The sequence below is a fragment of the Colias croceus genome, chromosome 14, assembly GCF_905220415.1.
Source record: "Colias croceus chromosome 14, ilColCroc2.1".
Taxonomy (NCBI): Eukaryota; Metazoa; Arthropoda; class Insecta; order Lepidoptera; family Pieridae; genus Colias; species Colias croceus.
Genome location: NC_059550.1, coordinates 2,514,132 through 2,567,395, shown reverse-complemented (window position 1 = coordinate 2,567,395; position 53,264 = coordinate 2,514,132). Strand labels below are relative to the sequence as shown.

At 32.6% G+C, this 53,264-nt stretch overlaps 1 protein-coding gene across 1 annotated transcript; it reads right to left on the bottom strand.

Annotated features, from left to right (window-relative positions):
* Positions 1-27,372: 27,372 nt before the first annotated feature.
* Positions 27,373-47,336, bottom strand: LOC123697552. The gene is made up of 3 exons (XM_045644096.1): positions 46,337-47,336; positions 27,996-28,126; positions 27,373-27,687 (listed from the first exon to the last, which is right to left on the bottom strand). The coding sequence occupies exons 1-3, from the start codon at positions 47,334-47,336 to the stop codon at positions 27,373-27,375; spliced, it is 1,446 nt and encodes a 481-aa protein (XP_045500052.1).
* Between the last annotated feature and the right edge of the window lie 5,928 nt (positions 47,337-53,264).

The following is a 53,264-nucleotide window of genomic DNA, read 5'->3' as shown; positions in this document are numbered from 1 at the left end:
AATCATAATCAAATAAATTAGGTATTTGAGACAGACATATTTGCTTTGAAGATTACTTTGTATAGATAATCATAAAGCTATCCCTGAAGTTCATATTATGTAGTTTTACATTGATGATTGACGACTTTTGTTCTCAAGAAATCAAGTAACTCGCATTTTATTACAATCTGCAATAAACACGCGAAATTTTCCTATGACTTTTACCTTCTCTCCATTTCTTCACATATTATGTTTAATGGAAAATAATGATAATTCTTATCAGCATAACTGCATATATGGAACTGACCTCAATGGACTTATCTGAACGACATTGAAGGAAGGAAGGATGATTCGTATACGACATTGTATGACTACATAATTAATGTTATAACGAGTAATGTCTTTTTGTTTTGATTAATTCTTAGAGGTATTTTAAAGTGAAGTGAAATTCCGTGTATAGGGCAGATTCATACAACTGTTTCACTGATCGATTTTCTTTAAAGTCAATCCGCAAAATATACAAATATGTAGTTATTAATGTTACTTATCTATACGAGACATTTAGAAGTTATTAAAAATGACTTTGTAAAGTCTTTTTCTCCTTACTACATGACTTATCAAATGCCTTGCGTTGGGCAAGCGCATCGATGATTTAAAAAAATATCTAGGTCAATTGCCCATATTTATGGCACAGGCCAATGCTGTCAGGTCTCCTTAATGATAGTAACTAACTAAATGAAAGTAATTTTGTATGCTGGCCTATAAGTATGACATCTATAAACCAGGCAGGCGTGTGAGATTGTCAAAGTTCGCATGAGCAGTATTTGTGGGTGTAGAAAGCCATATTTTATGGAAGTAGAAGATTTAATTTACATAAAAATAAAATGATAAAAAACCATACGATAAACAAAAATATGTATGTACGCAATAAAAACAAATTCGGTAAACAATTTCGGTGTAGTTGGTAAAGACTTAAGCCACCATTTCAGCCAGAAGGATATGTGTAACAATCAAGTTATGTAATCTTAAGAAAGTACAAAGGTTAGTTAGTTTGAGCTTAGAAGTTTCATACAAGGCACATAGCTAGCGAAAGCAGTATGTACCGAAAATTACATGGAACTGAATTTAAGCGGATCTCAGAGAATGCACGTTTGCTTGCAGCACGGTAAAGGTAAATTAAACTTAAGTAATAAGGAAAATTACATGTATAATATTTACTTAAAAGCGAAATAATACATAACTTGTCAATACAACATCTGTTTCTATATATTTAGGGAAAAATAATAATTTATTTTGATTTATGTGTGTCGATTTAAAAGCGGGCGAAGCGGCGGGCGGTAAGCTAGTTCTATTAAGAAACGCCAGTTCTCTCAAAAAATTCAATTCGATCGCTATCAGCAATTTAATAACGTTTTCTATTTCACTTAACATTGTACAGAGCATAACACAATAAAAAATTGATATGTCAAAGAACGTAGTATGAACGTAGTGTGAAAAGACAAAGTAACATTCATCCTTTTGAGATAAAAGGTATGTACGGAGTTTCAGTTGATGTAAATTTATATGCGTCGACTTTATTTTGTTGCAGTTGCATTCGCAAATGGTTGGTATATCACGCTCCGAGTGCGCATTTTGTAAATAGCCAGCTTTGGTCAGGATTGCCGTTTTTATTGGATTGTTTATTATGGAGGTAGTGGTTATAGATCAGGTATTTGTGGAGTAAATGCACATGCTTGGAACATAGAGTGTGTTTAAACGACGTTTCCAAAAACAAAGAAGTAGACTGGTTGTTTGGTTTTCGTTTCCGTGGGTTTTCAACCGATTGATGGATATATAATGTTTAATAGGAAATTTGTCATTTGGCCCCATTATAAAATTTGAAATATGAAGTAAACTAAGTATGTCGGTTACTTTTATTATAGAAAACTGCATACTCATTGAATTTAGGAAATTCATTGATGGCTCACATTTCTGTAGTAACAAGTATAAATACGAATAACATTGAGTTTAACGAAAATAAATAAAAAATATATAGCAATTCCGGCACAACCATAAGTAAGTACCTAGTATTAAAGTGTTTGTGTAATCAAATCCTGGACACCGCCGAGTCTCCGTTAGAAATAGTCAAAGCACTTAAAGTAGGATCAATCTTGGTATCGGAAAACGGATTGATAGGATCGGGCTCCGTAAACTAAACCGCAATTTATTTTTTCAATCAGTTCCAACGCAACGCTAAAGGGTTTATTTTGCGATGCCGCAAATCGAAATCCATGTTACTGCAACGCATTTGCACGAAAACTATTAATATTTTTGGACTTAAACGACTTTGATATTGCGTTCGCTTGCGATATGAGATTTTGGATTTGGAGTTGGTTATTATTTTTCTTTGCGTTAAAAACTTGATGTTTCAAAGCGTACATTTACAGCGTGTTTTTATAGAATTCATTGCTTAGAGCTTCTTGCTTAGCAAAAGAAGTGAATTATCTCCGAGTTTATAAGATAAAATGCTAGGAAATGAACATGAAACCGAACTGAAAAAAGAAAAAAAAAATAGTTAACTCAAGAAATTTTGTGCTGTATAATTTTACAAACTCCTTAGTCAATACAATAAAATACGGTGTCACAGTGAGTAATCCGAGGGAATACGATACTCTTTTTGTTCAAAAATTCTACTGTTACAATATTATTTATTTAATGGATATTTCGTTAATAAAAATAAGCGTAATGTCTTATTTATGTTTATTTTTTGTCTTTGTTAACATTACAATTATTCTAATAAGCTTTAGTACTTTTGTCTTCTCTATTTTAATATTGTTATACCATTTTAGAATAAATTCTCTCAGTTCAAACATTAAACCTACTTAATTAATTTAATTTGCTCTTTCGTATGCTTAAACAATTAGTATTTAGTATAGTTAAAGAAGAATCATAATAATTTTTAATTTCATTTTTAAATAACATAATGTAGTAGGACGGAAAATGTATTTGAAAAAGACTATGAAGGAATAACATGAGTTTAGTGGAGCGAATGCTCTATGGAATTACACCTAAACAAGAGTCGATTCCATAAATCTGTAAGGTTCAAATTCATCATAATACCAAAAATTCGAAAGGTTATCACAGCTCCCCAGGCAATCGGTGAAATAATAGCTTCATTTACACTAAAATAACATAATGTAGGACGGAAAATGTAATTGAAAAAGACTATGAAGGAATAACATGAGTTAAGTGGAGCGAATGCTCTATGGAATTACACCTAAACAAGAGTCGATTCCATAAATCTGTAAGGTTCAAATTCATCATAATACCAAAATCCGAAAGGTTATCACAGCTCCCCAGGCAATCGGTGAAATAATAACTTCATTTACACTACGTTTTAGATCCTTTTCTGTCTTTTTTTGTCATTTGTATGAAATAAAGGAAGAATCCTAAATCGACATTACTAAAGCTGTCCGTTTTTTTTATAATTAAGGTAATAATTACACAAAAACAAAGATGTAAGTATAATTTAATGAGTTTTTTTATGTTAATAAGTAGAAATATTAAGTATAAAAAACATTATTGTATAAAGTGTTGTGTTTATAATTGTATGTGTTCAAGAAATTGTATGAACATATTCGAATCTGTAATAAATAATAATCCAGAGTCTTTAAATTTGTGTTAACTCTTCTATCCATATATAAACCAAATCAATCTTAAATTACATCAGATTTCACTTAACAATATATCAAAGGAATGATCATTTCAATCTTATTATTGACAATACATTTTCAACACAGTTCCGAAATCCGGTCAAATGTCACAAGCTCTAACCGATAAATTAATTAATTATGTTCCAATAATAAGATAGAAAGTGTCGGACATAAAAAGGAAAAAGAGTAATCGTTAGAGCGAAATTAACTTAGTGAGGTGTTGGTTTTAGTTTCCTCCAGAGCTGAATTTCTCAGTTTCCATTAAACTTTTAGGATTAATTCCTTCAATTATTTTCCTTATTACTCGCGATGGAAACAATAAAAGACTTTCGGTTTGAATGTTAAACAAACTTGAGATGCGAGGGCTGACGATATTGCATTTGGAAATAATTTCAAGTTATCATTGAGTTTGTTATTTAAATAACAAATACAAATGCTTTTTACTAACCGATTTCAAAAGGAGGAGTAACAATTATATATAGACTAGCTGTTCCGCGCGGTTTCACCCGTTTTGCTCCGCTCCTGTTGATTTTAGCGTGATGATATATAGCCTCAAGCCTTCCTCGATAAATGGGCTATCCAACACCGAAAGAATTTTTAAAATCGGACCAGTAGTTCCTCAGATAAGCGCGTTCAAACAAACAAACTCTTCAGCTTTATAATATTAAGTATAGATTATAACATTTATAACGATAAACATAACAATAACATACGGAGACATTTAACAATAGAGACAGTTAAATATAGTTTTCATCAAATCGACATGTTAGCTTTTCCTGTTAGCTATTATAACAATTGAGAATTTTTGTAAGGGAAAACGTTTGGCGTCTCCTGTAAAGAAAACCACTCAAGTTAAATAGGTTTGATAGTAATCAATTATAAAAACGATTCAGGTATACCAATATATTGTTAGAGCAATAATATGAATATCCACTAAGTATAGGTAAAGAAATTCAGGATGATGAATTATTTTTAGAAAGTCGACTGTTTTTTGTTGCCTCAGAATTCGACTGGGTTAACCGATTTTGATGGTTCTTTTTGAAGTGAAACTTCTTAAGACTCATTGAGAATAATATTCCAAGTTCGCGTCATGGCAATACGGTCACGTCATGGAGTAAAGGCGACGATTTTGGTATCTTTGAATTTTGCCAAAGAAATTTCACTTTCTACACGTGTGCTCGACTCACACGCTCTTTTTAATTTCTAAGCCTTCCTGTTAGTGTTTTTTTTTTCAAAATAGAATTAGGTTATTCAAACGCTCAATATCTTGGAAAAGTACCAACCCTGGACAATCTTACAATTCTTTACGATTATTGCAACGAGGTGAGCGTCGCTAAAATTATCCTATTTGCTCTAATGTCCAGGGTTACTGGCTTTCTTGCTTTTTCTTATTTTATAACACACTCGAAACCATTCCATAACCTTTCAATTACAGCAAGCATTTTCCACAACGTTTATTTTTCATATTAAACATTAAATCCTCAAGACAATAGCTAAGCCAACGATTTCTATTGTTCCTTATAGCGGATAAACAGTTTATGATATAATATTTTTGTATAAGTGCTTAGATGATCATTTGAAATGGACTCGTTAAATTTTAGATTACCTTTTATTTACTCTATCAAAGCTTCTTTCTTTGTTTGTTTGTTGTATAAACAATGTATTAAATTTAAGAAATAGGTATCGTGTATTTGGCGAGTTATGCTGCAAAATTTACAACGACTAAGTAATTCTCGACTAAGCACATTTAGTACTATGATAGACTAGATTTCCGCCCGCGGCTTCACCCGCGTTTGCAAAGGAAAACCCGCATAGTTCCCGTTCCCGTGGGATTTCCGGGATAAAAACTATCCTATGTGTTAATCCAAGTTACCCTCTATATGTGTGCTAAATTTCATTGTAATCGGTTCTGTAGTTTTTACGTCAAAGAGTAACAAACATCCATACATCCATACAAACTTTCGCATTTATAATATTAGTAGGATAACTATGAGTAAGTATATGTGGGTACTAAGTGCTTGTTATATTAAATTCTTTGAAAATATCAGATTTTAAAGATACTAGTTTGATATAATTAAAAGAAGACTTCGACTGCACTAAAAAATAAAGTTTAACGGATGGACTAAGAAAAAAAACATAATAATATTTTATTACTTTATGGAATTCAAGCTTAAAGAATTCAAGAAAATAACAAAGAGATAATAAAGTTCAATCATCACATAGATTTCTTTGTAGCACTCTACAATATTTCTAATAACTCGATTGTTCAATTTGAAATGTTCAATTCGATTGCCACTACAGGTTCTTTTATTAAAGCTATCTGATATTGGATTGGAAAAAGTATGTTTTGTATCGTTTAAGGATATAGATACAAATTCTAAAAGTTTCTTAGGACTTGATGAACTGAACGAATTATAATTTCCGTATTAACTAGATAATTAATTAATTAATCAATAAAGGTTATCGATTCACATTCCATTTTTAATTTCAATTAACGTTTGAATTAGATTATATCTATTTATGAAATGTGTATAGAAAGATGATGGAACATTCTTAAGGAAATTTCCTTTGTCGACACGTACAAAGCCGTGGTAAACACTGTAACAACTAGTATTTTATATTGGAAACTACCAACTTCTATGAACAGTGAAAATCATTATGTTTGAAATTACTCGTTTGATGACTATAATGACATCGTTGTCGAAATCTATACATATAATAAAATCGTAGGAAAGTCAAAACTGTACATTGAATATTTTTTTAAAAGAATACATAATCCATGATCTATAATCGATATAGAAGCCAAAAACATAGTTTTTAGAATTTTTGTCTGTTTGTCTGTTTGTCGGTTTGTCTGTTTGTCTGTTTGTCTGTATATTTGTCCGAGCTAATCTCGAAAAGTACCGCATAGATTGACTTCAAATTTTGCATGAATATTACTAACAGGTCGGGTGAGGCTTTTATATACACATTATCATGCTATCACCTCCGGGGGAGGAGCTGTGAACCTTTATTTTTCTAACGTATTCCGTGTATTACACAGCGTACAATCTAAAGACTCATGTTTAAATGTTGTTTTTGGGTAAGCCACGCTATTATATAGCTTTACACTATAAAAACTACGTCATTTACGTAATTTTGGCAGAGAAACAGTTTAATGAATCTTAGTAGTATAAAGACAAATTTGAAACAGCGCCATCTATGAGACTTCATTAAAATCAAATCAATTTTGCAAATTTATAATTAAAAATTAAATAATATGATGTTGGTGGGGTTTTTAATTGTACTTATTTATTTAACTTTTTAACCCATGTCTTCCCAGAGTCCACTTCAGGTGCTTATATTTTATGTGAATATACTAAATAAAATTTTACAAGTGAGGGTAGATGTTTATTATTTGATGTCAAACAAGACACTATTAACAGTTAATTGTGACATTTTAAAAAATCCTTCTTGCGTTCCCACAAAAGGTAAGTTGTAGCTTTTATATTTATTCTTTATTAATTAATTATATAGTTAGACTCATGTTTTAATTAGAATTGAAGTTACGACAAAATAAGAAAATGATGAAATTTTATTTTTATGTATAACTTTTACAAGACTATATTAAACGCCCAAAGAAGGTCACTTTAGTTCTTGATAGAATTTTATTTGTTAGTAGCTTTTTAATAAAATTAGGTAAAGTAATCTTTTCATTTTTTTTATTTACAGATTCAATGTTCATAAAAATTAACGATTTGCATAAGGATGTAGTAGAAATAAGTATCCTGGCGCGTGGTCAATTGTTGACTAAAGTTAATTTCCAACGTATGGTACAATCATTGGAAGAATCTTGGGTAATTTTAGAGGATATTTTTCGGGAATGAGAAAAGGGCCAGCCAATCACGTATCAGCGTGCGTGCGTGAGAATCTACCTACGTTTTAGTACCAAAAAAAATGTTATTTTGAAACGTAAATATTGCACTCACAACTACTGTACAAGTATGATTTTTAATCGTGCTTTACTGTCATCTGATTGTTTTATTATCGTTATGGCTATCGCGGTACAGATCGTACTGGGATCAGAGTACATATTATTTATCAATTGGTGGGGTAATATACGTACCACACCAAGTAAAATATTTACAATCATACCAAATGGATTAACACGGTATACGTACATAAGGCGGTCTTATCGCTTACTAGCGATCTCTTCCAGACTGCCCAAGGTAAGAGATAAAGAATTATACTCATGATCCAGCAATTTTCAACCGAAAAAGAAGTTTTTCTGCAATTGGTAGTTGTTTCATTTATTTATTTTAAATACCTAATTTTACTTTTATATTTGCCCATTTGCATTACATTCAGCTTCCATAAAACTTATAAAAATTTTATGTTTATTTCTGTCTAATATAAAATAATACTCTTTGTGTTTAATTCATGTCAATTGGTTCATTAATGAAAAAAATTATGATCATTTAAATAATCACGGCGAACATTTGCTAAGGCATTCATGTACAAGGTGTAATCGTTCAGAGTGCACAGGCGATTTTTTTTGTAAGTATTACAGATAACAAAAAACTTTAAACTGATATCGAAAGTACTTAACCTAATAATGGCCGTAATCATTTTTTTAAAATAAATCGAGAAATATAAAAAAAAAATATCTTTAAACCCTCCCATACATTAAGTACATAATATGAAATATGAATATCCCATATACATTTAATATGAAAGATTTTAGCTTTCTTTTTCTTTTTTTGGTTGTCTGCTTTAATTACTTCGCAAATTTAAAGTGGCATTTTCCACGCTTTTTCCGGACATTTTCACGCATTTTCCGGATATTTTCCGGATATTTTCCAGGCATTTCCCAGGCATTTTCCTGACATTTCCCTGACATTTTCCGGAGATTATCCAGGCATTTTCCACGCTTTTCCGGACATTTTCACGCGTTTTCCAGATATTTTCCGGGAATTTTCTGGGTAATTCCCAGGAAATTTCCGGGGATTTTCCAGACATTTTCCACGCTTTTCCGGATATTTTCCAGATATTTCCCAGGCATTTTCCAGGCATTTCCCAAGCATTTTCCGGACATTCCCTGACATTTTTCCGGGGATTTCGAGGCATTTTCCACGCTTTTTTCGGACATTTTCACGCATTTTCCGGATATTTTCTAGATATTTTCCAGGCATTTTCCAGGCATTTTCTGAACATTTCCCTGACATTTCCATGACATTTTCCGGAGATTTACCAGGCATTTTCCACGCTTTTTCCAGACATTTTCACGTATTTTCCGGGGATTTTCCAGGCATTTTCCAGACATTTTCCGGGAATTTTCCAGGCATTTTCCACGCCTTTTCCGGACATTTTCACGCATTTTTTGAATATTTTCCGGGCATTTTCTGGGCATCTCAGGCATTTTCCGGGGATTTTCCAGGCATTTTCCACGCTTTTTCCGGATATTTTCCAGACATTTCCCTGGCATTTTCCGGACATTTTTCAGGCATTTTCCACGCTTTTCCCCAACATTTTCACGCATTTTCCGGATATTTTCCGGGTATTTCCCGGACATTTTCACACATTTTCCGGGGGATTTTCCAGATATTTTACAGGCATTTTCCGGATATCCCCGGAAAATGCCCCGGATTTCCGGAAAGTACGTAAGTTTTTTAGCTTAGATTGGTAATAAATTCTATTAACAATTCTATGAATTGTTTATGGTAGTACGTGTTTACTAAATAATTGTATGTAAAGTAGTAACTACTATGCAGTCGCTATTCCACGCGGACGAAGTCGCGGGCACAGCTAGTTAGAATATAAGTGCTTAAGTTGGAACAAAGTTTGCTACTATTTGGAATTTCTTGAAAGTTGTTAGCGCATAGGGTTGACCATGTTAGAAAAATAATGTTAATTTTATTTCAAAACTAGCGGTCCACCCCGGCTTCCCGCCCGTGGTACATGTTTACGTTTTCTCTACATTAGATCCATCCTCGTACTTCAAGAAATATAATAAAAAAAGAATTATCGAAATCGGTTCAGCCGTTCTCGAGTTATGCGCTTACCAACACATTTTGCGATTCATTTTTATATATAAGACTAGTGGTCCGCCCCGGCTTCGCCCGTGGTACCTACATGTTTAAACTATCCTATCTCTCAAGTTGGATCGAACTGCACATGGTGTGCGAATTTTATTATAATCGGTTGAGTGGTTTAGGAGTCCATTGAGGACAAACATGTGTGACACGAGATTTATATATATTAAGATTTAAATAATAACATGTATGAATGTACATTCTCGTTCTTTACTGACTGATCCGATTTTAATAAAGTACTTTTCAATGACAAGGTTTGTTCTTTATAAAATAGCATCGATTTTTTTACTACCATTTCGCCATATTTTCTTGGTTATCATCATTTTAACTATGTACTTATATTAAAGTAGGAACACCTCGACACTCTATAAAATGTTGATAAAGCAGAACAACATACTTACGTAATACGTATATTATATTGAGCAGTAAAAATAAGTTGCAAAACCCATTAGTCAAAATTAACGCGGAAAATAAAGCTCCTCGCAGTAAAGTAAAAAACAGTTTCAGGATAACAATGATTTAATGAAAACGGAAAAGTTTAAGCATTTAGTTTTAAAAATGATCCCCGAGACGCGGTTACCGCTCGCTTATATACTGTTAAATTTGTATGAGTTTTTCCATTGAGATTTGTTTTTGGGTATTTGGCTGTTTGAAATGAATAACAAGGAAATATAACTGTAGCTTGCGGTTATAATGAACTCTAAAAATGGTATTGTTAATAAAATTCTCTTGGGATAAAGGTAAACATGTTTATAAATCAATTTTTAGAACAAATTGTGGCTTATATAGAGACGTGTTACCTACCTTCAATTTAAAAGAAGAGGCGGGATAAAATCTCGCCTCCTTATCGAATTTTTCTTCTTATTCGAATAGGTGTTATTGGAAACATCTCACGTTAGATTATTTCTAAAGAAGATGACATTAATTCTATCACTTAAACATTTACGGTCTTACTAATAAAAAAGTTAAACAATGTATTTTCTACCATTTTCTACCATAGCTATGTCCTGCTCTTGCTCACATGAACCGTCAATCATAAAAACAAGACAGGTTATTGCAATAACTAATCCATTTACTAAGCGAATTGGGTAACATTTTATTAGTAGGTAAGATCGTTAATATTAACCTTTTATAATAATTATAAACAGAATAAAAGTTTAGGTTTAATTCTATTTCACAACGTTGCATTGTTCCTTTTATATAGGTATATCATTTTGCATACATCAACCTGCATAAATGGAATGTAGTTGACTAATGCGTGTTATTTCCGTAGCCAGGAATTAACAATGTAACCTGTTTTGTCCGTTTGTCCATTGTGAGCGGGGGAATAGGTCATAAGCTTGTTATATCAGTGTATGATACAATGTTTTCTATATACAATACGTACACAGTCGTATTAACGATGTTCAATAAAATTATTGTTGTGTCAATCTTGGAAACCGGAATTGCAGTTGCTTAGTTGTTAGCTGTGACTGTTATCAGAAATCAAATCAAATCAATCAAATCCAGGGTTTTGTTGGAGACGTCTAGCAGAATAATCTAAACTTTATATATTTTATCAAATGGGCATTCCAATGGTTATTGATTCATATGAAACTTGATGGAAAATGAAGAGCTTGATTTTTATTAGAATAGTATCCATATACTTACGTCTTATAGCTATCAGCTCCTTGTACTAATTCCTGTTTATTGCCCGCTTAAAGAGTTGTTTAACAGTGATGTTTCTAGTCTATCACTAATGTTTCATGACCATGATGTATTTCTTCGTCCAGTTCACCTCCTTTTTTTCCTCTTTCTTAGGACTTGGATACTACTATATTCTATAGAATATAGTATTTTACACTATATTCTATAGAGTATAGTATATATTCTATAGTAATATTATATAGTATCACTATATTCTATAGTAGTATTCTATATAGTATTATCTTAAGTATGTTGATTAACAAATAAACACCAAGAGCATGATTAGAATAAGGACATCATTCTATCATCCAGGAACTTCGTTTACCTTTCTATAATATAAAGGATATATGGAAGCTGATGTAACATTTCAATATAATGGGATTGATAAACCAATAGAGATATTAAAACGGAATATTAAAGCGATACTGATATCGTTGAAATGGCATCCTATCTCATTAAGTTGATTATCATTGACACAATTTCATTGTAATACACGTTTCAGATATGTAAGCGTATTATGTTGGTAATAATTGTAATATAATAAGTGTTAGAGTATTGGTGTTGTACTACATACTATATTCCTAGAGCTATTGTATTTGTACTAAATATGTTCATGAAAGTACTGTTCAGGGTGGATATGGTCAGTTTAAACGTCATTGTTGTGATTAAGTTATTGTTTTTGCAGTCACACATAATATTATATAGGTTCTTGGTGTCAATAAATTAAAACATGGTCGATTTAGGATTCGGCATAGAAAGCATAGAAAGCAAGTAAACACACATATACCCTCATAAGAGGCCCGTGTAGTTCAATGCACTAGGAACATATAATGATGTTGATGATAGAAAACATATTGTTCTGCACAACTTTTGGTGTAGTATCAAAAGAAGACCTGCTGAAGAAGAAGAACGTTTTTACTTAATACTATTTTGTTTTATTACATTCCTATATCCGATTTGTGTTTGGTATTAACGTTTAGTAATTTTTCCTTAATGAGTCGCTAACATATTTTGAGATCAAGATTGTAAAACTTTAATAAATACTGACTATAAATACAATGTCGTCCGTGACTCGTAACTTCCACCACCGCCTTCCTGTCCACATGTCTAACCACTGCAATTTAAAGCCATTGTCTTAATGAAACAGCTTGGCATTCTTAAGTCGTTTGTTGGGCAAACAAGGGCTCTGAACGAAAAATTAATTCTTTTGTCATTAGGCTAGTACTGTAAACTTTGCAAACATAGTTGACTAAATATTGACTGAAAATGTGTTGGTTTTATGTTGTAAGGATGGTTTTACGTTGTCAAATATTTTATTTAGTGAAGATTATTGCAACTTGTCAGTACTATTAATGTGATCGTTTCTTTGTTTAATATGATGCGAATACAAAATAAGTCATCATTAAAACTGTAATACGAACTTCCAAAAGGCTTTATTGTATACAAAAAGCTTTTGAGTACTCTTCCAATATATACAATAGATATAAGGAGGACTCAAGTATTATGCTCGTGAGTGTACTGCTTATTTCTTCCTCTAGTATCATCAGATTGCTCTCAACGTTTAATAAGAGATGATAATAGCACCAAAACAGAAGCCCTATTACCATCTTAAACCGCTCTTAGACAAATCCTTTAAATTTTCATATCGAGCGTCACTCGAAACAGAGTACACTCGAGTACAAAATTGTTACTCGCTTTATGCATATTTTATAATATTACCACTTGAATCTTCTGACGGTACTTCACCCGCTTAGACGTTAATAAAATAATAATTTGCCATGAAACAATTTCGCTAAGATCGTCCAAGCGTACACCTGCAAGAAATTGGAGCACTATTTTGCATGTAAATTGTATGATATAAATTTATAAAGGATAGAAAAAATTCGATCACGAGGCGGGACTTGAACCCGCATCCTTCGCGCCATTCCGGGGCGGATGCCTAACCAACTCAGCCACTCGTGACCCGCCTGAGCAATCGAATTTATTCTATCCTTTCAGTTTTATGTGTCTTAAGGGACACACCGCGCGCCATCTATTGAGATGATTCAACAACCATTTCAACCAATATGAAGCACTTTTCAGTGAATACAATATTGTAACGATGGAACACGACCTTTTCTTGAATTTATATTTTTTTTGTTTTTTATGGCATTCAAATGCTTTATAAATATAAATTTATAAAGGATAGAAAAAATTCGATCACGAGGCGGGACTTGAACCCGCATCCTTCGCGCCATTCCGGGGCGGATGCCTAACCAACTCAGCCACTCGTGACCCGCCTGAGCAATCGAATTTATTCTATCCTTTCAGTTTTATGTGTCTTAAGGGACACACCGCGCGCCATCTATTGAGATGATTCAACAACCATTTCAACCAATATGAAGCACTTTTCAGTGAATACAATATTGTAACGATGGAACACGACCTTTTCTTGAATTTATATTTTTTTTGTTTTTTATGGCATTCAAATGCTTTATAAATATAAATTTATAAAGGATAGAAAAAATTCGATCACGAGGCGGGACTTGAACCCGCATCCTTCGCGCCATTCCGGGGCGGATGCCTAACCAACTCAGCCACTCGTGACCCGCCTGAGCAATCGAATTTATTCTATCCTTTCAGTTTTATGTGTCTTAAGGGACACACCGCGCGCCATCTATTGAGATGATTCAACAACCATTTCAACCAATATGAAGCACTTTTCAGTGAATACAATATTGTAACGATGGAACACGACCTTTTCTTGAATTTATATTTTTTTTGTTTTTTATGGCATTCAAATGCTTTATAAATATAAATTTATAAAGGATAGAAAAAATTCGATCACGAGGCGGGACTTGAACCCGCATCCTTCGCGCCATTCCGGGGCGGATGCCTAACCAACTCAGCCACTCGTGACCCGCCTGAGCAATCGAATTTATTCTATCCTTTCAGTTTTATGTGTCTTAAGGGACACACCGCGCGCCATCTATTGAGATGATTCAACAACCATTTCAACCAATATGAAGCACTTTTCAGTGAATACAATATTGTAACGATGGAACACGACCTTTTCTTGAATTTATATTTTTTTTTTTTTTTTGTTTTTTATGGCATTCAAATGCTTTTTAAATATAAATTTATAAAGGATAGAAAAAATTCGATCACGAGGCGGGACTTGAACCCGCATCCTTCGCGCCATTCCGGGGCGGATGCCTAACCAACTCAGCCACTCGTGACCCGCCTGAGCAATCGAATTTATTCTATCCTTTCAGTTTTATGTGTCTTAAGGGACACACCGCGCGCCATCTATTGAGATGATTCAACAACCATTTCAACCAATATGAAGCACTTTTCAGTGAATACAATATTGTAACGATGGAACACGACCTTTTCTTGAATTTATATTTTTTTTTGTTTTTTATGGCATTCAAATGCTTTATAAATATAAATTTATAAAGGATAGAAAAAATTCGATCACGAGGCGGGACTTGAACCCGCATCCTTCGCGCCATTCCGGGGCGGATGCCTAACCAACTCAGCCACTCGTGACCCGCCTGAGCAATCGAATTTATTCTATCCTTTCAGTTTTATGTGTCTTAAGGGACACACCGCGCGCCATCTATTGAGATGATTCAACAACCATTTCAACCAATATGAAGCACTTTTCAGTGAATACAATATTGTAACGATGGAACACGACCTTTTCTTGAATTTATATTTTTTTTGTTTTTTATGGCATTCAAATGCTTTATAAATATAAATTTATAAAGGATAGAAAAAATTCGATCACGAGGCGGGACTTGAACCCGCATCCTTCGCGCCATTCCGGGGCGGATGCCTAACCAACTCAGCCACTCGTGACCCGCCTGAGCAATCGAATTTATTCTATCCTTTCAGTTTTATGTGTCTTAAGGGACACACCGCGCGCCATCTATTGAGATGATTCAACAACCATTTCAACCAATATGAAGCACTTTTCAGTGAATACAATATTGTAACGATGGAACACGACCTTTTCTTGAATTTATATTTTTTTTGTTTTTTATGGCATTCAAATGCTTTATAAATATAAATTTATAAAGGATAGAAAAAATTCGATCACGAGGCGGGACTTGAACCCGCATCCTTCGCGCCATTCCGGGGCGGATGCCTAACCAACTCAGCCACTCGTGACCCGCCTGAGCAATCGAATTTATTCTATCCTTTCAGTTTTATGTGTCTTAAGGGACACACCGCGCGCCATCTATTGAGATGATTCAACAACCATTTCAACCAATATGAAGCACTTTTCAGTGAATACAATATTGTAACGATGGAACACGACCTTTTCTTGAATTTATATTTTTTTTGTTTTTTATGGCATTCAAATGCTTTATAAATATAAATTTATAATGAATCATCTCAATAGATGGCGCGCGGTGTGTCCCTTAAGACACATAAAACTGAAAGGATAGAATAAATTCGATTGCTCAGGCGGGTCACGAGTGGCTGAGTTGGTTAGGCATCCGCCCCGGAATGGCGCGAAGGATGCGGGTTCAAGTCCCGCCTCGTGATCGAATTTTTTCTATCCTTTATAAATTTATATTTATAAAGCATTTGAATGCCATAAAAAACAAAAAAAAAAAAAAATATAAATTCAAGAAAAGGTCGTGTTCCATCGTTACAATATTGTATTCACTGAAAAGTGCTTCATATTGGTTGAAATGGTTGTTGAATCATCTCAATAGATGGCGCGCGGTGTGTCCCTTAAGACACATAAAACTGAAAGGATAGAATAAATTCGATTGCTCAGGCGGGTCACGAGTGGCTGAGTTGGTTAGGCATCCGCCCCGGAATGGCGCGAAGGATGCGGGTTCAAGTCCCGCCTCGTGATCGAATTTTTTCTATCCTTTATAAATTTATATTTATAAAGCATTTGAATGCCATAAAAAACAAAAAAAAATATAAATTCAAGAAAAGGTCGTGTTCCATCGTTACAATATTGTATTCACTGAAAAGTGCTTCATATTGGTTGAAATGGTTGTTGAATCATCTCAATAGATGGCGCGCGGTGTGTCCCTTAAGACACATAAAACTGAAAGGATAGAATAAATTCGATTGCTCAGGCGGGTCACGAGTGGCTGAGTTGGTTAGGCATCCGCCCCGGAATGGCGCGAAGGATGCGGGTTCAAGTCCCGCCTCGTGATCGAATTTTTTCTATCCTTTATAAATTTATATTTATAAAGCATTTGAATGCCATAAAAAACAAAAAAAATATAAATTCAAGAAAAGGTCGTGTTCCATCGTTACAATATTGTATTCACTGAAAAGTGCTTCATATTGGTTGAAATGGTTGTTGAATCATCTCAATAGATGGCGCGCGGTGTGTCCCTTAAGACACATAAAACTGAAAGGATAGAATAAATTCGATTGCTCAGGCGGGTCACGAGTGGCTGAGTTGGTTAGGCATCCGCCCCGGAATGGCGCGAAGGATGCGGGTTCAAGTCCCGCCTCGTGATCGAATTTTTTCTATCCTTTATAAATTTATATTTATAAAGCATTTGAATGCCATAAAAAACAAAAAAAATATAAATTCAAGAAAAGGTCGTGTTCCATCGTTACAATATTGTATTCACTGAAAAGTGCTTCATATTGGTTGAAATGGTTGTTGAATCATCTCAATAGATGGCGCGCGGTGTGTCCCTTAAGACACATAAAACTGAAAGGATAGAATAAATTCGATTGCTCAGGCGGGTCACGAGTGGCTGAGTTGGTTAGGCATCCGCCCCGGAATGGCGCGAAGGATGCGGGTTCAAGTCCCGCCTCGTGATCGAATTTTTTCTATCCTTTATAAATTTATATTTATAAAGCATTTGAATGCCATAAAAAACAAAAAAAATATAAATTCAAGAAAAGGTCGTGTTCCATCGTTACAATATTGTATTCACTGAAAAGTGCTTCATATTGGTTGAAATGGTTGTTGAATCATCTCAATAGATGGCGCGCGGTGTGTCCCTTAAGACACATAAAACTGAAAGGATAGAATAAATTCGATTGCTCAGGCGGGTCACGAGTGGCTGAGTTGGTTAGGCATCCGCCCCGGAATGGCGCGAAGGATGCGGGTTCAAGTCCCGCCTCGTGATCGAATTTTTTCTATCCTTTATAAATTTATATTTATAAAGCATTTGAATGCCATAAAAAACAAAAAAAATATAAATTCAAGAAAAGGTCGTGTTCCATCGTTACAATATTGTATTCACTGAAAAGTGCTTCATATTGGTTGAAATGGTTGTTGAATCATCTCAATAGATGGCGCGCGGTGTGTCCCTTAAGACACATAAAACTGAAAGGATAGAATAAATTCGATTGCTCAGGCGGGTCACGAGTGGCTGAGTTGGTTAGGCATCCGCCCCGGAATGGCGCGAAGGATGCGGGTTCAAGTCCCGCCTCGTGATCGAATTTTTTCTATCCTTTATAAATTTATATTTATAAAGCATTTGAATGCCATAAAAAACAAAAAAAATATAAATTCAAATTGTATGATTTTAAACTAGTTCAGAAAAATTACGGGTGGAGTTATTAATTTTTTGCTGACTAGAGCGCACTATGAGGCCGGGCGTGGAACTCTTCTTAGATGCACTTTGTTTGAATTCTTAATGAGATAGATATTAAAATAAAAACAAAGTTGGCTTTTGTAAGGTTGATTCGAGTGGGCATCTCAGCTATTGAAAACTTTTTCTAACAAGTTTATTAGAAAGTTTCCAACAGCCAATATTATTGAAAAGAGCCTGCCTTGGATAAAATAAGATGAAATAACATAACGATTCAAATATTCGAATTTTATCTTTTGCAAAGCTTTTTGAAAAACGCTAAAGATGTTGAACGAAATGTTGGATACATTACGTTAAATTGGAAATTCGAGCGTCTATTTTTTATATTATTAGTGGCGCCTATAATGTTTGCATATTTTATCGTCTTGTATATTATTATATCACATTTTGGGAGAAATTATTTAATGAGGTGACTTTGAGGTGAGCAAATAAAATAAACATAAAAAAAAATCAAAACATGATGTTATTATTCATCTCTGGCCACGGCATAACAGACATAGGCATGATTGATTTTCAACTTGAGCGACATTATTTTAAATCAAAATCCCACATCAAAAAAAAAAATATAACACGTTCGCACGCGAGATGTTCCATTCGATATTTTTAATATTGCGGATGATAAAATATAATGATGGGCATAACAAAATATCGGTACGGTGATTTACTAAATGTCACCGGTGACAGGTGGAGTCGATTGCCGGGGGGTGTATTATGGAATTTTACACGGAAAATTACGAGCGATTTAGACATAGCCGCTTTAAGAGATTTCTACCCTATAACCGTATCTCGTTATTGGAGAATTGAAGGTGATATTTTATTTTGTGTCGTAAATCGCTTTTTGTTACGGCTGTAATAAAAATGAAGCTTTTTATTTCTTGCGATTAATTTAAGTGTTTTTTTTTTAATTTAAACATTTTTTTTTGGTTATTGCACGCCTCATAAGCGAAGCGTTGAGGTGGGTACTACTGTCACTTCGCGCAAAACATCTGATTTTTCAAACTTAAAATGTCTGTATGTATCATACATTGCACTTGTAAGATAATACATACACACACATATTAAGAAAAAACACTATTTTAAACGTTCATGATATTTTTGATGTCATTTTTGTTATTTAAACTAGTTAAAAAACAGTTTAAAAAAGTTCTGTCTTGGACGTCCGTGTGTCTGTATGTGCGGATCCTTTTTCTTGTTAACACGATAGCGACCGAAATACTTTACTAATCGAGTCTTTTTTTTTCTCTTACGCTTGAGTATGCTCAGGAATAGAACCCTTTCATTTTTCAGGGTCTGATTCGATGTGGTTTAATTGTTATTAAATAAACAAAAAAAATATCGACTTTTTTTTTTTTTTTTTATAGTGTACTCAAAATTCACCATTATAAACTCGATTCTTTATACTATCAAGCCAAGGTTTAAAAAAATAAGATGGTAGTCAGTCCCTTAAACCTGCGCAGTTTCACATCTAGGTGGGGCCACAAGAAAAATAACTCAATTATTACGGTACCGCTTTCTTTACTTTTCCAAATGTTTTATTTTATTTCATTTTTATATTTATAGTCACGTACTCGTAAAGGATGAGATTATGAGGCGTGCACTTTTGGATTTTCCAAACTATTTTGATTTTGGAGCAAACTTTATAGATAGGTGTAAGGTCTTCAGGTAATTTTATATCACTGGTTTAAATTTAACAATTCACCAAATTATTGATTACAGCTTTGAAATTCTTAAGACAATTTACCTATGTATTGTATTTTTGTAGATAAATTATTATAGAGATTCGTAGTTCTTATTAATTTCCTATTAACTTTGCACACATTCCTTTAACTTACAAAGATTTCAATGAAAATCAAATATTCATTCAATATAATTTAAATGAAAGCAACGACCCGTTTCCCCTATTTCAGATATATCCCCGCGGTATTACGTTTCTTAAAGAAGGAAGGGAATTTAAAGATTTAGATGTACATCTCGGTTTAATATATCTCTAATATATAAAAATCAATGCCACTTTTCGTTGTAATTCCATAACTCGAGAACGGCTGAACCGATTTCGATAATTCTTTTTTTATTATATTCCTTGAAGTACGAGGATGGTTCTTATGTAGAGAAAACGTAAACATGTACCACGGGCGAAGCCGGGGCGGACCGCTAGTTTTATTATATACTTCAAGACAATAAAGTATTGAAAAAATTGGTTATATAATAAGGAATTTAAATTATATTTATATTATGTATGAATCTTTAACCGACTGCTACATAATATGAAGTTTTTTTTTGGCATAATATGTTAGGTATTTTTAGTATTTTATCTACGTCAAATACTACTAAATAATTATTACGTTACCTATGTATTTACCTTGTAGGTTCTGTAGCGGAAACGGTTGTCTTTCAATATTCTGAAATATTATCGTTATATTAATTTTTTCATTGAATGGCCTAAAATTTTAACTTAATGTAGGTAGGTAATATTTCTTGAAAATCTAAGCTTGTCTGGAATAATGGATGATTTTAAATATTTTATAAGTTTATTTAACAAAGCCTAGGCTTTGTTTTCCAATAATTAATTGTTAACAAGTGAAACCTTTGAATTAAGTAGAGATTCAGAGTGCTTGCTAGAAAATGATTTAATAATCATAATATCATGTTACCAATAAATCAAAGGAAATTAATTTTTAAAATTTTACCGAAAATTACGCTACGAGTATAGATAAATAATAAATATTAATAAATATTTCAGGACATTTTTCACACACGGCACGATCTGATTCTTGTTTTATGTAAACCAAATGGCTGACAAAAATACATTATATATAATTTTTGAATAAATACATTTATTATATAGATAATTAACACCCATCACACAAATATTTGCCTTGTGTGGGAATCGAATCCACGACCACTGGATTGGAAGGCAGGGTCAATAGTCAATACCGACCGAGCCAACTGGTCAGTCATGTACAGTATATTTAAATTATTTAATAAAATTATTAATTATCTAACTAATGTGAAACTTGTGAAAATTACTGGCCACTTGCGTCCTCCTACTCCCTATGTATTGAACTTATTTCCTTACTATAAAGATATAAAAGTATCATGTTATCAATATACCTACAATGAATAAGGACCAAATCCACCAAACCGCGAACGCAAAAAGCGCGATTTAGAAGGTAAGTTGAACGTTTGTTTACGTTGAAGTTTTGCACATGTAAGCGAGGTCTTATCTGATTTATGTAACGTAATGTATTCAGAATAAAGGTTAAGTGAAAACTGGCTTGCATTGGGATTAAACTGACGCATTCCTTGCCTCATCTTCTTTAAGGATTACCGCTCCCTTGTAAATTCGCTTTGAAATTTTTTCCCAAGCTTTGTACCACTCAAAGGTTTCTGAGGATTATGTATATTGAATCGAGTTTTTTTCCGTAATTAATATATATTATCAATTTTGTTATGGCTACTATAGATTTATTATCTATCATCGCTTGCTAAAATGTCAAGGATTTATAAATCATTATAACGGCCTTGGTATGGGAGTTTAAATAATTGTCATTATTGTTTTTTTTTACATTGTCAAATGATCAGCTTTAAAATGAATTTATTAGTATTCCATTAATCTTACACGTGATATAGCAAATATTCATCAAAATATAGCTTTTTGAGAACAAAACAAAATCTAACATACAATTTAAATATTATAAGACGAAGAAAAAAGTTGGATGATATAGAAAATTACGATTTTCGGATAATCAATTTTTAAAGATTTTATCAATTTTTTGGTGATGGCGATGAAACCTAGAAAAGTAAATATATCTAAGGTTCCTTGTTTCGTATTCTTTTAGTTTATTAATTTTGGTAAATAAGGATGCACAAAAGACTTTGTTATTGCGTCCGTCCACTTATCGGAGGGTCTTATAACGCAATACACTTACTGATCCATTTGTGAAAATCAATGTTCAGACGTTTACAACGAGAACTTGGTTTTCAAGTAGTTAGTAAACGATGGATGCGGCATCTTATCGATATATTTATATGTATAGCATGCAATACAAATATTCAAAATATTTGAGTTGCTTATATAAATAAATAAAAATTCTCGGTGAAACTCTATCTAGTATTTCAGAGACTTCATAAATGAAAACTATTAAAAAAAAGACTTACATGTATGTTCTTATTCTTTAAAACATTTTTTTTTCAATTAATTTAATTTTACAAAAGACTTTATCTTAAATTAGTAATTAAAGTTTTTTTGTTCTAAACTCATTTTTACTTCTTGCTATTTAACTACTCGTTCGATCCAACACAATATCTTATACCGTATCCAAAACGTGCGCATCTTACCTCCGTCCTCTTTTCCTTGTTCCCAAGTATTGTAACCCGATAAAGGTAGGAATCAGCAGCATCTGCTCAATTTTCTCCGCTCGATCAGCTTTTGTTTCGGACATGCCCGCCAGATATTACGTCTTACATATTCATGTGGCTAATAAATGCTTAGCGTATTGGAAACATGAGTACTTATGTTTTCGTATTTGTTATATTTTTGTGTAGGTTTTGGATGTGGATTGATGGGGAAACAATTTTGGGTAACATGAGGATGTAAGAATACGTAAACAATGAAATATGATGTGCATACTGCATAAATCATTGCTAAATAATTACAGGAACAATATACATTGCATAAAGCAATAGAATATGTGTTAAAATAGAGTAGTGGCGTGGCGTAGTGTATCTACCTAAATTAATTTGGATAACACCCCCTGAAAGGAGACTTTAAACTGCAGCTTTTCAGAGTCACAACGAGTTCCTTGTTTTATTAGACATGTCCTATTAATCCATACTAATATTATAAATGCGAAAGTAACTCTGTCTGTCTGTCTGTCTGTTACTTAATCACGCCTAAACTACTGAACTAATTTGCATGAAATTTGGTATGGAGATATTTTGATACCCGAGAAAGGACATAGGCTACCTTTTATTGCGCAATATTATGTACCACGGGCGAAGCCGGGGCGGACCACTAGTAAGTAATAATTATTAATTACAAACAAACGTCTTAGATATAATTCGTATATAATACGTTGATTAATTTTCTATTTGCCTACCTGTATTGATTATACATGTATAATGTATATTTACATAGAGTTACATGAAATCTGTACCCTTTTTCACAAACATTCAAATTGTTAAAGGTAAAACACAACAGCTAACATGATAAATAAGGCCAAGCCATGAATCCTCTAGTTCTAAACTCCTTGCCCGTAAATCATTCAACCCTAAAAATGTAATTCTGTAGCATCTCCTGTTTCTGTGGAAACAGAACCGGATTAATGCAGGACAGTAGCTTTGTGCGGGGCCTCAGTATGATTACCTTATTTCGTAAGCAAGATACGGCATAATTTAGAACTATTACCTACTACTAAAACAAAGTACCTACTTACAATTTTATTCTTTAGGCGCGCTGAAAGAAAAAAATCTTACCTACTTATCCTTCGTCCTGGATCCATCCATCCTTAGTCCTGGATAACAATAAATAGTTATACAGGACAAAAAATAGCGAATAGTTTAGCTTAGAGAAATAATTTTCACAACTGGTTCAGTACTTCTAGAAATTGCCCCCTACAATGCCACAAACTCCCACACTACCTCTCTATAATATTACTCTTTAAAATATACTCAGAACCCAAGTTTTAAACATAATAAATCGTTATAGTGAACTCGAAAGTCCAAAGTCCATCTGGGCCCCTAGCACGACACCTATCGGCCCCTCTGCGGCTTCCCTACCGGTAATATTTTAAAATTTTCAGACTGAGCCCCGCAGATTTACGATCGGATTGTGTAAATTGGAAACTTTTGGAAGACGTATTGCGTCGGACGGCGAATTAATGCGGGTCCCGACTGACGTTTTTTAAAGTTCACCTCATCATTTTGTATCATGTTTCATATAGTATACGTAGGTAGATAGTGAATAGAGATAGATAGATGGTAAGTTAGTTTGAAGTTAAAGTAAAAGTTATTTCATATTATGATGTAAAAACTATCGATTAAGAAATGAAGATGATAAAAAAGAAGTTAATATAATAAAGGAACACCATTTATAAAATGTAAACTAAATAAAGGGACTAGGTACGCGTTATCAGAGTTAATCTCATAAGAAATATCTTGGTACCTAAAGGAAATAATTGAATATCTTCTATAAAAACATACCTCACAACGAATGTCTCAATTGAATCTTTAAAATGCTCACTCAGCTATTTCACAAAAGTGTACGTAAAGAGAAACACGATATGAATCAGTTAATGCACAAATTTAAAGCCTTCACAAAACACGGGAACTATAATTCTCCATGGAAATTGGGACCATTCATAATAAGCAAGATCCGATGCATCGTTTGTCAAATGATTTACGTGTCTCCGGCTTTGAAATATGGTGCGGCAGTTTTTAAAACGAGACGAGTACAAAAATAGAAATATTATGAATGAAATGTTCGTGGAAATGAGGTTTTGTATGTAATTTTAAAGTGACGCTACTGGTAATATATAATAATAGATTTTATGTACCTTAAACGAGCGCGTAAATGTGGAACTAGTTCATAAAGTTCGGAGTGCTGTCCTTTTCGAATATACACGCGGATTCCTATTGTAAAGTTTTATTATATTGTGTGAAAATAGAAGATTGGCATGTATCTACAAAAGAAATATTTTAATGCCAAATTTATGAGTAAAGCACAATTTCTATATAAATATGTATTACATTCGAATATATTGCATTGTAGTAATTAAAATCAGAGCATAGTTTGCGGAGAAATTGTTTTAAGCAATTTATAAACAGAACAACGATAGCTAGAGAGCTCCTTTGCTATGATCAATTCAACTTGAAAAGGAAATTTCAGATTATCAAAATAGATAATTCTATAAATATGGAGAAAAGGTCATGAATGTCTTTGTCAAAATTTCTATACTTACGGGGTTATTTGTAGAAATTGATGGTAATTGTATCACTTGTAATAATGTTGTCCCTTTTAATGGTTTGATAGCTTACATTTCTAAAGGGCAAGAAGCAACACAAAATATTTTTATTATTTGGTACAAAATATACTATTGCCTCACTTTTTTACTCTGATTATCTGACTTTATTTATCTTTGTCTTATAACAGGAAACAAATATTTATCTTCTATTTCTAATTAATTACATAACTTATACGTTATCACAACAAAAAATACTTAATAAATTAATCTTATAAGACTTAATTTGACAATCAACAATATCTTACAACACAGACATTCACAAACAAAACTTTCCTAAATAATCTTCTTTACACTTACGTTTTTGGCACCACGATTATATTTACGAAACAATTTCACCTCATGAACAGAACAAGAAGTTTTGTTTACGGTCAATTTAATGACGTTTCCCTCGCATTTATCACTGACAACACATTTGTGGGTGTCTTCGCACCAACCGCAGCCGTATTCTGGAAGCAGACTTGTACAAGACACACAGTTCTTCGCCAACTTTTCGCATTTGTAAACCAATACAGGTATTTCGTTGGAATAAGGATTCACACCGCCCCAGATCAGCTTGAATGACCCTCTGTACTTACTCAGATTAACATCATCTATAGTAAAGGGGTAGCAATAAATAAAATTCGATACAATGAATCCTTTTAGTTGCGTGACCCTGTCTTGCAACCGAATTTGGCATATGATGTTCTTTCTATATATTATCGGGTCCAGGACATGCAGTTTTACTTTAAGATTTGTTCGTACACCGGCTGGGATGAGGATGTCTCCATCGTGTTGTATATGAGGGCAGCTGGAAACGCCTCTGTACATACTATCGTCCATTGTTTTTGGGCAAAGATTATATGGGTTGGATGTGCAACCGAAATCATGGCACCATCCACATAGATATTCTTCGCTTTGAACACAATGATAACAGGAGCGAATGGATTTACAATACGAAGCCATACCTTTACTATCTTTCTTTTGTGTGTTAGATAGTCGAATCACATCGTTTTTAAATACATTATTAGTTGTATTACGAGGTATATAATCAAAATCTGTAATGAATGTTTGGCTATCTCCTGAATCTAGGTCGATTGCTAACTGGCCTAAAGTATACATTGTAACGAAGATATTCACAATTGTAAATAAATTTATTAACTTTATCATCGTGCTTTATAACTTTATAATGGTTTCTTCGAATTGTTTCCAGCTCTTTATATAGGAAGGGACGATGAGTTATGTTTAAACAAGGACGTGTTATGAAAAGGCATAAATTATATAAATCTTGCGGAAACAATACATTTTCTATTTCTATGGAAGTGTTTAGAAAATTATATGGACGTGGGCTTGTAATTGTATTTGTATTTAATAATTAATTAAATATTTTATAGCAGTAAATGGGACAAATTTTGTATATAGTACAGTTCCTGGGATAACCCTATCTTATCGACCATCTCTATCTCGAAATTCCATTTCAAACTCAGGCATTTAGGGGTTTTACTCTACATTATCTGATAAAGGAATGCACATTTCGTCCATTCACATTTTATGCATCACAGAAAAAGGAAAACGAATCAATGAAAAACTCGAGGTTAAAAATACTACCTAGAAAATGATCGCAAAGTTTAACCTGAAAATAAAAACGTTATTTTTGACTCCCATTTTATTCGTAAAAGCGAGAAAGTTTAAGGAAACTTGTAAACATTGAGCGGATTTCGCGACTGTGGCGTCTCTGCGAGACACGTAATGAAAAAGTTTGCAATCGCCTCTCGGAACTCAGAAACTGTTAGCTGGTGTATTTAGGACACTCGTACTAATGGAGTTTTCTCATAAAATACACTGCTACGTGTCTTGTCAAACTATTTTTATTGCTAATGCCTTGAACAATTGTCACGTACTTTGGGCACTGAATACACTTAACAGGCTCGATGCTTTTTTGTTTTATTGGCATCTATTTTAAGAAATATGGATCAATACCTACTTCGTATAAAGGATGGGCCTCTTACAATATCATTGTGTGTAATTAAAATTAATATAAAGATAGGCTTGATAATTTAGTTTGTGGCATTGATACAATTTCGTTCAAATGTATCATCTTAAATTAATTTTATCTTTATGTAAATAAAATGACAGTTGGAAGGGAACTTTTATTTGTTGAACCTTAAATAATTCCTCCCTAGGCTCTGATAGCTATCATGTTATTGTCATATGCCATTATATTTGACTTAAACCTTTCTCGAGAATCACTCTAATCATTTAAAATATCATAAAAATTCATTGCGTAGTTTTAAAGAAAGAATATAGAATCTACTTTGTAGTGATGATGATAACAACATAAAGAACATAATTATTATTGGTTTGCAACCAAAATTTACGTAGCAGCCGTAGTAGCATCCATAGTTTTATTAGTATCTGTAGAATTTCCTGAATCTACATGTCCATCTATGACGACAGTTGTTTTATCCATACCCTTCGATTCTGTAGTAATATCAGGTGATTTAGTACTAATAGCTGTTCTTGGAGGTATTTTGTTAGCGCATCCCACATAGACGTTAACAGATATAGGGTAGCTGTATAGAGATGTTAGGCGTAGAACTAAGTATTTGTGTTGAAGACCGCCACGAATTATTTCGACCTTTGGACCTCGACCGACCCCGAGGCGGTCGACCACTCTGAAGTAGGTTATCTGAAAATGAATTATAGTGCATTAGTTAGTGTGGTAATTAAAGAAATGCTTTTGTCGAAATATGATAATAAAGATATTTAGTTTTAGTGGCTTAGACATACCTAATATTGACTTAGATTTTTGCCCACGTATTCGCCTGTGATATCTAAACTTAACATAAAATAAACCTACTTCCCTTTAAACAACTATAATATCTATTAAAAGTTAAAACCGTATCATAATCAAGTTCTAAGGATACAGACAAGACATTGATTTATAATATTATGTGGTAGTTGACTAGGACTTCGATACACAATAGAAAAACTTACAGGACATTTAAATAGCCTCCCATACTTCGCGTATATTTTCCTAAACGGCACTTTTTCTTTATACAATCGGTCCTGGGCCACCAGAATATCATTTCTCTTAAACATACCCACATAGAAATCTCTACTTAAAACTATTTTCAATATACAAAATAAAAACAACACTACATAAGCTTTCATATCGATATTTTCAGATAAAAGAAAAATAAATAGTGAATGCGTAAACATTAATTGAATAATAAAATTTTACAAGGTGATTATGGTTTTATTATGTTATTAAATACGAAATACACGTATTGCTATCGGTTCACAGCGAAATACTTATACAAGAATTTTGTTGGGGAATTTAAAAGCTGAAGAGTTTGTTTGTTTGAACACGCTAATCTCAGGAACTACTGGTCCGATTTGAAAAATTCTTTCAGTGTTAGATAGCCCATTCATCGAGGCTATATATCATCACGCTAAGACCAAATTTACAGGAGCGGAGCCACGTGAGTGAAACCGCAGAGCGCAGCTAGTAATATAATAACTCAGTTCATCAGATGTATATCAGATGAACTTATTTTAGTTAGTTATCATTAAAAATACAGAAGGTTTGATTAGGTACGTCTTTTGATGTAAGTACCTACTAAGATTTAATATCTTCTAGTCTTTTGATGTAATACCTGGGTTTTGTGTTAGATTCTACCATATACATTATACATTGAAAAGCATAGAAAAGAAATAAAAGACTGATCATTTTGAATTTAATAAAGATCCTTGTCATGCGATATATGCTCGTTAGTATTGGCATTGGCTCGGCAGTGTGAGATAAAAATTTGCTGATAGTGATTTCGAAAGTTGATTTGTTGATTTGCAATAGTTTTACAAAGTTAGGGATAAAGAGAGCATGTATGAAATGTGAAGAAAATATTATAATGAATATCATTAATCATTCGTATTCATCCGCTTCTATTCTAAGAAGAGTCATATACATAATGTATAGCATGCAGTTATTAATTCAGAGACTGCTTAGTTCATCTCGCTAACCACGAGAACTAAGTAGGTTATAGGTAACCTAGCTTGTAGCAAATCTAGTACGTGACCTGTATGTAACTAGCTTCCTGTATTTTGTAATAAATTTACCTATTGCTAAAACATTAGATATTATTATATTGTAGTTTAATTGAACGCTTATATTAGCATATAATAGTATGTTGTATGAGTAAAGAAATTAAAACATACTTCCCTTTCTAGTTAGTTGTATTGTTCATTCAGTTGGTTGCCTGGAAAAGATCACTCATAAGTGATAAGGCCGCTTTCTGTACTTTTTTTAGAATTAGTTTTGTTTGTATTGTTTTGGCAGCATAATAATGTGTATATATATAAATAAATAAAATTCTTTATTATTATTATACGTTCAGGAACAGCTTTTCTGAATTGGTCAATAATAAAGACCATTTTTTTTAAATCTTTAAGATTTATAAAACTCTCCAAACAAAATTCCTAAACAAATACGCTCTCAAACTTCAAGATACAATATATTTGTTCAGAAATGTTATTGAAAATTGATGCATCGGATTATTGTCACGTCACTCGAACACGGCGTTCTTAATAAAATTTTCCAATATGCATTCGCGCGTATCTTGATGCCTGTCAATGGGAATTTATGTAGGGTTTTGAATTTTGAATAATATATTATAACTACGTGTTGACTTTTATCACAGAATACATAATAGTACTTTTATGAAACACACTATTGAGCTTTTGATTTTGTTTATATTGCAGTTAAATCCACGGGGTTAAATCAAATGGCTATTTGACATCAATTCTTTTGTTTGATATTCTTTGTGTAGATTTTTATTTTGAGTTGTAATAAAAATTTTCTTTGGCGAAAAGTAGAGCTTCAATAAGGGAAATATAATCGTTATATCAGTTTGAAACATGAATATACCTAGTTAATTGTTTATAAAATACGTTTTTTTTATATAAGTAGTATAAGTAGCACGGTTGCACATTTGTTTTTCTAGCACGTAATAAAGAGGAATGAACCTTAAATTCGTTATGAACTGCTAACTAGTAGGTAATTACTATTGAACATTCGCGTTTCCTTTGCTGTAACTTTCCTTCTTCTGCTCCTAATGTATTTCAGTTTTCACATCTGTTTCTATATACTATGTTTATTACTAAAACTGTAATCGTATTAATAATTTTTACAAGTCCATTGATGATTGTATATGTCTCTTCTATCTTAATGTTTATACAAAGCAAGAATTGTAAACTAAATGGTCCAAAATTCTCTCTTCATTGATGTTTTGTTAGTAATTGTTAGTAATGACAGATATTTCGACCAGACCTCTTGAATCGCACTAATTGGCTGCTACTTGCCGTGAAATAAATTAATCTCGAGACAAACAATAGTCCGGTAGTCAATCTAATGTAATATGGGATAATCTTGTAAATGGAATCTTTTATTGGGTAATGGTACTGATGAAGAAGATTAGGTTTAATATGAATGCTGTTTCATTGAGCTAATTAGGCGGGTTTTGAGGTGAAATGTGTTTTGGTAAATTATCCTGTTGTGAATTGCGATTCCACGGAGCCTTTTTCACTGTGAGATGTTTCATTATTTAGTAGATTTTTGCGTACAGTTCATGTTTTCATTTTGTTATCGTAGCTAAGCGGATAGCTCGGCTTTTACATTTTTTTTAAATCGTTCGATCAGTCACTTTCGATTTAAATCATAACAACATACATAATAACTATAAAATATTCTTTTCCGTTTTAAAATATTACGAAGTAAAGACAATAATAAACTTTAAGACCAACGTACCAGTAGTCATCATAGAAAAAAAACTTTACTTATATAATATTGAATTAATAGAGCATATAGCTCTATTATAAATGCATAAAATACAAATGAATAAGATAATATATCTACCTATCATAATATAAGGAAAGACGTTCAAAATTCTTACCATACGAGGTTTTCATCATTCAGCCTCGGAACTTTGTGCTGAATAAAGCTTTATCAAATATTGTTGAAAGCACATACACAAATCGATACCCAAAAATTCAATCACTTAGTTTTGTGATTGACAAAACTAAATTGCACTAAAACGATTGGATCACGATTTATAGTTTAGCAACAGCTTATCAACTAACGTTTCATCAAATATTCATATTTTCAATAGATTTTATTTAGATATTTTATACTAGCTTTCCGCATGCGGCTTCGCTCGCTTTGTGTAAAACCTAAACTAAAACCATAATCGAGAATAGCTCTATAAAAAAAAAAACCGCATCAAAATACGTTCGGTTTTCCTTCTATAGTAACTTTTTTGTTCATTATGTTTTTAATGTCTTTTTCTGTAAGTATTACAAAATGAAAGGAAAATATCAGTAGGCCTTCAAAACAAATTAATTACGAAATTGATTTTTTTACCAAAATATTTGGCTTAAGCGGGAGCGTAAGATAAATAATTAATTTCTTTGATTTCCTTAACAACAAGAAAATAGCCATAAATAAGGATTTATTTAATCACTATTATAGTATTATGGAACACAAGATCGAACATATAGGGAATAAATCAGGCGCATATCGACGGGTTAATGTGTTTCCTGAGGCATAGAGTCAAAGTCAGCTTAACATAATCATAATTAGTTTTACTTGAATTAAAACACCTCAAATAACTCTACCTTAATATAAATTCAATAATCTAATTGAAGTTATTCTTGGAAGAATAACGTCATACTACCTATGCATTTTAATTTTTCGTATAATTATCTCTCAATATTAAAAAAATGACAGACAAATACGCAAATAAGACCGACAACCTACAGCCAGCGATGATATACGAAACTCGAAAAATGAAAACAATAATATCAACTTTCTTGAAAAAGAAATGAAAATACTCCCTCATAAGGGTTTAGGAAACTCGGGGATAATACACAATGTATGATGTGAAGTGTTAAGTAGGTACTTAAGACCGACAATAGAATCCGGGGAAATGTTGTTAGCGCTCTCAAATCCGGCTTTCACACTAATGTGTTTATTTATAAGCAATTTCCTTTATGTCGGTGTGGAATATACGGGTTTGCAGTTGGTTGAAAAACGTACTGATATTGTTTTCATAGTTGAAATATGTGTCTACTTGTACAATCCATGTACAATGTATATATAATAAAGGATTGTTTTAATTAAATATGGTAACTGTTTGTTTGAATAATTGTCATTATCACACGTCACAACTGTCAACTGTCAACTATTTTGACAATTATAGCGAATTAGTCCGAACTAAGCTGTCCGAAATTCTCGTAATTATTGTACTGTTGAAAAAGGACTTGTATTAATCGTTATCCTGTTTAAAATAACAATATCCTTATAATTATAAAATAACTAAGTGTAGTAGTATTTTCACAAGAAATAAAAATATAATAAAAGAGATTTTAATAATCTAATGAAAGTTGAAAAATGAAGAGATTTGTACCTAAGTCGAAAAGGAACAGTACAAAATATAGCTTCGTATGTTTACATGATCGATAACAAGTTTAGGGTGCTAAGATTCCCGTAATAATGATAATGAATGAGGGATCATGTTTAACGGGGTGCACGTAAAATGCAACTACAGGATTTGGATTACTTTTTCATGTGCTGTTTAATCTTTGACGATTTATTCAAACTAATGATATTATTTCAAGCCCCTAGCCAGGCCCTTATAGCCAAAATTCATAAACTGTAGTTTTATATTTTAATCATAATTTTTTTTCAATTTAGATTTTTTTCTTTTAAATGTATGTAATGTAATACTTATATCTGATATACTGACTTTTACATATATACCTCTAGTATAACGTCTGTCCAATATCTATTTTCAGAGCGGAATTTAAGTTATAAATAATGGAGGTAAAATTCACGGATCAACATTGTTTTATCGGAAATTTCCTTAGCTCTAAGAAACTTTCTTGTATTATAATTTTTTTAACATTTCCGTATAAAATCAATGCCCTGGTCAATACGTAAATAGATAATATTATTAAATCAGATCTGCTTTTTTCATATTTATAATATAAGTCATTATTATAGAGTTCAATCGTTGAGGCTCTATCGTTGGCCTATTTGATCTGTAGTAGATCATCTTTATAATATAAAAATGAATCCCAAAATGTGTTGGTAAGCGCATAACTCGAGAACGGCTGAACCGATTTCGATAATTCTGTTTTTATTATATTCCTTGAAGTACGAGGATGGTTCTTATGTAGAGAAAACGTTAATATGTACCACGGGCGAAGCCGGGGCGGACCGCTAGTATTATATACATTTAAATTTCTGGCTCTATAATGTAATGACAATCGGATTACAGCAACGTTGCATAAAAAAATTTACAACAATCACACAACATAACATATTCTTGCACATTCGTAACATTTTGTAACGGTGCATTTAGATCAAACGAACATAGATCTAGAGCTATAACAAGAGCATTCCTTCCAAATTCCTTCGTTATATTTTAGTGTAAACGAAAACTCGTATTCAGTGTTGTTCAGTATTAGTACCTACATTGCATAGAATTTTTTCGAACGCACTAAACAACGAAATTAGGCTCTACGCCTGTTTACACTAAAATAATTTACATAGTGGGGTTAGATTCGCTCGCACGTTTGATCTAAATGCACCCTAATAGTACCAACATATAAAATATTATAAGCTAAAGTATAGACATCAGTTTCAAAGTAAGACAGTATGCAAGCAACGTGCATGTTGCAAATATTTGCATGTATCGCTCTAAGCGCTGAGCAAGCAGTTAGACGTAACAGCAAGATGTCCAGCGAACTGCCGGTGTAACTGACAAACATATTATTATTAACAAAATACAACACTGAAACTTGAATCATAATTTAAATATTTTGTGAAAAAAGCAAACAAACATTTATGCAACTGCTTAGTTTATATTTCAAATCTTAATGTATAACAGATAAAATTACATTCTCACATAAACTCTAAAGATTTAAATAATTACACGTATTTTCACAAAACAAACATACATTTTTGTATCTCAAAGCATTCTAATATTTCACTGAAATTTAAATCTTTCGTAAATCTTCAAATATTTATGAAAGGCAACGCCTAAATCCTTGCAGGCTAAAATAAACAGGTTCAGATAATCCTATAAAATTTTCCAATTTCGGCCCTTGCCGGCACCTGTGTCGTACTCCATGGCGAAATGAATATTTTCGACAATTCCTATTCAAATACCTTGTACAAGACCCGTCTTTTAGTGCTGTTTATAAAAATATAGGTAAGTGGAACCAATTTCATATTTATGGAGCTCTCAAAAATTTTTGGACACAATCACCGCTTTGTGATCGACTTTACGAAGTACATGACGTTTGAAAGAATTATAGCGAAATATTCCGGATTCTATTGAATTGATGATAAGATCAGTTCTATTTAATGTTAGCAGTAACTAATTGTGAGCATCCTACAAATAGGGAGGTAATATTGCGAGTTAACCTCCTCGAAAAATCTTAAAAAAAACTGTAACGGTTGAACCGTTTCTATTTATAAATTCCTCACAGCTTCCGCCAATACCTTTCATATTTAATAAGCAATATTCTGTATTTTCTGAAGAGCCGAAAAAAATACATTTATAAATATTAATAGGTAGCTGACAGACGATTTCTATCGAGTCTTCAAATAAATGTAAATCAATCATTTTGTTAGCCTTTGAAGATTAGGGCCTAATGCGAAATCAATTTTGGTTTGAAGATGTACAGATGGACTTAAGAAAAAGGTATTGGGAATATTAATAAGTCTCTCAGGATGGCGAGATGGTACTTGCGCTTGTTAATCTCGATTTTCTTAGTATATTGCTTATTCGGATATTCGTGATAATATTGCGTTTAAGATGTTACATTAATAATAAATTATGTTTATTTAGCGTGCGGTGTTTCTTGTATATTTATTAGGATAAGTTATTTATTTTATAGTTAGTTATACCATGTTTATATTAGATAGGAATTTTCATTATCGCGGTAATTAGTGCATTATGATTGATTTATAACTATATAGAATAAAACAAAGTCACTGTTGCGGTCTGTCCATCCCTATCAATGCTTAAAACTACGCAACGAATTTTGACGTGTTTCTTTAATGGATAGAGTGATTCTCGATGAAGGAGTCGTGTTTAATTTATTAGGTTTTAGATAAAGCGGGCGAAGCCTCTGACGGAAAGCTAGTAAAATATATAAATGTTATAAGCTTACTTAAAATAATTTGTTATTTATTGAATGTTATAAACTCAAACTGAAATTAATTCATTGAACAAGAGTTCCTTTAAAAGCGCTTTTGTATTGTCATAACAATGAGGTACCCATTGGAAAGCAGTTTCGACAGAAAAGAACTGGAAATGAATTATTTACAAAATATTATTTTAACATTGTCAATATAAAATAAACTTTGATTTTTATTCTTTTGTTGCTTGGTATGCTGGTGTTAAAAACAAAACGTAGGTAAAAATATTGTTTTAGTTTGCTCTTCACTTTTAATGTTAATTATTGTTTTTCATAACAGTGTCTTTTCAAAATCCTGCAGAGCGTAAATCCATACTAATTGTATTATAAATGCGAAAGTAACTCTGTCTGTCTGTCTGTTACTCAATCACGTCTTAACTACTGGACCAATTTGCATGAAATTTGGTATAGAGTTATTTTGATACCCGAGAAAGGACATAGGATAGGTTTTATCCCGGAAATCCCACGGGAACGGGAACTATGCGGATTTTTCTTTGACTGCGCGGGCGATGCCGCGGGTGGAAAGCTAGTCACCTGTAATCAAAATTCCGTAATTATTGGAAACAATAAGAAATGTATTACCACAAAACAATTTAAACACAGTCTACCTTTAAACCAGGGATCTGTCACTTTAATAGTTGTCTATGTGAAATACGACAATACCAGATTAAAGAGAACCCGCGCTTAAAGTCCCTCCCTTGTCTAAAGTTTTTTTGTGGTAAGACAGTTAATGTTCTCAATAGTATCAATTTCGAATTTCTATATAACCTTTTAAATCCTCTGTTAAATGTTTAATATCTGAATTCATTTATACATTTAGTCTCGGAGAAAACGGACGTGACATTTGGTCGGATCCCTAAAAATAAAATATACATACGCGTCGATATGAAAGTCTCCTTTGTCAGGACGAAAAAGTATACCTTTTTTATAATTCAACTTACATTGGATACGTCTATCTTTTTATATAAGTACATAAGATAGAAAGTTCTAAAATATTAAGTGTAGGTTTATTATTGTAGTTTATTAAACTGCTCAGAAATTCATTAGATTTCCAGTACAGGTTTAGGAATATTTTCCAATTTAATTTTATTAAGCATCACATTATATTATGTAGTCACGGCATCACGCGTGAACGGGTGGACCGATTACGATAATTATTTTTTATTATATTATATTCCTTGAAGTACGAGGATGGTTCTTATGTAGAGAAAATGTAAATATGTAAAACGGGCGAAGCCGGGGCGGGCCGCTAGTTGAAAATATATCTTCTAAATATTTGGATTTTCTCTGTGTTCATGTTTTATAAACAAAATACAGAATAGTGATAAAAAAAAACTATCATTATGTCTGTGTATGTGTTGTTACAGCAGCATCCAAATGTCATCATGTCTCTATCTATTAATTCAAATACATAGTATATCTACTCCTATATCTAAATATATACATATCAAATCAAAGCCAAGTATTTTGTGTGAGGTTTGGGAGGTCCGCTCTAGAAACCGCAGTCGGCATGGTTGACTGCCCTTCGTTACGCAAGGGCGGAGGGATTGCACTTCCAGTATTATTAAAGCCTATGATTAAAGCCTTCGAAATATGTTTATTTGTATATAGATATAAATAAATAAAGTCAGGAAGTAAATAATATACATTTAAACTCAAAAGAGAATGACAATTGGTGGTAATATTCCATGATTTGTTACTTTGTTATGATTAACTATAATGAAAAACGCCTTCGATAATGCTGCAGTTATTCATATCAAATTATTTTAAGTCATAAAGGATAGTATAAAACGCACGCATGCAGATTTAATACGTGTTTGTAATTATCGCATAATATGGATTTCGCAAAACTATCATTAGAATTAAGTGAGCAATCTATAGTAATTAAAATTATCAATTTTAATAAAGTGGAGGCTTTTAAATTTGAAAGATCTTTACAAATTACAGTAGGTACTTCATATATTTTATACATTTACTAGCTATGACCCGCGGTTTCATCCGCTTCTGTTGGTTTAGCATGATAGCATAAAGCCTATAGCCCTCCTCGATAAATGGGCTATCTAACGCCGAAAGAATTTTTCAAATCAGACCAGTAGTTCCCGAGATAAGCGCGTTCAAACAAACAAACAAAATCTTCAGGGTTATAATATTAATATATAGTGTAGATTATTACTTGTTAAACTACGACTACCTATATAAGCAAGGGTTCTAGTCCAACTAACACCTACAAAACAATATCTAAATAGTAATGACATAGAAACTGCAGTTGTGACGCTGTACAGTCATCACTCACTTTATAATTTACATCCCAGTTTTGACTATTAACATTACAAGTAGTATTTGGATATAGTTTGCAAGATATCTAGCTTGCACTATAAGCTCTTAGCTTTGGTAATAGTTTAACTGTGTGAATAATTTACTTTCGAACTCCAAAGAAAGTATATTTACTTGTTTAAAGTGTTTATCTCTTCGTCGTTCGTAGCGTCATTATTAAATTGTTATATATTCATGACACTAGCCCTAATACCATAGGAATGTTGATTTTTTTAAATGTAAGTTAGTGTTTATTTACTAAATCGGTTATTACGCAAATGAGGCTCTACGAATTTAGTACAAATATGAAAAAACAATAGCACTTAACCAAAGATACATCCAACATTAGCAGTTAAAACCAAAACCATAACCTGTCATTTATAAGTACATGAAACTTGAAAGGAACATTCAAAGGTAACAGCGCCATGTGATCGCCGCTTTATTTGACTTAAGGAATTCCTCCATCTCTTTCTTCTCCATAATAAATGCCACAAATGTCCTTTCACATAGTTAAACATGAAAATGCTGACACAATAGTACGCGTCATTTAGCCCCTAAAGGCCCTATGAATCCCTTCGGCATCCCTCTTATTTTTGGCGTATGCCAGTCTTTTATCAACTTTTTAACAAGGCGGAAGTTTGAGTAATTGCTTTTAAGGATTTGGAGGTGATATATTTTTGTTTCCGAGAAGGTTATAAAGTTTTTCGTACGTAGGGCGGATTAAGTGTAGGCATGAGGTTTTTAGTGTGTAAGCGCTTTCACAGAACGATGTGAGTCGTTCCGGAGTATCGATTTGAAAAGATTTTGCATGATAGTGCACAAAGATAGTGCATTCAAGCGGGCACAGTACATAATTTGAACAATTATTCTTTTACTATATCTTTACGTATAATATGTATTATATACGCACGTAATTTTAAACATTCAAGAAGTGCAGATTTTACTTATTTATTTCTCACACTGTTACTGTCATTGTTTACTAAAGATGATAAATTAAACAAACAATTTTAATAATATTATTGCAACAAACAAACAATATTAATACAATTAATAAATGTTCAAAGTAAATATCTCTATATTCTAATGATTAAACACTTCTCTGTTGAAAACGCAATAAAAAAAACATATCACCCAAATGATTTGAACACCAATTACCACCATATCCTACAACATATACACCGATATTTGCCCCTTAATTAATAGCCAGCGAATTTCACATTCCAGAAATTTCCATAAAATCGACGATCGTAACGAACTTAACGACGGGGAAAGTATGAATATTTATATTTCAGAATCTGCGGCTACAACTCCCTCTAGTGATTGACACTTTAATTATCGCCTTGACAGCAAGCATTGCTTGGATGACACATTCGCTCGTTAGTTGAAAGAATTGTAAATTGAAATTTTTGCTAGCTGCATTCTAGTCTAAGAGTTTATGGATACTACAGGCTGTACCAATTAGCTTTGAGCTTTTAAGTATGGTTGCTCTGATTATACTAGTTTTTATTAGGCGATATTAGTAATTTTAGCAATAGAGCTCGTGTAAGGGTAATGTTATAAAGATTCGATAAGCGATATAAAGTAGATAGATAGTTTACTATGAGATGAAATTAAGAATTCCTTGTTTTATAAAATAAGATAACCGAATACAATAGAATACTAAATAGTAAATACTATTGTTGAAGCGTAATTTTTTATATATCTTCCTTCGATTTTTTTGTTTTGTTTTGATGATCGGATATGTCTTAATATAGTTAAATATAATATATTCCTACAAAATTATATTTTTATTATTGCGTTACCTTCTTTCCTTATCTGGCTTAAACAGTCGTAAAGCAAAATATACATAAACTGATAATTAACTATCTTCCCGACCACGACTGTTATTCCCTCTAACCAGAAGTCATGACCAACAAATTAAGGATAGAGACTTCAATTATTTAGGTACAAGTGACCTCCGGTACACGTAATGTAGGGAACTTTAATTATCTCGAATCTACCCTCGTTTTAACTGTACCCCTGCGTCTAGTTGCTTACGTAAATGGTAAAACGAAATGTGAAAAGGCAATCGGCCATTTTATTCACTGAGGATTAGTTAAATCTTATGATGCCTTTATGAGTTTGAAAGACAATGGTATGAGTGAAGGTAATGTGGTAGTTGAATGGTTATAAAAAGAAGAGGGCTTGTAAACTTATCAATGTATGGGTATAGACGTGAATTAAATTGTGTTTGTAGCGATATACATTTATCTATACTTAATATTATAAAGATGAAGAGTGTGTTTCTTTGTTTGACCCGCTAATCTCAGGAACTGGTCCAATTTGAATAGGAGCGGAACAATGCTGGTAAAACCGGGGGCACAGCTAATACCTAGATAAAGAAATAACTAATAGATTTTAAAATTTTATCCTAATTTTTGCCCAGGGTCTAGTACCTATTTAATATTCTTCTGGTATATCATAATATTCATCATCATCATCATCATCATCAGCCCATATTATACGTTCCCACTGCTGGGACACGGGCCTCCTATGAGGGTACAGGCCATAATCCACCACGCTGGCCAAGTGCGGGTTGGCGGATGACACATGTCGTCGAACTTTTTTTTTTTTTTTAATTCTTCGACATGTCGGTTTCCTCACGATGTTTTCCTTCACCGTTCGAGCAGTGGTGATGTTACAACATGCGCAGATAAATTGAAAAATCAATTTATTTCCTGCGCGCTCGCCTGGTCTCGAACCGCGGACTTATCGATTCGAAGACCGAGGTCTTACCACTGAGCCACCACTGCTCTATCATAATATTCTTACCTACTATTTATTATTTGGAGGGTATTTGTAGTACCTACATATTATGATAAAATTCCTTTACGTTTCAACATGTTTCAACAAGCTTTCTACTTTCATTAATTTTGGTGACGAGGTAAACGATTTACTTTCTTAAAGATTGCTTAAGTTCAAAATTTTATAAAATATAAGCTTATTAATTATTATTTTATGTACTTATTATACGATAGAGTAGTCATACTCTAAAAATAGAAGCAATTAATTTCGTTCTCGACATTACAGGAAATTTGTGTTTGTGGCTAGATGAAGCGTAATTATATTTAAAATCTTTCTTTTTCCTTAGCACTAATGGACGATACGATTATATTGGAATAATTTATTTCACAAAGAAATGATTATTTTTTAATTTAATACATTAGAAAGGGCGGTTGTGTTTATTGATAAACAAAGGAAGTTAATGGAAAATGAAGCTTTTATTTCCACCTGTATGTACTTATAAATTTGATTTAAATAGACGTAGCACTGACTGAAGCATAGAAAAATGGAATGGTTAATGTGAACAGTAAACGATAGAAATTATTATTTAAGCGCGTCACACACGGTGAAGATACTATAATATTTTATGTTAAGATTCTCTAATATAAAACGTTATAGTATCTTATGGTATCCGGTATCAGCGTTCTTACCATCATTTTTTTTTTGTCATTGCGTACTAAGACCCCTGTAGAACTGCCATCTTGTTACAAATGACCCACAAAATTTCGGGTAATTTGTAACAGGATGGCGGTTCTACAGGGGTACCTACCACTAAGATCTTAGGTCTTACTACCTTAAGATACTATAACGTTTTATATTAGAGAATCTTAACATAAAATATTATAGTATCTTCACCGTGTGTGACGCGGTTTAGTAGTAAAGTTTTGATTGTAATATGTCGTTATACTTGATATTATGATTCTTAGGTATATTTTTACTTATATGAACTTAAATTATTACATTAGTATTGATACAGATTCTCTGTCTTTAGTCGTTCCCTCATTACTGAGGATCGAGAGTCCTACCACCAGGGTTGTTAGTTAATTGACGCCATCGAGTCCGATCTGTGGCCAGATGTAGCGCCTTATTCATCGGTAGGTCCATGTGTTCCAAAATCTGGTCAGACCACCGCTTGGGATTCCTTCCTCGTAACCGTAGTGTAGTGTAGTAACTCGTAGTAGTGATATTAAAAGTTTATAATCACGTAGGTAGATGTAATCCTAGGTCGTAGTATTGCCTGAACAAATTTTACATGCCAGACTGTAATATAGTTTTAGTATTATCTTACAAAGTATAAGGAACGTGTTAGCTTACTGAAGCGAAGCACGTGTATAGTGTATACCTACTTATATCTTCACTACATACTTAGTATAAAACAAAGTCAATATGTCTGTTCCATCTGTTCCTATATCCCTATGTCGCTATGATTGCTTAAATCTTTAAAACTACGCAACGAATTTTGATGCAGTTTTTTAAATACATAGATTTTTTCTCGATGAAGGTTTTAGTATATAATTTATTAGGTATTAGACAAAGCGGGCGAAGCCACGGGCGGAAAGCTAGTTGTTCTTTATAGGTACCTATAAATTTGTTCTATATCTTTCTGCCTTTTTCCTTCAAGCCGAAGCAATTACGGAAATATTGAATACATCTTCAATTATAAACCCTGTGAAGAGTCGTTATAATTTATATCTCGACGGACAATAGTGAAGGGATCCTTTTGGAAATTTATATGTTGATGTTTTGGTCTGCGTCTGACTCGCATAAACGATGGTCCACTCTTTGTACGCCCTACCCTTTTGTCTGTCTCTTTGTATTGAATGCTATTTTGGTATTCTGTATTTTATGTAATTTGATTGTAGTGTGTTTTAAGATTATCCTGTAATCGTGGGTATAGATTGAGAGTCAGTTCCCCGGTATCTGGTACACATTTTTATATATATTTTTATAGGTAAAATAAAAAATAGTTAAAATACGATGTAGACTGTTGTATCCAATACATTAATTAGTTTTTTAACAAATCGATACATTTTGAAATTATTTGTTAGTGTAGATCATCGGGAGCTTTCGTGTGGTTAATTAAAATAGAGCCGTTAATAGAAGTTTGGTTCCGTATTAATTAATATTTGCTGTTTGGTTCCGTATTATAATAATTCTGTATTAATACCGAGAAAATAGTTTCTTTGATCTAGGAACATGCCAATTATTTCCTATACAATAGGTACTTAACAGCAACGTAGTTATAGATTTTGTAATTGAACAGTATACTATAATAAAAAGTAATAAGAAAAAAAAACATACCGAATTGATAACCTCCTCTTTTTTTGAAGTCGCTTAACAAAGCTGTATGAAATATTTCCTTATACTTCCATAAACTCAATCCAGCTTCTACAGCTGAAGTGGACATAGCGGGCTAAAATTGAATTAATATATTAATCTAGGCAAAATATGTATTCCAAACATTATTGTATTACAATTTTCAACATCTTTAAAGACCATTTACTTAAAAGATTTAATTGTAACAAATATCCAGCTACGTTATCTAATAAATTTATTATAAGGTTATCCAAATCAACATGAAGAGTACATCTAAAATATACAAAATAACGTCATATAAATTGCACCATTTATATCAAGGACATCTTAATCATTTTTAGGGTTCCTACCTCAAAAGGAAAAAAACGAGACCCATATAGGATCACTTTGTTATCCGGCTGTCTGCAAATTTCGACATTTGCAAGGGAATCAAAATCTACAGCATAGTTCCCGTATTTGGTAAAAAGCAGTCATTATGGCAGAGATAAAGGAAAAATTGCTAAAAGCATAAATTTAAACAACATAATAAAAAAAGTATTGTACGGAGCATTTGGAGCGCGAGTCTGACTCGCACTTGGCCGGTTTTATAAAACTTATCTACTGACTACTCTTGGTAAGAGAATGTATAGTGTACACTAAACTTCTATAAACCTTTAAAATTTTTACCGAAGCGGCGTCAGGTCGAACAGCTAGTTCATAATAAGATGTAATTGTAAATGACACTACACACTTTTATATTTTTTTTATTTTCATCTTCGTGTAAAAGCCATTGTTCACAAACAAACGCTTTCAATAATCACGAATTAAACAACGTTGAATCAAATGCATTTAAGCGGTTATTAGATTTTAAAGCCAAATATTATAACAATGAGCTTTTCATACTAACCGTTTAGTGAAAACCTCAATACGGTTTGGTGTATTGGTAATTAAATGATAATATCATTCATTAATATTAGTTAAATGCTGCTGAGTAATGCTATGGAGTTAATAAATCGGTATGAGTATTTATCTTTTGTTGCCATACGTATAGAAAAATTATTTAATGAATTATTTTAGACTATATTTGGCATCTTTGATCGTTGAGGACTTTATCGAATCACGTACATCTTTTACTACAGATCTTTCATATTAATAAAAGTGTGTAAGAAGTGTTTGCGCAATATATTATAAGAATAGCGAAATTACATTGAAAGTAACGTTATTACTATTTATGTATATTTGAAACTATAAAAAATCTACATACATTTTAACTATTCAATCCCAAAAGGGACGAAAATAAAATCGTAGCCTTTGTAATTTCCTAACAAATATACAACGAACACATTCAAAAGTGTTAAAGACAAGTGTTTCAAAAGTGTTAAAGACAAATTAACGAACACATTCAAAAGTGTTAAAGACAAGTGTTTAGAAATACTGTTATAATAAAGATTTTCACAAACTAAAACCAAAACAATCATTTGCGTAGAATGTAGATCAACAACCGAATAGTATTAAGCCTTTAATATTCCCGGATTATCTCGTTCAAAGAAGACAGTAACGCCAGTTTTCCTAGAATCAATTAGTAATATTATCAACTGCCTCTAGCATAGAATTTCCGAATACTCCTGTTTGGAACTAACAAAGGAAAGCATGTATGTGACAATATTTTCATTGATGTAATCCCGAAGGAAATATAAAATATAAGAATTATACGATATTCACGATAAACGGGCTGATGAAATTGTTTACTGTTTGGTTTGGTTACAACTATAACAATATACATTAATTGAAGGTTTTTTGTGTTCAATTGTGTGTTACTATGATGATGTTCCTGTAAAACCTTTTTTTATTAATGATTATATAATGTTACTATTCATATTCTGAACATAATAATAACCAGGTGTAGGGAGACAAACAAAATTAAAACTTCTTCTCTAATTCTCTTCCTTTCTTATTAAATAAAGGCTATCATCAATATACTTTACGCTACTAATAACCACAAATAATATAATTACAATAATATAATTTCTAATAAATACCAATTACACAGTTAGATCGCAATCAGTAGGTATTCCTGTAATATTCATTAATACTTAATAAATACGCCATACAAAACATTATAAATATCAATACACCAAAATCCACACAGGTGAACTAAACCATATGAATCAGGTGATAATTTCAATATACGATTTCGTAGATGCAGATGTGTGACCTATTCTATACGCGACATTAAATGGAAGTGTAGGCCAAATCTCCATATTGGATATCAGTTGCTTATTCAATCGAGTCCGATTTCAGCGAGCGAAAATACATTTGAGTGCAGCGAACAATTTACTATACTGTGTATTACAGAGCTGGCCATGCTGTAATCGCTTCAAGTATTATTCCATAGCTGTATGATATTAGACCGAATTTCGAGACCAGGCGAGTGCGCAGGAAATAAATTGATTTTTCAATTTATCTCAATGTTGTAACATCTCCACTGAACGATGAAGGAAAATATCGTGAGGAAACCGCTTGGCCATCGTGGTGGATTATGGCCTGAACCCTCATAGAAGGCCCGTGTCCCAGCACTCCCAGCAGTAACATATGGGCTGATGATGTTTGATTGTTTTTCTTATATTATGTATAGTGGTGAGAGGAAAATAATAAGCTAGGTGCTGTGCTAACTTGCAGATTACATACCTTGTAGTACAGCATAGATTAAAGTGAAGACTATAGTCCTTTTCACGTAGGATGATTTCTGTGACACTTCGTCGTGTTCCGAATTACGTATTTTATGTTTAAAACGCCAAAATAATTTTAGTGCATAGTATTTTTATTTTATGGCGGCATTAATACCAAAAATATAAAAATGAAACATCTTAAGCTTATAAATCAAAAACAGTATTGTTTAGTATAATATAATGAAAAATAAAATAAAATAACACAAAAATATAATACCTACGCAATTCGTGTACATGAAATGGATCGTTGAAAAATCATAGAGTTGGAAAACATATAATCGGCGCCCATCTTGTGGTCGTTTGTCAATCGAGTCAATCGTCTGTACGAGTGCGTCAGCTTTGTATACAAGTTGCATTTTATATTGATATTTTACGTGGTATTCTGTTATTGTTACTAATTGTTATTGTTGACTTTTTTTTTGCTGTTGTTTGCTAAGTAGTCAAGTTTGAGCGACCGTGTGATAACTTTTTAAAAAAAGATTTAATTTACTTTATTAATATTTAATTAGTGACTGTACAGTGAGATGACTTAAGTGTAACTGATGAAACTTAGACTAAGACAATGCCATGATGTGAAGATCGAGTCTTCTAGGAACGATTAAGGATGTCGTCGCGACGGTTGAGTGGGCGATTCTCCGTAATCATTCCCTTACATTTCATAACAACTGCAACAAAGTAAATACATTCTTGCACGTATTAATATTTATGTAAACTGTTAAAATATCGATTCAGCGGGTTCTGGATGCGTAACTCCTCCCTCCATACGTTCGAAATTATCCTCAAGGGGATGGGGATGGTTTCGAACATTACTGTTTCGCGTTAACTTCATATATGATTTCCTATAAACTATGAATACAAGACATATTAAAATTATAATTAAAATTGTTAGAACTATGTTTCCTAAACTTATACCTTTAAAAACTAAAACACTACTTTCACTATTTTCACTATTTTCACTGATTGTCCTTTCACTCATAACTTCACCTTTCTTCATTAGTAAGTTTAAAAGTTGAATATCAGTGAGGTTGATTTCTTTTAAGTTTAACGGTTTTCTTACACCGGCTGATGCTGCTTTCCTTATATGTGGTAAATTAACAATCGGTATATTGGTGGAAACAATGTCCTTCCCTCGAGATTGTTTCCTTCTCAAGGTGTGGTCTTGTATTTTGATATAGCAATTATTATCTATAGTGATTAGGTAAGTACCAAGAATTTTCTCATGGTTTACCTCATTGTTGCAAAATTTTGACATAATTATTTCGGTTCTAGCGTAGACGAGCCAACGATCCAGTTGTAAAAATTCAATCTTTAGATCTCCGATGCTAACAGGTAATGAGAGGCATGTACTTATATTTGTTGAGAAATGAAATAGATCTATAATGCATTTGTCCTGCAGTAGGGGTGTGCTTTCCGTTTCAGGACATAGGAATCGAGCCTCATCTAGTTCTGCACAGGGCTGCGTGAGCATGCTTATTTTCAATCCTTTCACTAAGATATAGGGATATTTAGGAAGGATGACGGAAGTAAGGTTATCAACATCACTATGGACAGGTAACGGTATCAATTTATAGTAATTATAAGTTTCATTATTAATTAAAGGTATATGCATTATGAATTTAATCTGATTTTGCTTTACATACGCTTTAAGCTCAATACTTTGCTCTATTTTAACAATATTCTCTAAGTTTACAGGATATACTAATTTATTCGTAATTTCTATTTCTTTAAGGATATACACAAGTTCATCGGTATCAATAATTGATTGATGCAAAAGTTTAATTTTTGCAAAAGATAATGCGGTTTCAATCTCATTCAACTTAGTATAAATTATTTGAAAATTATGTGTAAAAATATTATAAAAATGAATTAACTTATGACTTAATAATAATGTTTCCGTTTTATTTAAATTCATATCGATTTTATCGAGTTTTTCTTTAATTTGAATGAAATTGCTTCCTGTAACATTTATAATATTGTTAAGTTTTCCCATCATTTCTGTAATGACAGTCACCTTGTAATCCATAGCGTTTTGCTTGTTATTTAATTTACTAATTAACTGTTCATATTTTATGGCATCGTCATTATCCATATTACCAGTAATTGCTTTAATAAAAGAACCAATTGGATTAAGTAAACCACGTTTTATTCTAACTGATGGCACTAATTGCTTATATTTATTAATAGTAATATTCATTATAAAATCTGTTTGAATTTGTGCCTCTTTAAAATCTAAATCAAAATTCTTAATATTAAAACAACTATTTACGTATTTCTTTAATTCTATATAATTATTTAAATTTAATTTTAAATCCTCGTATATAGGTTCTAAATCTAATATCTTAATAACTATCCAAGTGTCGTACGTAATTACGGCATTTCCTTCCTTTAAGGGTAGAAGGCCTGGATTGTCTCTAATCTGCTGCACGTGAAGGGCCTGGCTGAGGATCGCCTGAGCTACCAGCAGTACACACCTGCGAAGGGCGTTTTATATCTTTAATCGGAACTGTAGTCTTTCGTTTTTGAGTAACGATAGGTACCACGTTCCTATGAACTGGTCCTGCTACCTGAGCTTTTTGATAGCGGGGTTTATCTTTACTGCGACGTGTATTTACGCCTTTTATAAATATAGTATCGCCCAAATCAATGTCGATTTCTTTTTCACCACCTCGTTTATCGATGGTTTGCTGCTTTTGATTAACTATTTTATTTGTTAAATACTTATAAAGGTATCTTGTTTTTCTAACATGATCTTTAACTAAATGTTGAGTATACTGTTTATTAAAATCTACGTGAAATGCGTCATTTGACTCTGTATGACCGAAAACTACCTCGAATGGTGTTAATCCCGTTGCGCTATGTATAGTATGGTTGTATGACATTATTGCATATGTCATTACTGATGCTGCGTCGGTAATCTTTCGTTCATATTTCGCGATTCTATATATCTCTATGATAGTTGAATGAAAACGTTCTACTATTCCCATCGAATTTGGGTTATGCGGTGTCCCTATATGTATTTTAATCTTATAGAATGCTAATAATTCTTTTAATAAAGTGTTGTTGAATTCGGCGCCTGGGTCTGCGCTTATTTTTAATGGTACACCGTATAATGAAAAGTATTTTATCAGTGCTCTTACAACTTCCGGGGTTGATCTAGTATCAATTTCAAAGGCTTGACCTAGTTTACTAAACGCATCAACTATAGTAAGGTAGTACTTTCCCTCTATAGTAAAGGTGTCGATGAATAATTCCTGAAAAGGGTATTCCTGCGTTTGTGATAATTGCAATTCGGGTTTCAATGGATTTCTGTCGTATTTCATCCTTTTGCAAATTTCACACGAATTTATCACACTTGCTACTGTTTGATCCATATTATTCCAATAATATGTTCGTTTTAAATGAATTAATGTTTCTTTAATACCTCTATGACTATTTTTACCTTCATGATATTTTAAAACTATCTCGCGTTGTTCCTGTTCGTTACTAACATAGATAACGCGTTTTGTACATTCATAAAATTTAACTGTTCCCTTTTTAAAGAGATTAATTGTAGCTGCGGTAAATTGTTTCCTATGCGTTTCATTTTCGAAAAAGAAAAAGTATTTTATTTTTGGTTTAGTATACTCTTTAAGAAATTGTTTAACAAGGTCTACATTATCTAAAGGTAAGTGTACTTGCATTATTTTTTGTCTAATTCTATTTGTGATTTTAACTGATAATTCATTTCTATTCCAGGGAAATACGAGAACCTGATTGGGCTTCGTGTCCACGGCTTCTTGTAAGATAAGTATACCTTCTGTGTCTATATCTTCAGCAGAATGTATAGTACTACTAATATCATTTTTTGATTTTTCAGATGCGGTTATGGTGCTACTTCCTATAGATAATACACTATTCGTTTTCTCTGAATTTGGAGAAATTTCCATTGGAGTTTGATTTATATTTTCTAAATTCCTATTTGAATCTAATGGTACATTTAAATTACGTCGGGGGCTATGATTATTTTTATCGACGTTTACGATCATTGACATATTATCCTGTTCGCCTAATGCGTTAATCCTAATTGGCTTTGAACAATCAGGAGATTGTAAAATCGGTGTTTTAACTAATAATTGTTTACACTTTTCAAAATCTTCTACATAAACGATTGGAATTTTAGATGTTTTAGTAATTAAAACTTGGTTTTTCATGTCAATTTTCGCTTCTAATTTTGTTAATAAATCCGAGCCTACGAGACCATCGTATCTCTTGTCTACATTATATATATAAAACTTATGTGAATCTGAACTTTTAAATGTTTCAGGTAAATTTGTTTTTATTACTTCGTAATGTACACTTTGTGCGTGTGTACTTATTACCGTAAATGGTTCATAAAATCTTTGCTTAGAATAAAATTGTTTTGCCTTTTCGGGGCTAATAAAAGACCTGTCGCTACCAGTGTCTATTAAGAAACGTGAATTTAATTCCGGTATTACGATATGCGGTAATTTAAGGATGCTATTGCAATAGTTTAAATTTATTTGGTTGTCTGAGGCATTTTCGGGAATATTTTCCTCGCTAAAATTTAATAGTTCAACCTCATAATATTTATTTTCGTTATCCCTGCACATTTCGGGTGGCGGATTTATATAGAAACTTGCTTCATCTTCATAACTTTCGTCTTTCAGCATATTTTGTCTTATTGGCGGCGCGGTGCGCATAGATACATCAGAATCTTGTAATGGATTCTGTTTGAATTGGTTAGGTATACCAAATTTAAAATTTCCTGTATTCGGAATACCATATTTAAAGTTATTATTAAAATTACTCGTTTGTGGACGCAATTGATTGGTGAATTGGCCAAAACTTCGGTTCGGTGGTAATTGATTTAATGTAGGAGGTTTATATCCCTTATTTTGATTAAAATTTGGTCTGTATCCCTGCGATTGATTAGGAATACCGAATTTAAAATTATTATTACCTACTGGCTGATTAAATTTATTATTTGAAATTGGTTTAAAGTTAGGTATAAAGTTAGGTTGCATTGGACGCATTTGATTATGCGCGTTGCCTTTAACTATTTTATTTTTTGCATTATATTGGCTAATGAAGTTCACCTCTTCAGTGACGGTGCTTAAGGCATTTTCTAAATTAGTACATCCTTTCAAACGGACTATCCTAATTAAATCTTCCGGTAAATTATACAAAAATACATTTAATGCGGCGTTATCGTAAATTATGTTTTTCGCGGATTTTATACCCGTGTCCGTTAGCCTATTGACTTTAGCTGCTAGACTACTCCTAATACTTTGAATTCTCTGGCAAAATTGATTATACGATTCGCCATTTCTTATTTTTAGTGATTCTAGCTCTAACGCTATGCATTCTTCGGATCTTGTATCACCGAAATGTTGGGAAAGAAGAGTTTTTAACTCCTCCCAAGACACAATATCTTGGTGTTCGCTTAGTAGACTGGCTGCTTTACTAACTAGCCTACTTGTAATCGCATGAAAAAGGTACTCGTTCTGATTTCGATTCCCTTCCACTTTAAAATTTCTTATAACGTACTCACTCTTTGATATAAATAAATTTAATAAACTTTTACTACCATCATATTTTGGTATTATATTAAGTATTTCTTGTGGAATTAATTTGAAAGATTCCATTTTTAATTTTATATTTATAATTTCAAAAGACAATATATTATTCTTAACCTAATACTACACGATGTAGCTATTATATGTAACCTACTTATGCGAGCCTATTTTTGTGCTTAACAAAATCAGATTAACATATATGTTCCAATGATGTTGATTGGAAATGGGAAATGAGACAAAACAGGGAAGTGAAAAGGTTTACTCACAAGCTGCTCATCTGCATTCTCCCTGAGTTACACTTCACTGCACTACACTTTCGCACGATCACTTTGACATATATTTATTGGATTCGAGATTTTCACTTCTGCGTAAAGACAGTTCCTTTCTACTTAGTTGTTCGCGTAAACTGATTTTCGAGTTTTTCACGAAGACAGTAATAAAGGATTGCGGAATCCTATCGACTTTCCTTTTACTTAATTATTCGCAGAAACTGATTTTTGAATTTCCAGCGAAAACAGTAATATAAGGATTACTTCAATAAGGATTTCCACGTGAAAATCCTACCGGCTGCGCCAGTCAAGTTTGAGCGACCGTGTGATAACTTTTTAAAAAAAGATTTAATTTACTTTATTAATATTTAATTAGTGACTGTACAGTGAGATGACTTAAGTGTAACTGATGAAACTTAGACTAAGACAATGCCATGATGTGAAGATCGAGTCTTCTAGGAACGATTAAGGATGTCGTCGCGACGGTTGAGTGGGCGATTCTCCGTAATCATTCCCTTACATTTCATAACAACTGCAACAAAGTAAATACATTCTTGCACGTATTAATATTTATGTAAACTGTTAAAATATCGATTCAGCGGGTTCTGGATGCGTAACTAAGTTTCCTTAGTTAATTGTTGGCGAAATGCCGAGAAAACTAATTTTGGTACTTTATTCAAATCGATTTCATTTCCATATAAAATATTATCGATTAACAGAAACAATTGATACGATTTCAGTAAAGACATCTCTACACGTGTCAAAAATCGATGTGTCACAGAAATCATCTTAGGTGGAAAGGACTATAATAAATCTCCAGTATAAAGAAGACACACCAAGGAAACGTAAAATGTATGTGCCACATTTTCCTTCACGTATATCCTCTTGCAACCAGAACTTGTCGTAATATTTTGTCCAACAATTATAGAAATTTGAACTTAAATTCCTGTATTCTAGCATTGAAATAACACAAATTCGTATTCATTAACAAAAACAATTTTCTTTCTCCTCCGAAACCGTTCAAGAAAATGTACCCAAGAACAAAGATTTAAAACAAGCGTTGATTACTATTGAAACTCGATCACTTATTCAATGAACTTGCAGTGGAATAGGGTTTCAGTGCTACATTTACAATTCACTTGTTAGCTGGGATCGTGGAGAGAGACAATGGTATTTAACTTGCCAACTTCGTCGATACTAACATTAAGTGAGATAGCGTGATCTAACGTGTTCAAATTTGTGTGAATAGCAATGGCTATTGGATGAGAAGTTTAAGTACAGGATATATTATAAGTACGAGGATATATTATACATATTATGTTATAGAGAATAGAGTCCATAATATAATCAAAATCGGTAAACGAGTAAGGCCTCGAATGCATATCATGTAGATGATGATGATGCTGTATAAAAAATTTCTCGTAATTTTCGCAGATTCCCTATTTCCTTATTGTATCTCTATAAAATTAGTACGGAAGAGCAGTTCTTTGTATTAATATTAATATATTTTTTAAAAGTGAAACTGTTTTTATATTTTCTTTATATTTGTTCTCATGTTATTTTTTTGTGGAAAGTTTAAATGCTCTTCCATTAAGCTAAGCCTAGGCACTAACATTCAAGTATGTTTTATTTAATTTATCTCTGTACAACCGGTTGTCTCGAAGAAATTGCTATTTAGCGATAAGGCCGCCGTTGGTTACAATGTATCCTAGGTTAAGTCTCAATTTGTAATTTATCTTGAGCAATGAATCATAAATAAATATATCTGACAAAAGGTGGGTGTTCCACTTTACGGAATATGTACGTTATTCTATATTATAATATACTAGCTTTCCGGCCGCGGCTTCACCCGCGTTTTCAAATAAAAACCCGTTCCCGTAGGATTTCCGGGATAAAACCTATCCTATGTCCTTTCTCGGGTATCAAATTTCATGCAAATTGGTTCAGTAGTTAAGGCGTGATTGAGTAACAGACAGACAGACAGAGTTACTTTCG

Coding starts and splice junctions, on each gene's coding strand:
- LOC123697552 (XM_045644096.1), bottom strand. CDS start 47,336: ATGAATTTAAATAAAACGGAAACATTATTATTAAGTCATAAGTTAATT. Junction 28,127..46,336: donor TAGTGTTTTAGTTTTTAAAG/GTATAAGTTTAG, acceptor TATTGAAAATAG/TTTTAAGTAGAGATTTCTAT. Junction 27,688..27,995: donor GGAGGCTATTTAAATGTCCT/GTAAGTTTTTCT, acceptor ATTCATTTTCAG/ATAACCTACTTCAGAGTGGT.